At 35.1% G+C, this 72,089-nt stretch overlaps 4 protein-coding genes across 4 annotated transcripts; 2 read left to right on the top strand and 2 right to left on the bottom strand.

Annotated features, from left to right (window-relative positions):
* The first annotated feature begins 24,763 nt into the window (after positions 1 to 24,763).
* LOC116117240 (vesicle-associated protein 2-2) lies at positions 24,764 to 28,806 on the top strand. Its single transcript, XM_031403274.1, has 8 exons — positions 24,764 to 24,937; positions 25,638 to 25,708; positions 25,818 to 25,899; positions 26,620 to 26,735; positions 26,801 to 26,980; positions 27,252 to 27,779; positions 28,458 to 28,535; positions 28,678 to 28,806. Exons 1-8 carry the CDS (start codon positions 24,889 to 24,891, stop codon positions 28,789 to 28,791), a joined length of 1,218 nt encoding a protein of 405 aa, XP_031259134.1. The 5' UTR covers positions 24,764 to 24,888; the 3' UTR covers positions 28,792 to 28,806.
* A 24,447-nt stretch (positions 28,807 to 53,253) lies between these two features.
* Positions 53,254 to 56,686, top strand: LOC116117223. The gene is made up of 5 exons (XM_031403257.1): positions 53,254 to 53,477; positions 54,167 to 55,352; positions 55,466 to 55,949; positions 56,378 to 56,515; positions 56,631 to 56,686. The coding sequence occupies exons 1-5, from the start codon at positions 53,254 to 53,256 to the stop codon at positions 56,684 to 56,686; spliced, it is 2,088 nt and encodes a 695-aa protein (XP_031259117.1).
* A 7,185-nt stretch (positions 56,687 to 63,871) lies between these two features.
* Positions 63,872 to 64,483, bottom strand: LOC116117222. The gene has a single exon (XM_031403256.1). It carries the CDS (start codon positions 64,481 to 64,483, stop codon positions 63,872 to 63,874), a length of 612 nt encoding a protein of 203 aa, XP_031259116.1.
* Positions 64,484 to 69,820: 5,337 nt separating this feature from the next.
* Positions 69,821 to 70,721, bottom strand: LOC116117247. Its single transcript, XM_031403283.1, has one exon. It carries the CDS (start codon positions 70,539 to 70,541, stop codon positions 69,930 to 69,932), a length of 612 nt encoding a protein of 203 aa, XP_031259143.1. The 5' UTR covers positions 70,542 to 70,721; the 3' UTR covers positions 69,821 to 69,929.
* Between the last annotated feature and the right edge of the window lie 1,368 nt (positions 70,722 to 72,089).

Below are 72,089 nucleotides of genomic sequence, written 5' to 3'. Positions count from 1 at the left end.
GGCGGGCCACCGGGTTACCATTGTGTAACCCGGCCTGCCCGAGGGTTGCTGGCGGGTTGGGCTCAACCCGGCCTGCCATTAAGACGGGCCGGTTTGAGCCCTCTTTTTTACGGGCCGGGTTAGGGTTGGCCCGCCTAACCCGGCCCTTTTTTTCCACCTCTATCCTTTCTCAATGAGAAAGAGTGTCCGTGCAATCAATTTTTTTTGGTGTAGCAACATCATACAATGGCTTCTAAAAGTTTTGTTCAACCTGCGATTCCACACTTTGATGGTCACTATGATCATTGGAGCATGCTGATGGAGAATTTTTTAAGGTCAAAAGAATATTAGTCGATCGTTGAAGGTGGCATTCAAGAACCATGAGCTAGAGTTATTTTGACAAATGCACAGAAGACAAAGCTTGAAGCACAAAAGTTGAAAGACTTGAAGAAGGCAAAGAATTATCTTTTCCAAGCCATTGATCATTCAATCTTGGAAACAATTCTTTGCAAGGATACATCAAAGAAAATATGGAACTCCATGAAAAAGCAATATCAAGGCAATGAGAGAGCAAAGTGGTACAACTTCAAACTCTTCGGGGCGAGTTTGAGACTTTGCATATGAGTTTGGAGAGACAATTTCAGATTACTTCTCAAGGACGATGGCAATCCCAAACAAGATGCGAATTCATGGGCACAAGCTTGAAGATGTTACTATATTTAAAAAGATTTTGCGATCCATGTTGCCGAAATTTAATTTTGTTATATGCTCTATTAAGGAATCTATTAAGGAATCGAAAGATCTTGATACACTTTCCATTGATGAGCTGCAGAATTCATTGATGGTTCATGAGCATAAAATCGTCCAGGAAGATAAAGAGGAGCAAGCTTTGCAGGCAATTACAACTCCAAAAGATTTTGGGCATGGTAAAAACAAGTGGAAGGGAAGAAACTCAAACAAAGCTAAAGAGGGAAATCAGAGAAGGAATGGTTGTGATCAGTATGATAGGAAATCAAAGTATGTAGAAAATCCCATATTGAATGTTTTCAGTGCCACAGGTATGGTCATTATCATTCTAAATGTCATACAAATTTGAATAGAGTACGTGGAGAAATGTCTAATTTTGCAGAAACGAATGAGAAAGAACAGGAAGTTGCTTTGTTGATGGTGTGCAATACACAAGAGGAAACCCATAAAGATGTATGGTATCTGGATACGGGTTGCAGCAATCATATGTGTGGCAATAAATTTTCATTTTCTTAGTTGGATGAGACATTTCTTTCAACAGTAAAATTGGTGATAATTCTCTTGTTCCTATCAAAGGGAAAGGGAAGGTAAAAATCCAAACAAAGTTTAGATCTATACAAATTATTTCCAATGCTTTTTTTGTTCTAGATATGAAAACAAATTTACTGAGTATGGGTCAACTTCAAGGAAACAGCTATGAGGTGATTATGAAGGATGGAGTTTGTAGAATCCAAGATCCCAATCTTGGGTGGATTGCTAAAGCCAACATGACTGCAAATAAGCTTTCCCCTCTACATGTCCAAAATATTGGTACTAAACATTTTTTTTTTCAACAAACTTAAATAATCAAGCATGGCTTTGCATTATTGATACAGGCACCTGAATTTTGGAGGCTTAAAAACTCTACAACAAAAGAAGATGGTTATTGGTCTTCCCCATTTTGATCCTCTTGTAGAAATTTATGAAGATTGTGTTGTTGGAAAACAACCCCATGACAACTTTCCTAAGGGAAAATCTTGGAGAGCCAAGAAACAACTTACTCTGACATTTGTGGACCAATAAACCCAACAGCAAATGGAAGTAAATGTTATTTCATAATGTTCACTGATGATTTTAGCAAGAAAAACTTGGGTTTATTTTTTGCAGGAAAAATCTGAAGCTTTTACGGCTTTTAAGAACTTTAAAGGTCTTGTTGAAAAGGAGGCTGGAAATTCAATCAAAATTCTTCGTACCGATCGTGGAGGGGAGTATCTTTCACAAGAATTTGTAAATTTTTGTGAATTTCATGGGATAAAAAAGCAACTTACAACAGCCTCTTCTCCTCAACAAAACGGTGTAAGTGAAAGAAAGAATCGAGCAATTTTTAATGTTGTGCGAAGTTTCCTACGAAGAAGTAGTGTTCCAAAAGTTTTTTGGCCAGAGGCAATTTGCTAGAGTGTTTATGTTTTGAATGAAAGTCCTACTCATGCTGTTCAAAACATGATACCAGAGGAAGCTTGGAATGGACGACAGCTAGATGTTCACCACTTCAGAAATTTTGGATGCATCGCTTATGCTCATGTTTTAGATTAAAAAAAAAAAAAAAAAAGCTAGATGACAAAGCTGAAAAGTGTGTTTTTCTTGGTGTTAGCAAGGAGTCAAAAGCTTACAAGCTGTACAATCCTATCACAAAGAAAGCAATTATTAGTCGGGTTATGGTGTTTGATGAAGACAAATTCTGGCCATGGGGAGAAAATCAAAATAGAGAGCAAATTCCAGCTGATCTTGAAAATGAAGATGAAAACAAGGAACAATCAACAAAACAACCAACAGCTAAAGCAGATCAACAAGATGGCAGCAATGTATGACCTCAACAAACCAGAAATAGACTAGCATGGATGGCAGATTATGAGGTTGGTGGAAATGATCAATCTGAAAATGAAGATCATCTCACATATTTTGCTTTATTTTCTAATTGTGATCCTATAAGATTTGAAGATGCTTGTAAGGATTTAAAGTGGCAAAAAGCGATGGATGCTGAGACTGCAACTATTGAAAAGAACAACACTTGGGAGATTACTAATCTTCCAAAAAGGCAAAAGTCAATCAGAGTCAAATGGGTTTATAAAACCAAATTCAAGGAGAATGGTGAAGTTGACAAGTACAAGGCAAGCTTGGTGGCTAAAGGATACAAGAAAAAATTTGGTGTTGATTATAAAGAAGTGTTTGCTCTCGTGGCTAGACTTGACACAATCAGATTAGTGGTGGCAATAGCAGCACAAGAATCCTGGTCAATTTTGCAGTTAGATGTGAAATCAGCTTTTTTACATGGAGAGTTACAAGAGCATATTATCCTCGTTATGTGAAATGTGGAAGTGAGCATAAAGTTTGCAAATTGAAAAAGACATTGTATGGACTAAACTATTTTCTAGAGCTTGGTATAGTCGTATTGATGGTTATTTCAATTTGGAAAGTTTTAAGAAATGCCCATATGAGCATACACTTTATATAAAAGTTGAAGATGAGAAGATTGTCATTATATGCTTATATGTTGATGATTTGATTTATACTGGAAACGATCAGGCATTACTTGATAAATTTAAGCAGTCAATGATGATTGAATTTGACATGTCTAATCTTGGTTTTATGCATTATTTTCTTGGGATTGAAGTGAAACAATCTGCTGGTGGAATTTTTATTTCACAAAATAAATATGTTCAAGAAATTTTAGATAGGGTTGGAATGAAGAATTGCAATTCTGTCACTACACCTATTGAAATGGGGTTGAAGTTGGAGAAAAATCCTACAGGAAAAAATATTGACAACACTCTTTACAAGCAAATTGTGAGTAGTTTGATGTATTTAACAGCCACTAGACCTAATATAATATATTCAATAAGTCTTATTAGCAAGTAGATGGAGCATCCAAAAGAAATGCATTTTCTTACAGCTAAAAGAATTCTCAAGTATTCGCAAGGTGCCATTGATTATGGGATTTTATACAAGAAATAAGAAAAGTCAGATCTCATCAGGTTTACTGATAGTGACTTTACAGGAGATTCAGATGATAGGAAAAGCACCTCAAATTATGTGTTGAGGCTGGGTTCAGGAGTTATTTCATGGTCTTCCAAAAAACAATCAATTGTTACTTTGTCAACCACAGAAGCAGAGTTTGTAGCTACAACTGCGTGTGCTTGTCAAGCAATATGGTTGAGGAAAATTCTTGCAAAGCTTTATTTCTCACAACAAGGACCGGATTTACTATGACAACAGTTCAACAATTAAACTTTCTAAAAACCCAGTCTTGCGTGGAAGAAGTAAACATATAGATGTGAAGTTTCATTTCTTGAGAGATCTTACAAAGGAGTGGATTATAGATGTCATTTACTTTAGAAGTGAAGATCAAGCGGCTGATATTTTTACCAAACCCTTCAAATTGGCAACATTCCTAAAGTTAAGAAAGTTACTAGGTGTTTGCACTTTGAGGGAGGGATTACACAGGTGAAAATAGTTAAACTAAAAGTTATAAACTCATCAGTTTAAGAGAGGGATTGTTGGAAAATATTTGACCATTTGATTTAGTCAATTCCTAGTTTTAGCAAGTTATCTTTTAATGGCTTTAGTGGGGTGACCGTTTTAGTGGAGTTTGTGGTAATTTTCAAATTACTGGGTTGATTTTTATGTGTTGGTTAGTGAGCTTGGTGGGTGCCATCTGTTAGCACACACCATGTCTTTGTAAAGCCTATACAAGGCTTGTCTTTTACCAAATAAATGCATGGTAGTATTTCAATTTCTCTTTCATATAGCTTCAGCCTATTTTTAATTCAATTTCTTCTCTTTCTTTCCACTTGCAACAAAAACTGAGGAAATTTAAGGTGCTTTTAGTTTATTATTTTTAGGTAGGATTTGGAGAATAATATTAGATAGTTGAGTAAAGTTATGATTACGAGAATATAATTTAAAAAATATATGTTTAGTGGAGTATTTTTATCTTGATATTTGTATTGAATATTTGATTAATATATTTTTTTATAAATGATTTATTAATATAATATTTTGGTGTATTTTATTAAAATAATGTATTATTATATATATAACTTATCAATTAACATTTTAATAATATTAAACATTTTATTGGTAATTTTATCACCAGTAAATATTAAAAAACAAAAACACATATTAATTTCAAGTACTAATCCAACTGTTTAAAAACATCACATTTATATTTGATGGTGAATGTGCGACAGATCTGGTGGTGTGGGGTGGTTTTACGGTGGTGGGTGGTTGACAGTGAACATGCGACAAGACATCGGTTTGTAAAGCCTATAGAAGGCTGTGTCTTTACCAAATAAATGCATTGAGTATTTCAGTTCTCTTTTATATAGTTTAGCCTATTTTATTCAATTGTTCTCTTCTTTCCACTGCCAGTAGTATCAGAGCTAGTCTTTAATTTTGGCGAGAGAAAGTGTCCTTTCTAAAGGTGGAAAAGTAACCCGCGGCCACGCCAGGCCCGGCCGCGGCGGGTTACATGCTGTGGCGGGTGGGCTCAACCGCCCACCAAAAAAGGCTGGCCGGGTTAGGCCGCCAATTTAGGGAGAGTGGGCTGGCCAGCCCGGCGCCGCCCAAGCCCAACCCGCCGGGTTAGGCACGGTCCGGGCCGGGGTAGCCTGATTTTTTGTTTTGTGTTTTTTTTGTTTTTTTATTAACTTTCAAATAAATAATTATAAATATAATGTTTTAGTTAACTTCAAATATCAATAATTCAATTCAATTCAATTTTTTTTGTGTAACATTTCAAATATTAATTCAATTTTAATACAATAAAATTGTAATTAAGAAAAATTAGACTATTCATTTATCAAAAAGAAATAACAAAGTACAACAATTATTGCCTCGTTAAAAACCTCACAAGAAAAAACCCAATGGGAGAAAAAACTGGTAAAGAAAAAAGAGTGCAATATGACAATTAATTTACAAATTACATTTTACAAAACAACTTAAATTGGGGGTGTTTCACTAGGACCTCACTCATCTGTATCATCTATATTACAAAATTGAAATGATTCTACTAAAGCATTGTCGATAACCTGTATGATCTTGATGGCGCGATCGTCCCAATCTCGAAGATATGTGAGGACTTCAATCATTTTTTGAGCAAGTTAGTCCTCCTTTCATTTAAAATCCTTGCCACTTGCACTAAATTTGTTCGGATGAGACGGTTGAGACAGGAACAGCGGAAAACATCCAAGGCAAGTCTTGATAATTACCGGGAAAAATACTTTTCTGCTCTCCAATACTCTAAGAGATCAAAGTGACCTGTTGAAAAACATTCGGGGGTGCCAAATAGTTGAAGTTCATTACTCTGCGACTCCAGGAGGAAACAATTAGTTGTTGTTGTTGTTGGTGGTGGTGCTTATGAAGAGGAGGCTGTGCTTCGGACTCGGGTCCTCTCGGCCTATTCAGTGCATTCCAAGAGAATAAGTCTTCATTTGTTTTCTGCTACAGCTTCTCTGAAATTCACCTCTTTGCGACTGCGGGTTCCCATACCTGTTTATTATTGGAAATATACTTCGAAAAAGACTATTTTTTACCTCTCCTATTTGATTGACATATGATTCGTTTTGTAAATTTGCACTTAAATTGTCAAGACCATTTTCTAAACGTGCTTAATTTAATTCTAGGATCAAAATATAGCACCTAAACATAAAGAAAAGGAACGGTTTCAATATTTAAAAAAAAAAATTTCCATTGCCTTTATTGGTGCATGTAAAATTTCATCATCTTTGGTTTTTGTAAATAACTCGGAAATTTTTATAATTACATGTATTACCATGGACTAGTAGGATAATACACACACAGAAAAGTTGTAAAGTGGCTGGTAATATAACATTTGAGAAAAGAGAAATACTTAGCTATCTCCAATCATTTTCTACCAAAGATGAGGACCTCTATTATTTGTACAAAATAACTAAGTATATTAGCATAGGTAAACATGAATCAAGCATAAATAAGTACTATTCCATCTAACAGGCATATCTAATGCAAAGTTCTAGGAGACAATTTGATTTATACAAGGCTTCTCTGAAATTCAGCATTTCTTTTATTATACTAGTGAATCCAAGTAAAGATTCCTAATTCTATCATATTTTTGTTTTAATTGTTTTATTACCACTTTTCACAATTAAATGTAATAACATGACAGCACAACGTTGGTGAAAAAACTTCAAATATTATATAAAAGATAATATTTTGAAAAAATTCTATAGCTTTATATTAGAACTTACATTATCTAAAGTTAAACTTATCACTTTATATGATATCAACTCTTCTAAAACTTCAATAATTTTATTATGATTTCTAAACCACTATGGATCCCACATCCATTAATCTAAATCTAATAAAGATTATTTAATTAATCATTATCAAAATAATGACTAGTCACAACAAAATAATCTTGTTAGCTCTACCACTCCAATATCAGCAGTTAAAGCCACACTAATATGACAAGTATGAAAATTATTTTAATTCTAAATTTCATTTTTTTAAACAATTTTTATTAAATCATTTCTAGTTGCAGTTTTAGAATAACTTTTAAATCCTGGAAAAATGAATTTTGAACAATCTTTCAAAATATTTATCTTCTGCCATATTAATAGGTTGTCAGATGCAGCAATAATAAGCTAACTGTTCCCTATATACATCAGAATTTAACGCAAGTAGTACCCATATAGTTATTGAGTTTGATTTTCTCTATTTCCATGTTGATTAATATGTTTATTATGCATTTGTTAAGTCTATCTATAGTACTACTAGTACATTCGGAATCAGCTTTATAACATTTGCACAATATTTGCATCTTGCCTTCTTGACTTGAACGCCATTTCGTCTCGTAAAATCGTCGAAATGCGCCCAAACGTCTGATGTGTGTCTGTTTTGCTCGACGGCCAGTTGATGATCCGCCTCAGCTTGAGAGAAGTTGGACGAGGACAACGATACGAGGACGACTTCTAGAACCACCGGGCACTGTTGGAATCGACGGCATATGTTGAGGTGTATCGGAATTGTGAGATGGGATTGGGAAGCGGGAATATTTGAATCCTCGCATTCATAGTAAAATCAGCGGGACTAGACTAGGATAGTTTCTTCCTCATTGAAATGATAGGAGAGAAATATCTATCATTGTAGACTTGTAGTTGAAAAAAAAAATGATGTAGAAGAAAAAAATTAAGAAAGAGATTTGGAATATGGAAAATTGGAAATATGAATTGAAAATTGCAAAACCTAATAAAAATTAAAATAAGAGCAAATTGATAACAAAAATATTAGAGAATAAATGAAAATTGAGACTTGAGACTTGAGGAATAGAGATAGAAATTTAGAATAGAGAATATGAGAAAAAATGAGAGAATTTTGAGTTGTGAGAAAATATGAGAGTTTAGGGCCAATTATAGAAAAAATAGGGAAAGAAAATGACGAAAAAAGACCCCTCCAACGGGCTATAAACGGCTATATTCAAGGTAAAGTGTAATTGGAAAAAAATAAAAAAGATTTACAATTATTTATTTTTTTTTTTTTTTGGGCCAACCCGGCGGGTTGGCCGTTGCAACAGCCAACCGCGGGTGGACGTTGGAAAAGCTAACCGCGGGTTGGCTATGCCAAACGCAGCAAACCCGGCGGGGGCACAGGGTTACCATTGTGTAACCCGGCCTGCCCGAGGGTTGCTGGCGGGTTGGGCTCAACCGGGCCGCCATTAGACGGGCCGGTTTTGAGCCCTTTTTTAGGGCGGGTTGAGGGTGGCCCGCCTAACCGGCCCTTTTTTTCCACCTCTATCCTTTCTCAATGAGAAAGAGTGTCCGTGCAATCAATTTTTTTGGTGTTGCAACATCATACAATGGCTTCTAAAGTTTTGTTCAACTGCGATTCCACACTTTGATGGTCACTATGATCATTGGAGCATGCTGATGGAGAATTTTTAAGGTCAAAAGAATATTGTCGATCGTTGAAGGTGGCATTCAAGAACCATGAGCTAGAGTTATTTTGACAAATGACAGAAGACAAAGCTTGAAGCACAAAAGTTGAAAGACTTGAAGGCCAAAGAATTATCTTTTCCAAGCCATGATCTTCAATCTTGGAAACAATTCTTGCAAGGTACATCAAAGAAAATATGGAACTCCATGAAAAAGCAATATCAAGGCAATGAGAGAGCAAAGTGGTACAACTTCAAACTCTTCGGGGCGAGTTTGAGACTTGCATATGAGTTGGAGAGACAATTTCAGATACTTCTCAAGGACGATGGCAATCCCAAACAAGATGCGAATTCAGGGCACAAGCTTAGATGTTACTATATTTAAAAAGATTTTGCGATCCATGTTGGCGAAATTTTATTTTGTTATATGCTCATGTTATTAAGGAATCAAAGATCTTGAACACTTTCCATTGATGAGTGCAGAATCATTGATGGTTCATGAGCATAAAATCGTCAGGAGATAAAGAGGAGCAAGCTTTGCAGGCAATTACAACTCCAAAAGATTTTGGGCATGGTAAAAACAAGTGGAAGGGAAGAAACTCAAACAAAGCAAAGAGGGAAATCAGAGAAGAATGGTTGGATCTATGATAGGAAATCAAGTTAGAAAAATCCCATATTGAATGTTTTCAGTGCCACAGGTATGGTCTTATCATTCTAAATGTCATACAAATTTGAATAGAGTACGTGGAGAAATGTCTAATTTTGAGAAACGAATGAGAAAGAAAGGAAGTTGCTTTGTTGATGGTGTGCACATACACAAGAGGAAACCCTAAAGATGTATGGGATCTGGAACGGGTTGCAGCAATCATATGTGTGGCAATAAATTCATTTTCTTAGTTGGATGAGACATTCTTTCAACAGTAAAATTGGTGATAATTCTCTTGTTCTATCAAGGGAAAGGGAAAGGTAAAAATCCAAACAAAGTTTAGATCTATACAAATATTCAATGCTTTTTTTGTTCTAGAATGAAAACAAATTTACTTAGTATGGGTCAACTTCAAGAGAACGCTATGAGGTGTTATAAGGATGGAGTTTGTGAGAATCCAAGATCCAATCTTGGGTGGATTGCTAAAGCAACATGACTGCAAATAAGCTTTCCCCTTACATGTCCAAAATATTGGTACTAAACATTTTTTTTTCAACAAACTTAAATAATCAAGATGGCTTTGCATTATTGATAAGGCACTGAATTTTGGAGGCTTAAAAACTTACAAACAAAGAAATGGTATTGGTCTTCCCCATTTTGATCCCTTTAGAAATTTTGAAGATTGTGTTGTTGGAAACAACCCCATGACAACTTTCCTAAGGGAAAATTGGAGAGCCAAGAAACAACTTACTCTGACTTTGTGGACCAATAAACCCAACAGAAATGGAGTAAATGTTATTTCAACGTTCACTGATGTTTTAGCAAGAAAAACTTGGGTTATTTTTTGCAGGAAAAATCTGAAGCTTTTACGGCTTTTAAGAACTTTAAAGGTCTGTTGAAAAGGAGGCTGGAAATTCAATCAAAATTCTTCGTACCATCGTGGAGGGGGTATCTTTCACAAGAATTTGTATTTTTGTGTTCATGGGATACAAAGCAACTTACAACAGCTCTTTCCTCAACAAAAGGTGTAAGTGAAGAAAGATACGAGCAATTTTTAATGTTGTGCAAGTTCCTACGAAGAAGTAGTGTTCCAAAAGTTTTTGGCCAGAGGCAATTTGCTAGAGTGTTATGTTTTGAATGAAAGTCCTACTCATGCTGTTCAAAACATGATACCAGAGGAAGCTTGGAAGGACGACACTAGATGTCACCATTCAGAAATTTTGGATGCATCGCTATGCTCATGTTTAGATAAAAAAAAAAAAAAAAAAGACAAGCTAGATGACAAAGCTGAAAAGTGTGTTTTTCTTGGTGTTAGCAAGGAGTCAAAAGCTTACAAGTGTACAATCCTATCACAAGAAAGCAATTATTAGGCGGGTTATGGTGTTTGATGAAGACAAATTCTGGCCATGGGGAGGAGAAATCAAAATAGAGAGCAAATTCCAGCTGATCTTGAAATGAAGATGAAAACAAGGAAGCAATCAACAAAACAACCAAGCATAAAGCAATTGTATTCGTGACATGCATAATGTTCACTAGACACTCAACAACACACCCTCTTTTTACATAACATAAGATAATTGCCATCTGCTCTTTGTTGGATCCTTCATGAGCTTCATCAACTAATATAGAAAAAAAAAAAAAAAAAAAGAAGCATCTCCAAGATCACTAATTAATTTTTTGATGGTTTCAACTGCAAATGCATTCATTATGTCTTTTTGGATACTAGGAGCAATCAATTTATCATGTCCAGGATCATTCTCCAATGCTACTAATTCATATTCTTCATTTTGCTCAACTGTATAATGTAAAAGTTCAAGAAAGTTTCCCCAATTCATTGAATTATCAAACTCATCATGGCCACAAAAAGGCGATCCTTGCCGAAGAAGAAGCTGACTAGCAGAAATTGATCCTTTCAACCGAATACGATAATCTTTCCGCTGTTGGTCAAATTTCTTATTAATAATTGTACTCACATACTGCTTTTGGTTCATCAAAGATTTGACAATTTTTCAAAGCTTGGTTATGATAGTTGTTAAGACCTCCAATATGATATTTAAAATTTTCAAGTCTCTTCCAATTTCGAAACCCATCAAGAACAAAAGAATCACTGCCACCTTGCTCACCTTTATCTGGTTTGAAAAGATAACAATATAAACAATATGCAACATCATTCTCAACACTATATTCCATCCAGTAAGGATATTTGTCAAACCAAGAACGTTGGAAACTCTGTTCATGATCACTAGATTTTGATTTGAGAAACTTATGGTCGCGAGGTTGACAAGGACCCTTTTGTAGATAATACACTCTGACTTAGTCTCGAACATTAAGATGATAAAATGTAATTCTTGGTTGAAATCCAAGATCAGAATGAAGATTTTCCAAGCCAACTTCGAAGCAATTTTTATTTAAAGAAGGTTGGTTTTCATTATCATTGACACCAAAAGAAAGTTGAGATGTCTTAGCAATTGACTTACTTTTAAAATGTTTTTCCATATCTAAATACAAAGAAATAAATTAACTCATGAATTGAATTCTATAAAAACTGTTGGAAAATGTTTTGTATTTGATTTAGTCAATTCCTAGTTTTTAGGAAGTCATCTTTTAATGGCTTTAGTGGGGTGGCGGTTTTAGTGGAGTTGTGGTAGTTTTTCAATTACTAGGTTGACTTTTATTTGTAATTAGTGGGCTTAGTGGGTGCTATTTGTTAACACACANACAGTGAACATGCGACATATCTAATGGTGTGGGGTGGTTCACGGTGGTAGGTGGCTGACGGTGAATGTGCGACAGATCTGGTGGTGTGGGGTGGTTCACGGTGAATGTGCGATAGATCTGGTGGTGTGGGGTGGTTCACGGTGTGAAGAAAACTAAGAACATGAAATACAAATGCAGTGAAGAAAACTGAGAAAATAAAATACAAATGTAGTGAAGAAAAACTGAGAAAATGAAATACAAATGAGAGAGGAATAAAAGCTGCAAACTATAATGGTCAGTGAAGAAAAACTGAGAAAATTAAATACAAATGAGAGAGGAATAAAAGCTGCAAATTGTAATGGTCAAAAACCTGTCAGGATCGAATTTTCAAAGTGCTATTGTCTGAATAATAAGCCAAACATTATTGGAAAAATCGGTTTGAGAATATGAAAATAAATAATAAGCCAAACAGGCCCTAAATTTTCCAACTATTCTTTATATTTTTCATAATATTCATCTAAATAATTGTTGATCTTAAATAATCAATCACAATTATATCACTTCTTAATGTTCTATTAATTTAGACCAAACTCAAAATCTTTAAGCTACCCATGCCATTAGCATTGTATCAACTTTATTACAAAATTCATCAATTCAATTTAAAACCTAAACAAATTAAAAAATTCATCAATCTAAATAAGCCTATAAAGAAATTAAAAAAAAAATTACTCAATCCTCAAACAAATTGAAGTCAAAGTGAAGCCACAATTTGAGTATTGTTGCCTCCGATTCTATATTTATTATTTATATTATTTTTCTTTCAAATTTGAGACACAATCATTTACCTATCACAAAATACTTAAATCTAAAAACTTCCTTTTTTGCTAAAACTTTCAATTAAAAATTCAATGCTAATACACACAAATGAAAGAAAAGCATTGCCACACAAAAAAAAAAAAAAAAAAAAAAAAAAAAAGGAACTAACCAGAAAGAAAGTATCTATTAAACCCCTGAGTGAAAGTGTGAAAAGCTATAGAATTTTGTTTAAGTTTGAAGATTAGATGAGGAAGACTCAGGTTTGCGAGTTTGTTACAAAATTGAAGTGGGCCAAATTTTATCAAATATATTAATATTTAAAAGAAAAAATTAAGGATGAGAGAAACCAAATGTTGTGATATATTAATAGTTAATATTTTTTTTTAATTTGAGGTGTGGCCAACTACTCTACATCCGCCTGGTTTATGATTTTCCTTAGGGAAAGTGTTCTAAAACCCTAAGTGTACAGATATTTCTCACAAAAAAAAAAAAAAAAAAAAAAAAATCTTTAAGCATATAGCTTAATTTTATTTTATAAAAATTAAAAGTAAATTGTATTTATTTATTTTTATTTATTTTAATGAAATTAGGGATAAATAATAGGGATGTCAACGGGCTAGGGTGGAGCCAGGGACCCCATTCCCCATCCCTGTCCCCAAAATCATTTCCTATCCCCGCCCCATTCCCGTTACCAAGACGACGGCGATTCCCCGTCCTCACCCACAGGGATTTTTGGAGGCCCCATTAATTCTATATTAACATCAATTTTACGACCTAGGTTAATGCATGACTTTTGTTAACCCATTTTAACTTATGATATGTGTGTTATTTAGTCTCATATATTGATGAATTGTGTAATTAGGTGGGCGGGCCTGGGGAAGGGTGCTCCTTGTCCCTGCCCCGTGTCTCCGAGGACAAGTACTGTAACTGCCCCCCGTTCTCATAAAAACTGAGGAATCCCCGCCTCAAATGGGGTGGGGCGAGGCAAGTCCCTAGAATTATGGGGACCATTCCATGCCTAGTAAATAAGGTATTTATTTGGTTTTGGAGTTGAGAAAACTTGGTTTTATTGGCAGGGGTTGAGAAAACTTCCGATAGATGTATTAGTTTATTGGGCTGTCTAACGGGTTAGTTTAGTGGGTTGTCTAACGTGTGCCCAATGCCTCAAGACATTATAAAATAAAAAAATTTAATATATCAGTGTATTAGAAATTGATATTTTTGTTTTTATTAAACATGCATCCATAATAAGTAATTTATTTAACATGAGACAATCTAATTTATTTAATACATGTTTTGATGTATATTTGTTCTCTCAATATTAAGGGCCTATTTGTTTTACTTTTTTTGCTCTATCTTATTCCTATTCTACCCAAAATGCATATTTGTTTCTCTATTCTCCAAATTCAATCCTATTATATTCAACTATTTTTAAACACTCGTAGGTTTGTTAATTTAACTAAACACCCTTAACAAGAAAATTTTTTAAATTGATGAAAACACCCCTACCCGTCCACATTTGCCAAATTTCGGTTGGAACTGGTTGGTAGTTAGTTGAACTAGCCTTTTCTGGCCAGATCCACTATGGATCTGGTCGAAAAATACCAGATCTTTGGCCATATATGGTCGTCAACGATTGTCAAAGATATGGTCGTCGATCTAGTTGAAAAATGTCATATTAGCCTACGATCGACCAAATCTAACAGGTCGTGTGCTATTACACTAGATTCCGGCCACCTTCCGGAGATGGTGTTCAGAATTCCGGAAGGTGGCCGAAATCTGCAAATGTGGGTGAGTGAAGGTGTTTTTATCAATTTATAAACTTTTTATTGTTAGAGGCGTTTTTTTTAATTTTCAAATCTTATCTTGTAATAACAACCTTACTCTACTTTTTCAAAAATACTATTCCAAATAATATAACAAGCACAGCCTAATTTCGCAAAAGTTATAGTACAAAATTGCTCAAATATAATAAGTTAAAGTAACTGTATCTTATATATGTGTAAAATTATTGTTATCATTTAATTTATTTAGTTAAATTTTTTTCTTTAATTTTTAAATCTTTGAGCTGATACATTTATTTTTATTGCTTAAAAGGTTTGTACATATAATATTTATTATAAAGTAAAGTAAGTATCACCTAAATGACTTGTGTACTAGGATGAAAATTATTTTCTTTTCACTAAGAATAATGATTTAAAAATTCATTTAAAATTGTAAATCGGGTTTTACAAAGCAAACAACGACTATAAAAGTTAAATAAAAATAAATATAAAATATGAGGAGAAAAATATAAAATGTTAAATCCAAGGAAAAAAAATTAGCACAAGATGGTAAGCCCTGTTAAGTTGGCTGAAGCCTGAAGGATAAGTGGATAACCATGTGAACAACCGTGTTATCGGCCAAGTAACCATGAGTGGAACTCCACGGCTCCACACGTGTCTCAGCCGGTCGCACATGCGACTGAACTTCATTCATGGTTCACTCGTTTCCAATATGGCCCGGGGACTTTCCTGGGCGGACTGGATCAATCCAAGGCCCACTGATATTCCTCCTGGATTTTGGGTGTAGATAATTCATATTCCTTGTAAAAATCACAATCGTCAGACAAAATAAATACTTCAATACTGAAAGTTAGGTTTTTGGAGAGGACACCAACAAAGAGAAAAATAAATAAGTTTAGAGTACCTACAAAAACTTTATATAATATACCATCTTTGTTATAAAGAGTTTATTTATAAAAATAAAAATCTAATAGACTTTTTACCTTTTAAATATAAATTAAAGAGTAAGTTTGATTTTCTATATCTAGAATTAAATTTCACTTTCTATCGTAATTTTAATTAATAAATTATAAATTTTTATATATTTTATTTATTAATTCTCTCTCTTATTAAGTTTCTTTCTTGAAAATTAATAGTATCTTCATTAAATTTAAAGATTCTATTAGATATGGTTAAAAATTTTGTTCTTTATATTTATAAATTAATAAAAACGTTTTTTATTTATATAAAATATACCCTTTAAAATAAAAGGCATTATTGGATTTAGGACTGTTTCTTTATTTATATTTTTATGATTAAGTGTTATTATTAATAATTGAGAAAAGAATTTAAACCACAACCTCTTAAATAATAAATCTAAAAATATCAGTAAGCCGTTGGATCACCGGATTTAAATCAGGACCGCCTCTTTATTATCCACTCATAAGAAAACGAACTCTGTAGACAAATAGGAAATGTGTCCATAAATCACAATGTTACATGTGTCCAAATTGTATTAAGTTGAGGAGGGAACCTTGTTATTGTCAAACGTCACAAATCAATAGGAAAACATAACAGGATGATTTTGAATTTGAAAAAGTAAAAAAATAATAATATTATAATATATTCAACTTTAATTTAAATTACTAGAAATAATAGTATAATTTTTAAATATATTCATCTTAATTTTATATTTTATTTAATATTTAACGTTCAATCTACATAAATTCTAACCTATAATTTTAATAACTTAACTTAAATTTTTATAATCACTGAAACATTTTATTTATTTAATATTATTTGTTTAATGAAAATATATATTAAAACTATGGAAAACATAACTGATGAATTGAATTTGAAAAAAAAAAAATAAGTTGAAATTATAAAATTAGGAGAAAAAAATGTGTATTAAGAAAAAAACTTAATTAATTTTGATTTGGGAAAAAGGGTGTAAACGAAAAAAAAAAAAAATTAATTAAATGAATTGGGGAAACTAAACCTAAGTAAGCTTAAGGGGTTACTTTTGGTTTTAAACGGGTTCGAAGAGAAAAATATTATAAAAGATGTGTATTTAACTCTCTCCTTATGACGGATGATAAGATGTTAATCACTGGGATTAACGATACCCAAAGGATCTTTTTCGAGTAACGGAAGGACAATTATCGATATCAAGAATATTGTTTCGAAAAACGGAAGAGACAATTATCGGATTGAGAATATTAACTTATAATTGACAAAAATAGACTAAAAAAAAAGATAAATATAAATTTTACATAAATTTTGTTAATTTGTTACCTAAATCAATTGTAAACCATACAATTATATCGGATTTTTTAAAAAAAAAAAAGAGAAAAGTTTATTTAGTTACGAGAGAGGTCAATCTAGGAGCGTAAATGCTAGGCCTGGTAGGCCATGAGCAGAGAAATCAAGAAAAAGGTGGGCCAATTTGACCATTTTTTCATCTCTTGATGCGTCTTTTCAGCTTTCAAAGCTATGACGTATTTAACTAGTTGGTTTTATTTCATTTTCTTGCTTCCACGTCCAATCTTGGTACCTATATGTGATTATGTGATTATTTGTGGCCCTTGTTTTTCACCTTCCATGTTTAGTCTTTTCGAGATAATATAAGCCATATATTTAGCCTTTAAATGTGACTGTAAAAAACATATATTATTTCTTATTACATAATGAGAAAGTAAAATAATTGACATTCTCTATGTTAACCCTATAAATTATAATTTATAATGTACCTAATTATGACTTTGATGTTTATCTTATATGTACGACATTTATATCATTATGTATTATTAATGTTACATTTAAAAATTCAACAGGGAGTAGGAATAATATTTAATTATTGAAATAATTGTGATTAAATTTGATATGATTGAATTAGTTAGAAGGTGGAGTTGTTTTAACTTTTTTTTTTTTTTAATTTTTTAATAAGATTCCCCTTTCACCAAAACCAAATAATCACATTAATTATATTTTAAAAAGAAAAAAAAAAGGAAAAAAAAAAAATTAGTTAGTGATTAAAAGAAGTCAATTATGATGAGTTTTGGTGCAACTTTGACTAAAAGTAAAACCAACAACTAATCAAGAAAGAAGGAAAATGAAAAAAGTGCTTCTTCCCAGAAAGTGCCTTTACCAAAATCACTTTTTAATGTGATTTACTTAAGAGGAAGCATATCTAGAGATCCAAAGTTGATTTTATAATATTGAATTTGGTGGGACATGCACACAAATCAAAGAGCGATTCAAAAGTTGTTAATAAAATGAAAAATTCATGTGCTCCATGCATGGACTGTTGTTCAACTCTTAGCTAAAAGGGAGTAATACTTTTTTTTTGTGTTTTGTTTTTTTAATTATTAGGCGTTTGAAATAATCAATTTACGCGTGTCTCAACTAATTTTTTGGAACCCTATAATTGTCGGCTGGAAAAAAACTTCAATCGCCACTTTTATGTGTTTGAGAAGATTCGAATTCGAACTCATAGAAATACTAGGGAAGCAAATATCAATCATGGAGTTTGTGTAATTCATCCAAGTGTAAGAAATATGATGTTTATTATATACAACCAATATGTTAATAAAGACATGCGACATCCATGTACTTATTACTTGATTGTATATGTGGATATAAATATAAACTTACTCATAATTATCTTGATATAAATGACCTCATCATAAAACTTCCTATCTTTGCACACGTGTGGATGAGTCTCAATAACATTGAGTGTATAAATGGTTAATTTAAACAAGGAAAAAGATATATGAATGGGGATATAGATGAAATGTCAAGTCAATCCCATTTAAGACTTCCTAATTTTTATTTTAAATTATAAAAATTAAGTTTAATAATTATATATCAAAGCCAAAACACAAAATAATCCTGCTTTAGTCGCCAGTCGGGTGGCAACCTGCAAATGAAACGTAGAAAAAAGCGAGGAAAAACTTATCAAAAAATCAAATGGCCCTACAATAATCAAATTATATTATAAAGTCGGTTCAATAGATATATAATACATGTATTAAAATTCCAGATTTGCATTTGATTAATTTTTCCAATTTTGAAAAATAATTATAGTATCTAATTTTTGATGGTTTTCTTAATTAAAAAACCAATTTCGTATTTTTTCTATGGATGTATGAATAAAAAAAATTCAACATAATTTGGTAATTCAATAAAAAGTAACGTTACACATTTAGGTATATATCAAGATTTTTTACCTCTTATATAGTAATTATTATAATTTACAAGTCAAATGTTGGACTTAAAAATTGAATTGGAGGCAACCGTTTTATAAAGGGAGAATGACATGTTCCCACCTAGGTTTAGGGAAACAACATTTGCCCACTAGCAAGTTTTAAAACGACACTTTCCCACTCATTGTTAAATTCAAATGTTAATTTTAATAGTAAAAAAGGTATTTTTGTTAGTTCACACAGTATATATATATTCTGTTAATTAATAAATCTGCAAATATAATAAATAAATTAATATCATATGAATATTATGAATCAAAAATTAAACTTAAATCTTCCATACAATATAATTTTACATAATTCTTCCATATACAGAAATGTTCCATATAAAAAGATTGTACATAATTCTTCTGTAAGACCAAATTTGCTTTCCATAATTTTTCAATACAACCAAGAAATTACTTCACATAAACCTTCCATACAATCCAAATTTTGCTTAACAAAACTGCTCTAAAAAAACAGAATTTAGTTTGGGTGAGGAATTTTGTCTAATAGGTGGTGGGTGAGTTGGCTGTGAGAAGGTTGTAAATGATGGGCACTCGTCGGCGACCAGGTAGTTACATACAACAGCAATCAAATAAAGTAGAGGGAGAGAATTGAAACAGAGAAGGAAAAAGAGCGAAGGATTCTGCCTTCACAAATTTTCAACCCAAAATATGGTTCACATACATCTTCCAAACAGTCCAGAATTTGGTTTACAGAAATATTCACTTCTAATTCCATCAAAAATTCCTCCACCTCAACTCCATGAACATAAATTCATAATAAACAAAACAAAAGAAAAAGAAGATACAAAATCAAACCCATAAAATCCATGAAAATAAATACAAAAATAAATCCTTTTGGCATTGGCTGTGTGACATAAATTCTAGAGCAAGGCTGCCAACACTGGCGGCTGGGGTCATGAGTAATTGTGGTGGGCTTGTTGGAGGAGAGAGGGAGGTTGCCACCCGAGACCCATTGATTTGACAAAGAAAATTGTTTTGGGCAAGAGGGAGTGGCGCAAAAACAAATATGACACCGTTGGTGATGCTGTTGTTGGCTTGCCATGAACAAGAGGGAGTGGTGGCGTCGGTTAGGCGGTGGGTGAGAGAGATGTTTTTGCATAAAGATGATAGTAAATTGAGTTTTTAAAAGAAAAAAAGATTTAGAATATTTTTTAATTATAGCAAATTTTATAAAATTATAAACTCAAATAATAAGGGTATTATAGTATTTTTATAATTTTATTCTTGTCAAATAACAGATTTCATTAATGGATCTTAATGATGGGTGGGAAAGTGTCATTTTGAAACTTGATGGGTGGGAAAGTGTCATTTCGTCAAACCTTGGGTGGGCAAACTCGTTCTCCCTTTTATAAATTATATGCTCACTCTAAACTTTATGACAAGTGGAAAATATATAGGAGTGGTTCACACGTACGTACTCAGTAAAATTCCACGTGGAGAATGACATGTTCCCACCTAGGTTTAGGGAAACAACATTTGCCCACCTAGCAAGTTTTAAAACGACACTTTCCCACTCATTTGACCATTTTTTCATCTCTTGATGCGTCTTTTCAGCTTTCAAAGCTGTGACGTATTTAACTAGTTGGTTTTATTTCATTTTCATGCTTCCCCGTTCCAGTCTTGGTACCTATATGTGATTGTGGTTTATTTGTGGCCCTTGTTTTTCACCTTCCATGTTTAGTCTTTTCGAGATAATATAAGCCATATATTTAGCCTTTAAATGTGACTGTAAAAAACCATATATTATTTTCTTATTTACATAATGCGAAAGTAAAATAATTTAACATTCTCTATGTTAACCCTTATAAATTATAAATTTATAATGTACCTAATTATGACTTTGATGTTTATCTTTATATGTACGACATTTATATCATTATAGTATTATTAATGTTACATTTAAAAATTCAACAAGGAGTAGGAATAAATATTTAATTATTGAAATAATTGTGATTAATTTTGATATGATTGAATTAGTTAGAAGGTGGAGTTGTTTTAACTTTTTTTTTTTTTAATTTTTATAATAAGATTCCCCTTTCACCAAAACCATAATAATCACAATTAATTATCTTTAAAAAGAAAAAAAAAAGGAAAAAAAAAAATTTAGTTTAGTGATTAAAAGAAGTCAATTATGATTAGTTTTGGTGCAACTTTGACTAAAAGTAAAACCAACAACTAATCAAAGAAAGAAGGAAAATGAAAAAAGTGCTTCTTCCCCTAGAAAGTGCCTTTACCAAAATCACTTTTTAATGTGATTTACTTAAGAGGAAGCATATCTAGAGATCCAAAGTTGATTTTATAATATTGAATTTGGTGGGACATGACACACAAATCAAAGAGCGATTCAAAAGTTGTTTAATAAAATGAAAATTTCATGTGCTCCATGCATGGACTGTTGTTCAACTCTTAGCTAAAAGGGAGTAATACTTTTTTTTTGTGTTTTTGTTTTTTTAATTATTAGGGCGTTTGAAATAATCAATTTACGCGTGTCTCAACTAATTTTTTGGAACCCTATAATTGTCGGCTGGAAAAAAACTTCAATCGCCACTTTTATTAGTGTTTGAGAAGATTCGAATTCAGGAACTCATAGAAATACTTAGGGAAGCAAATAGCAATCATGGAGTTTGTGTAATTCATTTTCGAAGTGTAAGAAATATGATGTTTATATAATGCCAACCAATATGTTAATAAAGACATGCGACATCCATGTACTTATTACTTGATTGTATATGTTGGATATAAATATAAACTTACTCATAATTATCTTGATATAAATGACCTCATCATAAAACTTCCTATCTTTGCACACGTGTGGATGAGTCTCATAACATTGAGTGTAATAATGGTTAATTTAAACAAGGAAAAAGATATATGAATGGGGATATAGATGAAATGTCAAGTCAATCCCATTTAAGACTTCCTAATTTTTATTTAAAATTATATAAAATTAAGTTTAATAATATATATATCAAAGCCAAAACACAAAATAATCCTGCTTCAGTCGGTGATGGCAACCTGCAAATGAAACGTAGAAAAAGCGAGGAAAAACTTATCAAATAAATCAAATGGCCCCTACAATAATCAAATTATATTATAAAGTCGGTTCAATAGATATATAATACATGTATTAAAATTCCAGATTTGCATTTGATTAATTTTTCCAATTTTGAAAAATAAATTATAGTATCTTAATTTTGATGGTTTTCTTAATTAAAAAACCAATTTCGTTATTTTTTCTATGTATGTATGAATAATAAAAAAATTCAACATAATTTGGTAATTCAATATAAAAGTAACGTTACACATTTAGGTAATATATCAAGATTTTTTACCTCTTATATAGTATCATTTATTATAATTTACAAGTCAAATGTTGGAACTTAAAAATTGAATTGGAGGCAACCGTTTTATAAANTTTAATGTGATTTACTTAAGAGGAAGCATATCTAGAGATCCAAAGTTGATTTTATAATATTGAATTTGGTGGGACGTGACACACAAATCAAAGAGCGATTCAAAAGTTGTTTAATAAAATGAAAATTTCATGTGCTCCGTGCATGGAATGTTGTTCAAAGTCTTAGCTAAAAGGGGGTAATACATTTTTTTTTTTAAATATTGGGGTGTTTGAAATTAATTTATGCGTATCTCAACTAATTTTTTGAAACTTTAAAATTGTCAGCTGAAAAAAAACTTCAATCATCACTCTTATTAGTGTTTGAGAAGATTCGAATTCAAGAACTCATAGAAATATTTAAGGAAGCAAATAGCAATCATGGAGTTTGTGTAATTCATTTTCGAAGTGTAAGAAATATGATGTTTATATAATGCCAACCAATATGTTAATAAAGACATGCGACATCTGTGTACTTATTACTTGATTGTATATGTTGGATATGAATATAAACTTACTCATAATTATCTTGATATAAATGACCTCATCATAAAACTTCCTATCTTTGCACACGTGTGGATGAGTCTCATAGACTCATACCATTGAGTGTAATAATGGTTAATTTAAACAAGGAAAAAGATATATGAATAGGGATATAGATGAAATGTCAAGTCAATCCCATTTAAGACTTGCTAATTTTTATTTAAAATTATATAAAATTAAGTTTAATAATATATATATCAAAGCCAAAACACAAAATAATCCTGCTTCAGTCGGTGATGGCAACCTGCAAATGAAACGTGGAAAAAGCGAGGAAAAACTTATCAAATAAATCAAATGGCCCCTACAATAATCAAATTATATAATAAAGTCGGTTCAATAGATATATAATACATATATTAAAATTCCAGATTTGCATTGGATTAATTTTTCCAATTTTGAAAAATAAATTATAGTATCTTAATTTTGATGGTTTTCTTAATTAAAAAACCAATTTCATTATTTTTTCTATGTATGAACGAATAATAAAAAAATTCAACATAATTTGGTAATTCAATACAAAAGCAACGTTACACATTTAGGTAATATATCAAGATTTTTTACCTCTTATATATCATTTATTATAATTTACAAGTCAAATGTTGGAACTTAAAAATTGAATTGGAGGCAACCGTTTTATAAATTATATGCTCACTCTAAACTTTATGACAAGTGGAAAAAATATAGGAGTGGTTCACACGTACGTACTCAGTAAAATTCCACGTGGCATACCACCAAACTTTTCCTGTTTTATTTTCCAAAATCACTTTAATTAATTATAAATATAAAATGAAATAGCTTTTGTCTGTCCCAAACGGTGAGGAAAAAAGAAAGAAACGGCGGGTACAACTAACGCCTGCACTTGCAAATACTTAGCGTTCACTTCCCCTTCACTTCCACTTCTAATTTCCATTCATCTTCCTCACCACATCCACCTCCATCATCTTCTCCATTTCATTTTCATTCTCACGCTCTCACCAAACGCTGACGTTTTGATTTCTTCTCTAAACGGCTCTTTCACGCAATTCCTCTGTCTCTGTCTTTCTCTATATATAATTTTATATATACCACTTCACTATCCTTAATCTATTTCTCCGTTCACTCTTCTTTTCTACAGGTAGGCTACCCTCGTCTTGTTGTGCGTCGTCGTTTATGTCTCTGTTTCACTCGTTGTCCTGGATCATCGATTCAAGTAGGAAGATTCTTTAATTTCAAACGTTATCGTTTTCCCTTTTTTTTTTTTTTTTTTTTTTTTAATTTTTTAAGGAGCGGAGTTGGAATCTTAGCTGGTTTTGAGTCTGTTTGGGATGATTAATGAGTGTAGAGAGAATGATTCTCCAACGTTGCCGTTTTACTTGTCTCGTTCTCGTTGAGTCGGAGTAAAGTATCAGAGACTAAATGGCAAGGTTTTTGTGTCTGTGTTTCGGTTTTCATTTCCTTCTTCTCTCATGATCCGAACTGAAACTGAGTTGGAATTCGAGTTTGTTGACTCGTTTGGTTGACTATTTTTCCAATCTGTTCTGTCGACCAAACGATCTGAGTCGGGAGCGAGTCATTACTAGTTTTGTTCTTATTTTTTCTTTTGACATTGACTCTTTTTTTTTTTTTTTTTAAAAAGTTACTCTGTTTCTTGTGATTTCAAGTGTTGTCGTTTTACTTATTAATTTTAACGTTTTTTTATCACGATTTGAATACAATTAACTCAGTTTTAGAGTTTAGCCAAGTACCGAATTCACAGGAGATGACGATTCTGGCTCTACTATTGAGTTCTGTAATCTGGTCTGTTTGAACTTGCTCTCGTTTTTATTTTATTTTACGTGATCTTTTTCCCGAGCGCGAAGCGAGTCAATGGTTTTGACTCAGTGTCGATTTAAAGGTCAATCCATTTTCTGATTTTGATTTGCGAAAGCAAAAACTGGGTTACCATTTCTGTTCTCTTTTTGTTTATAAATTGGCCAAAACTTTACAATTTTTGTAGTGATTTTGTTTATAATTATGTATCAATTTATTTGATTATGCAGGGCAACTGATTAATATAAGTGGGCATATAGCATTGCTGAGAAGATTGGTTTTGAAATTGGGACAAATAAGATGAATAAACAACTTTTGGAAATTCAACCTAAAGAACTCAAATTCATATGTAAGTCCATAAAATAGAGGGTCCGTACGGATCAGTCATTTCTTCGTTTCTCTTTTGTGGGTCATTCATGTAGTGTTTTAGTGATTCCGTAATTATTATTAAAAAAGATTTGGTGTTGTGTTTGATTTCTAAGAAGATCAAGGAAATGTATGAATTACGGAGTTTTACTTTATAGGTAAAGAAGCTCTATATGACTGAGGAAAATTGTAAATAATTTTATTCTTTTAACCAGCTGAAACAATTAAATGTATAATTTCTTATTGTTAATTTTAATTTGAGTGATATTACAATTACAAAGTGCTTTTAGTGGACTTTTTTTTTTTTTTTTTTTGACTAATTCATAAGATATAAGATAATGAGTGAAGATTATACGTGAATTATATGAATTATATAGATTATGTGGTATTCACTCATTGTGCCAAGGCAAATGATTAGTTTGTATCGTAGTATTAGTCTTTAAATTCTCTCTCAAACTTTCTGCAGTGAAGGAGAGCTGTGGTTTCTAAGAAATGGGTGTGCTGATTATTTTAACAATATATATCATTGTAGATGAATATCATTAAGAATATGCAGATTAGATTTAATGGTTGTTTTTCTGGTGTTGTTTGTTACGATTGTTTGATCATATGGGAAGGCGATTGACTGACCAATCTTGCTTTGTTTTTTTTTTTTTTTTTTTTAAATAACTATTATTTTGCAGTTGTACTGAAAAAGCAAAGCTCATGCTCAGTTAAGCTTACCAATAACACCCACAATTACGTTGCTTTCAAGGTGTGAATAACATTTGTACTATGTTTCAATCTCCGAGAGTACCATTGCAAGTTTTGTTTGATTAGACTGAATGCCAGATAGTGATATGATTTAGGCTTGATATTGGCAGGTGAAAACTACTTCCCCTAAGAAATACTGCGTACGACCAAATGTAGGCATTGTTATGCCAAAATCTGCTTGTGATTTTACTGGTATGGCCTTTTATATTCTATGAAGTTCTTTATTGATCTGTGCGTATGTGTGTTCACAAGTGAATATGAGTCATCATTGACTTTTTGAATGCTTAATGTTATGGATTGCAAAGCTATTAGTGGCTGCTAAGTTGGAGTCATTTTGGGAGATAATTGCTTCTGTCTAGGTTTACCACGATTGTCATGTTGTTAAGAGAAAATACAATGTTTCTCTTAGATGCAGGTCGTATAAATATCATATGATGGATGTCAAGCATTTCTGTCAGTGAAGTCAGTTCACAGAGAGAAAAATTGGGGCAGGGGAGGGAAAATGAGGAATGTGGGCTAAAGTTTTGGGAGTTTGATACATAAGTTTTTTTTGAACGGATTCTCACTGTGAATCTGTCAATAACTTTTTACTAATTTCCTTTGAGAAAAACCTTTTAAAAAGATAGTGATTGCCCTGCCATAAAGACTTTAGCCCATGACTTACCACAAGTGATTTAACTTTGAAAATGTAAAATTACTTAATTTATGAAACTTGGTTTGAATCACTCAGTAAGTGATTGGAGGATATTGATGTGACGTAGGAATAAGAGTATGCCGATGCTCTCAGATGATGTTGCTCTTGTTATTGTTTAATCATTCAACTTTTATTCTGTTAATCATAGTTTCCAACTGTGTGTTATTCTCAATCTTATTATTATAATTTTAGTCCTTTCCCATTTGATGTTAATGTAGTCACAATGCAAGCCCAAGGGGTAGCTCCACCAGATATGGTGTGCAAAGACAAGTTTTTAATCCAAAGCACAGTTGTGCCCGTTGGGACAACTGATGAGGACATTACAGCTAGCATGGTAAGTGCGTGCAGTAGTAGTTAGCTTGATTCTTTCCTGTGGCTTCTCATTGTTTTGCATGGCAGTTTGCCAGAGATGATGGTAGGTACATTCAAGAGAATAAGCTGAAGGTGACCCTTATCAGCCCACCTAATTCACCAGTATTGTCACCAATTAACGGGTCATTGAAGCAGGGTCTAGCTTATGAAGCTTCTATACTGGAAGATCCAGTATCGAGAGTTCAAATCCTCACCCCATCAGATATGGTTAGAAAAACTCTTTTTTCTCAAGAATGTTGGATTTGCTGATTCTTTCTCTCCTTCACTACGTGCTGTATGAACCTGAAAAACAACTGAACACTGATGTCATTTTTCATGTTATCTAACCCATTTTTGTAGTTTGGTAGGTGAAACTTTGAGTCTGTTGTTCAAATGTAATGCATGTTATGACTTTTCTTTTCGTCTCTTGTGTCCATTAGTGCATTTATAACGAATACATGGATACAATATCATCTTGACGCTCTTTCTTGTGTGCCAGGCTACTAAGAATGTGGAGGGATCCAAGATGGTAAATGGCGAGGAATTAAAACCTGCTAAAGTTGAAGAATTAAAGCCAAGGAAGGATACTATTGACGGTGAGGTGTTAAAGCCAGCAAATTATGCAGAATTGAAGCCTAGGAAGGATGCTTACAGCGAGGATGCAGGGTTGAAGCCTAGGAAGGATGTCGTTTATGAGGAGGAAATAAAGCCAGAAAAAGATGTAGAGTTTAAGCCTCTGAAGGATGTTGTTGACAATGAGGAATTAAAGTCAGTAAGGGATGCTGAGTTGAAGCCAAGGAAGGATCTTCCTGTTGGTGAGGAGTTAAAGACAGAAAATGATATAGAGTTGAATCTATCCGAGGAGGTGGATGATGGTGAAAAGTTACAGTTAAGAAAGGATGCAGAGTTGAAGCTGATGAGGGAAGTTGAGTCTAAAGCAAAAAAGACTGTTGAGGAGCTGAAGTTAGTTACAGACATCGAGGACATGAAGTCAAAACTACATGAACTTGAATCAAAGCTAAATGAGGTTGGTTTGTAGTGTTCTCTCTCTTGTGAAAGTTTTTTGAAATATTTTACATAAATCATGGCACATGTACCGTTTGGCCTTTTTGTTTCTGTCCAGTTCATTAGTTAAACTAAATTTTACTCTGGTATTTGTAAAAAGAGATAGGTCTCTTGCTCTTTGGATGCTTTTGTTTCTTTTTTGTTTGGAAAATAGAAATGGCGAGTGGGGAGGGGCTGTTTCACATGCGGATGGTGAAACTCTCGTACTCGTACTGAGTATTTTATTCTTCCACATCCTGATATCTTCAGTTTTTTTAAAATCAGTACTAGTGGTTTAGAATGAGAAATGAGCTTGTTTGGTGCATATTCAAAATAAAAAATCGCTTTCCTTAGGATCGAAAACTCTAGGCATGTTAAGCAGCTCATGGATATTGGGGACTTTTATTTTGTTTCTTATGTTATCTGAAGTGGCTCTATTTTCTTCATAATTAGATTGGAAGTGACAACGGCGTTGAGGATCATTACATTTTCTAAGTCATTTCTCCAAGTGCACTCATTTCCTTTAACTCCATTTAAACAATAATAGTTTTATTTCTCGTATAAATATCACTTTGTGGTATTAACTTTTCTTTTGGTTGTCTTGCTGCACCTTGAAGTTGCTATAAGATGATAATCAACTTTTGAGAGCTTCTTTTTGCAGGCCGAGGTGACTATTTCAAAGCTCACAGAGGAGAGGAGATTAAGCTTTCAAGAGAGAAAAATGTTGCAGGCAGAATTAGTAAGTTCTTTATATAAATGTTCCTGATGACTGATTGTTTACTTCCACAGTCGGATTTCAGCTATAGCCTCCAGTGCTTCTTGTCTACTTTTTTGGTGATGCACTTGTTAATAACTTTGCACAATTGCCTGCATTTTTTCAGGAAGTATTAAGGAGTAAAACTGTTGTGAAGAAAGTTCAGGTGGGATTTCCTCTTCTGTTTGTTTGCATGGTGGCATTCATCAGTTTCGTGCTTGGATACCGGCTAATCCATTGAAAGAGAAATGCACACCAACTGAAGTCATTACTGGATTCATCAAAGAAAGTTTGTTGATAGTTAGAAAGGAGAATAGGTCACTATACGATTACTTTAAATGCGCATCTGTATATTCAGAAAGAATTTTTTTCATGTAAAGAACTGTGCTACTTTTATGCCTAGAAGTAATTTACCTTGTTAATGGTAATTTTCATATGCCACACAACTTCATGGATTTATTTAAATCAATACCAAGGAGATGATTGTTTATTTATTATTATTATTATTTTTTTGTTAATATTGTTGGATCCGTTTGGCACACTCTTCTCCCACTATCCTATCCTAATAACTCAAAAATGCATTTGTTTTAATATTTTTTAAAATCCAATCCTATCTTATTCAACTCAAAACATTAATAATTATCTTTTTTAATAAAAGTTTCAAAATTAACAAAAACACCCTCAATCACCCGAACCACTATCACTTGCCAATAGCCACCACTGTTCGTCGGCATTGTAACAATGCACTACTAACTGGATCAGATCGGTTGTGTATTGATCTATTCGTTTTTTACCAGATCCACCATGGATTTGGTCAGAAACAGCCAAATCTACGGCCAAACGATGGCCAAGATATGACTGTTAACAGCTAGATACCGACCATATCTAGCTAGTCTTGCGTCATTCTGACAAATTCTAGCCACCTTCTGGCAGTAGTGGTAGGTTGCCGGCAATATATGGATGGATAGGAGTATTTTTGTCAATTTATAAACTTTTATTGTTGGGGGTGCTTATTTAAATTAACAAACATAAGAGATTAAAAATAATCTAAAAATTATCAGAAAATGCTATTTAGAAATGTACAAAAAACTTTTCAGAATCCTATCCTATTTTCCGAAAATGCTATTTAACATAGAATGCTATTCTAAATAACTAACCAAACGAAGCCGTTATTATTTTGTTTGAGGAGACCTCACAGATGGCTTTTCCTGAAAATTTGTCTCGTTTCAACTTTTCAACTTTTAGAGCAAACGATGTGTTCACACCTAAAGATTAGCAAAATTGCAAATTTCTATCCTTGGTTTCATTTGTTCTAGATTCCCACCCTTAAAATAACAACGTTAGCGATTTTTAGGTTTTGACACAAATGGAAAGTGTGCTATTACCATATTGTCCGTGAAAATTAAATTAAAATTAATTTTAACTCCCAAAATAGTAGAATTAGAAAAAAAACCTTGTTACTTCAAATTTATTTCAATAACATCTTTTCTTCAACCTCGCATCATCTATCTCCAATCACCCAGCCACTGTCACTGCCGCCCCCACCTAGCACTGTCGCCACAACCACTGTTGCCATTTTACATTAGCCAAATTAATAAAATTTCAAGAAAATCTTATACATCTCAAATTCCTTCACCAACACCTCTTTAATCCAAACACACAACTCTCTAAATTTTCTTTTATTCAAACCACCCAAGATCACCCATTAGTCGCACAAACATTGGGTGCTCGGCACATTGGGTTGCACGTAGATAGAGGCGCTCGTGTTTAGGGCCACACACATAAGGGGAAGGCGAGCGACTTAGGGGGGGGGGGGGGGGGGGGGGGGGGTGTTGCATTTTGTCAAACATTTGGTGAGCGTTGGGAGGTGGGGGCTGTGGAAATGAGATGGGAATGGTGGAAAAACAGAAAAATCACCAAAAAAAAAACCCAAGCAAACACTTGACTAACAACACACAAGCAAACTCAAAAACTTTTGCAAATCACTAAAAATCAATTGTCAATCTAACACCACAAACAACAAACCAACTTCTTCGACCAAATGGCGCCAAAGATCATGGGGGTTGGGAAAGACGAAGGGTGATAGGTGGTGAGGGTCAGGTGTGTGATAGAGCTAGCGATGAGATAGGCGTACCGCTATAGTGAGATGTGCGACGCGACTGGAAAATGCAGTGAGCAACCACTGCCTAATGAGATGGGGGTTTTGTTAAGGAGATACCAGTGTTGTTAATGGTGGAGGCAAATGGAGTTTTTGGCACCAGGAACAATGGGAATCTAGCCAAGAAGCAAGAGGCCGCGAGAACACAAACCTAGTGGCGGCTGACGATTTGCTTGGGTAGTGAGGTGGGGAATATAGGGGTTTTGGTGTGGAGAGGATGAGGTAGCTGATGGTGGTGGCGACAGGTTTAACAGCGCCAAAATTAGGCCGATTGGCCTAAAAGCGACAGTCACGCGGGTGGGGTTGTAGGAATGGTGAAATTCTGGCCAAAACGGGCAGTTAGGCTAGAAAAATCTTTGATTTGGGGTGAAGGTCGTGAATCATGTTGATTTGGGTGAGAAGTCCAATAGGGATCCATGAAAAACGGCTGGTGTCAGCACCGACAATGGTGGTGAGTTGAGAAAATGGGAGGCTGTGGCTGTGAGCGAAATTGGGGATGTGGATGGTTATTTTAAAATTTTCATTTTCATTTCAAATTTAACGTAGTGCAAAATGACCACTTTACTCTTTGACCGTCATATTGAACAATTTTTTATTACTTTAAGGTTGAGAATATGGAATAAAAAAAATCAGGGGTGGAAACTTGTCATTTCGTTAATCTTGGGGTACGAACATGTTGTTTGCTCAAACTTTTTTCATCTCAGGTGGTCTACCAATAGACCGAACGACATCCTTCCACTTGAAGTTTGCCCTAAAGACAATTCACTACCTAAAAAGTTTGAAAATAACAAAAATCCCATTTTTGTCCATATCTATTAGTGAATTCTGTTTGAAGAAGGACAGTGGAGTAATTTTTCATTCAGCAAAAAAAATCTTTGAATTTAAAATTTATGGCTTGATCTTTGTAGCGAAGCTTCTCTTAGAAGCTTCAGTTGCATGGTCATCATGTGTCCACTACAGTTGACCTAGCGAGCGCAATACAGAAAATGAAACGTCATTTATGTTTTCATTCTCTATAACTAAAGAAATTATTGACGACATACCATCGACAACGAGAAGATATCATAGAAAACCCTTGGGAATTGGCGACTGTGGAGGATGATTAAAGGAGCACCAATGAAAGTTGACAAGTGAAGGGTGTTTACGGCTATAGTACGTTGGACAAATCGTCGACGAGTGAGGACAAAAACTAAGGGAGCTGGCATCAGTGGCCGTTGAGTGAAGGAACACTAGCGACAACGAAAGAGTGAAGGCTATTTGCAGCAGTGATACAATAGACAAACCGTCGATGGCGAGAGAGAAAAAACCCTAGGAAAGTGGCAACAATAGAAGACAGATGCTTGTTTACAACTACATTTACAATAGATAAATCGTCGATGACAACCAAACAACAAAAACCCTGAGGAAAACGTTGTAGGTAATATTCTTCTTTTGTTATTTTCTTTTTGGTTAAAAATGTTATTGTATGCTTTTGAAAATATTTTTTCAATGCGTCTTTGGTTATCTTGGTTGTCTGTCTCTAGGGTTTTGAAATAAGTATTTGTAGAGGAAAAGTAACTCATATTTGATTGTTTTTCTTTCTCCCACTAACTTATATTTGAAGGCTATTTTGGTTTCTCCTCATGTTGATTATGTTTATTGCTTCGATTGTGATATATCATTGCTGTGGATGACGTAAGTGTTTCATTTTTCACCATGGAATTCATGTGGTATATATATATTGTTGATGCTTGATTTTGACACCAACGATTCGCACGTGTAAAGTGCTAAGTGGACTTAGAAATCACACATAACAAAGGAAGATGAAATGATGCAGTGAATAAGAAACGATATTTAAAGTGGTTCGGATGCTCAAAAGCGAATCTTACGCCCATGGCTATTGTATTAATAGAAAGGTAAGATCAGGTTGCATGCAGCGAGCTGGGTTATAATCTAGAGAGAATACAAAGAGAGGAAGAGAGAATGCATCAGCTATTTTAGACTGAGATTAGCCAATCTACAAATGAGAGGGGTGTCCTCTATTTATAGTGGGAGAGTTCAAGGTAATGATTACAAGTCTGCAAGTGGATAGGCACCTCGCCAATCGACTCTTTGCTCACCCTCTTTCTAGTGCCAAACTGTTGATGCTTGATTTTGACACTAACGACTTGCATGTATAAAGTGCTAAGCGGACTAGGAAATCACATGTGATAAAGGAAGATGACATGATGCAGTGAATAAGAAATGATATTTAAAGTGGTTCAGATGCTCAAAAGCGAATCATACGTCCACTGCTATTGTATTAATAGATGGGTAAGATCAGGTCGTGTGCAGCAACCTGGGTTATAATCTAGAGAGAATACAAAAAGAGGGAGAGAGAATTCATAAGCTATTTTAGACTAAGATTAGCCAATCCTGTAAATGAGAGGGGTGTCCTCAATTTATAGTGGGAGAGTTCAAGGTAATGATTATAAGTCTGCAAGTGAGTAGGTGCTGTGCAAATCCTTCTTTTCATCCTATTGGTAGTCTGCACGAGAAATATCCTCAAATTGCGCAGGGCTTGGGTAGGTGGCTAATTTCTAACCACTTACAAGCCTAACACTCACCTACTGCACTAACAAGAACCATGCCACTTGCATTATTGCACGACGTGGCAGTACCTGGATGACACAAAACCTTCTTGAACCTTGATTAGCTCTTGCTAACGAGAGTCTACGTCAGCTAGGACTGCAAAAAACTAGTTAACCGAACCGGATATGTGCTTTTTGTAACCGAACCGGTTTTTCAGTTCAAGCCATATTGCAAATCGAAACCAATCTAGATTTTGGCATAAACTGATTTGCAAACCGATCTGGATTTTTAGTTTGCAACCCGGTTAACGGGTTTGCAAACTGGTTTTATTAATAAATTTTTTTTTTGCCTTTTTTTTATATGTTATGATAAAAAAATTTCCTTTTTTTTGGATGACAAAATTTCAAGAAACCAAAAAATCAAAAGATCCACAACAATTTAACCAATTAATCACCAATTAATGCTACTGAATTCTTCTCATCCAAGCATAATAACTAATAATCACTAATTACATTATCATTAAATATAAACCGTTCCTTTAAATTTTAATGGCTAAGTACAAAAGTGATTAAGAAATAACAAGTGAAAGTTGTAAACTGGCATCTCCCCTCCACTTTAAGGCTCAAGCATTCTTCAATTGGCCAAGTGCAATCACGGAATCACATGCAAGAGGAATGCAAAACTTACATTTACTCTCTCTATTACCTTTCAAAAACTAATAATTTAAATGGATTGGTATTATTTATTAAGGCCAAATATCATAATAGAATATGCAAAAGGATTGATTGCAACAATTATTAAATGATATCCTAGCAACATTATAATGAAATAATAATCGTGAAGCATGGGGAGGAGATATGAAATTAGTTTCTATTCCTTAAATTAGGCCCCCTTCACCATCAACAACAAAGGTAACTGAAATCAGCTTCTTCATAAATCCGGAAAGTATATCGCCAATTGACATACAAGACAAAAAATCAAAAGTAATATACCTCATATATTGGGTTGTCATTCAATCATCCATATGACTTGTGCTTTCCAATCCGAAACGCGCAATTTCTACAAATAATTGGACAAGCACATTAGATAAGTTATATTTGCTAAATTTATTGAACAAAAACAACAAATAAATAACCAAAAAATTTAAAGTAAAGGAAAAATTTTACGCAAGTCAAGTTTTGAAAGTTCATCCAAGCTCTCCTCTATGATGAATGGTACACGCGAAGCCCGAACCCAATCCTATGTACAAATAAGAGCCTCCACTATCTTGGAAGTGAGGGAGCTACGAAATGGATCCAATACACGACCCCCTGTACTGAAAGCCGACTTAGATGCAACGGTAGAGACAGGCATAGCCAATACATCTTGTGCTATCATAGACAGAGCTCCATATTTTGTTGAATTTAACTTCCACCATTGCAAGATATCAAAACTTTTGTTGTCATCTTCACAATCGTCCGTTAAATATTTGTCCAACTCTGTTTTGTGATTCATAACTTTTTTTCCAGCCTGTTTCTCTTGATACATAACCTTCATAAACTCCTCATTATCAAGATCTACATCATCAACATCAATCTCCACTACAACTCAAGTCTCCATCATCAAAATTAATTAAGAATTGTTTTAGGTGTCTTTTAAAAAGCACGTGTTAAGATCATAAATAAACAAAAAATTAATTAAATTGTTACCTTAAAAAGTATGTTGTATTGTCTTTTTGTAAATAAAATCTATCGAAATATTCAACTTTTTTATATATTAGTGATTTTAACGGATGTCCTGAGAACTCAATATATATAATAGGATAATTTGAACAATTTTCAATTTTATTTTAATCTTAATCTGGGAATCCATTCATTATATAGATATTTTGTTGAGTTGCAGTCCAAAATTTGTATAACAGCACTTTACCGAAGAAGATGACAAAGCTTTCCCATCCTTTGTAAATTGCCAAATCAGTCACAGTGGCACATCACCCTCTATACTTTGTTTTTGAGGCTATCTTTTATGATGCTAAACCACCCATACTTCTCTTTTGAGGCTATCTTTCATGTTATACTTTTTTTTTTGGAGACTATCTTTAATGATGCTAAGTCTTCTATACTTCTTTTTTTGAGACTATCTTTTATGATGCTAAACCTTCTATATTTCTTTTTTGAGACTATCTTTTATGATACTCCAGGAAGAAATTAATTATGACAAGCTAAAAGAAAAATGTCTACAAAAGTTGCAGGAAAAAGGTACTATAAATATCAGCAAGGCTATCACTTTAGGCAAGCAGTTTCACCAATACTTGATCTTACATCACATTAAACTTCTAGGTTGAATAATTTAATCACTACATTGCTACACAATATTAGACTAACAACTAGCACACCATATAAACCAAAGTATGTTTTATTTGAGGTGACAATCAAACAAAGTGATGCTGAAAAGAAGAAGACTACTTTTTTTGGAATTCTTTCAATTCTGGGGGAAAAAAATACATATATCAAGAGTAAGCAAGAAATTATCATATATCATAGAAAAAACAAATAGCAGATTAGGAAGCAAATAGACAAGTAAATCTTTTACTGATATTTCATATATCAAGAGTAAGCAAGAAATTATCATACCCAACAACAACAATAAGAAAGATCCCAAGGATGGTGTCCCTGGTTGTGTTTAAAGCTGCAGCTTGCTGTTTAGGTGTTCCAATATCTCCAGAGACAATGTCTATTATTTTCCCACCAAATTTCGGTTGCACAATTGATTCAAAGTTTAGAAAAACTCATCAGCACATATTTAAGAACCAGGTAAGTCATTCTAAATTCAACTTGAGAAAAGAGAGAGTACCAATACAAAGAATACATATAATCAAGATACTAGACAAGGGTGTAATCAATAGAGCTACTATAGCAATTATCAGTTTCCCCGCATCAGGTTTTGCCTGAAATGTGATACAAGGTCAACAATTTCAACATTCTCAATGACTAAATTCTACTTCCAACAATAAACACCAGGAATCAGCCACTTGCAAGTGCAAGTACTCTATAGAACCCCAAGTTTATAGCCTGACAGTTCAAGAAAGTCAAAAGTAAGAAATCCTGAGAAACATAATTGACACTATATAGAATCCTATTCCTACTGACCTGACCACCAAAATCTTCAGTTGTTGGAGACTGGAGAGGGTAGCAGTGGCGACTGGAGTCTTGGAGAGTGGAGAGGGCAGCGGTGGCCGAGGAGTTTGAGAAGAGAGGACGGGAGGAGGAGAGACGAGTAATGAAGAAGAAGAAGAAGGACTTGGGAGCAAAATCAACTGGGAAGTGGAGAAGGCAGCGGCGACTAGAGTCTTGGAGACAATGGAGAGGGCAGCTGCAGCCAGCAAGTTTGAGAGGAGGAGTATTGTCGAATGCCAAGTTAGAGATTCAAGATTCAAACTTTTCAAACTAATATTAGATTTAGGTATTTAGGATTTTAGATAATAAGGATTTTTAAAAATTAAAATAATATTATTATATTAATAGGATTATAGGAAAACCGGTTTATTAAACCGGTTATGAAAATGATATAAACCGTAAACCGAACTGGAAAACCGGTTTAGCCATTTTTTTAAACCGAAACCAGTCCGATTCACCATGATGTACATATGTGGAGGAGCTTCTGGTTTTGGATATCAAGTTTCTTTATGGTTGTTCGAAACCAACAATTGTAGTGTCGTACCAAGTCCTTAATTGCTTCGTGTATCTTTACGTTTGTTAAGGTCTTTTTGTTTTAGTCAATGTAGAGTTATGTTAGGAATCTGTATAAGTACAAATATTTTAGATGTTCATTATTCTTTGTTTTTGGTTTGTTTTGCAACCTATAGCATAGCAATTGGGTCCTTCTTTCTTTTTCTTTTTCTTTTTTTAATTTTTTTTTTCTGTATATGTCTTCTTGTGAGACAAGTAGTATTTTTATATGTTTTATGATGAATGCAAGTACTCGTTTTTGACCCAAAGTTTGCGCTATTATCGTACTTATGATAGAGAAGGTATTTTGTCTGATTCTTATTAATATTACAAGCTCTTGTAATTTTCCAAGGGATTGGGAATTCTCTAAATCCTGCCAATAGTTTGGTAAGTTGACTGTATCATTATGTACTAAAAACCTTTTCGTTTTCTTATCTGCGTAGTTTAACTTGCAAGCACTCAGTACAACCACATTATTCAGGTTACTAATCTTGGCTCCATGATAGAACTTAGGGTGATTAGAGAACGAGTATCAGAAACTCCTAAGTTCATGAGATATTTTCTAAGTTTTGCAGCTTAGAAAAATGGATTTCTATAGGGGTGTAGACATTTTATAGGGATTAATGGGTGTCATCTGAAAGGTTACTGTCGTGGGGTTATTCTTTTTGCAACCTCGATGGATTACCCTTTGGCAATATATATTTGTGAGGCAGAGAATAACGACTCTTGGGGGTTTTTCCTTAGCCTATTGCATGTGAAAGTTTTAAACTCTTATCATGTTGATTAAAACTTATGTGGAATTAAGATGACTTGTTCACTTTGTGCTTAATGAGTTGCTAAACTAATGATTAAACATATAAACCATCCACGACATAAAATAAAGCACACAACTCAATTGTACATGGTTCGGCAACATGCCTACATCCATGGGACTAAGTCCAGAAGAAGCTAATCCACTATGAAATAATTATGTGTTCAATTACAAAGACAAGAATAAGTATCAGTTGTAAAAACTGCTTGTTTGGACAACACTTCGATCTTCACTTTTTGGTTGAACCTCAAACCTTCATTATCTAGCTTCTCCTCCATAGGACCACTTGGTTGCACCTGAGCTCCTCTCAAGTTTCAACAATGATGAATTACTTCGGTAGTAAATGCTCAAACACATCCAGATCTCAACACGGAACAGCATTCCAAAATCAACTCATGCAAGCAAGAGATAAAGCACGGTAATTCAAAGCCTACCAAAGCATATCGGAAACCTACAAAAACTAAACAACCTCAAAGAAAATATTCAGAGAATAATGGAGGTAAATAATATGGCTTCCTTTTAGTCACAATAATAAAAGGATTATTTATACTTGAGTGATGTTGAAAGGAAAAACAAGAAACCAAACCTGTTTTGGAAAAGATTCTTGAGATCCTAGACTCCTTTATTGGAAAGGATTCATTAATCTATAATCTCCTTATAAGAAAAGAATTCTTGAAATCATAATCTTCTTTTAGGAAAAGGATTCTTGAAATCATAATTAAATAAAATATTTTCCAGCTCACATAATCTATAATGTCTACATAAAATCTTTCCACAACTAGAAATATAATCATGTTTAATTAAGGCGGGTGCGATATGCATGAATATTAAAAGAAAATCTGCCAAACATGTTGTGATCACTGCGATTCTGTTGTGACCACCTTTAAACTGAACCTAAATAGATTGTGCACTAGTTTGAATGAATAAGTTGACAAAATAAAATACTTACAATCTCCCCCTTTGTCAAACTTATGAACAAAGTACAATCTTAAGCAAAACACAATCAATATCATCAACCAAAAACAATTTTGCATTAAGTAAAAAACAACTAAATTGAATAATTAGTATACTCCCCCTGGGTAACTAAACAAAATCACTACCAAACGATTAATAATCAATAGCACAAGAGGGTTACTTTAGTTCTCAATCAATCCATATAAAGTCAAATCACAAACCAACTAAGTATAAATAATGACTGATTGATTCATAACACCTGAAACAAACAACATTAGCAAGTTCAATAAGGATCAGCAAACACAATAAATAACCTACATCAGTAACCGTAGTTCATAAAAAAAGAAGTTCAGCATCAACAACTTTTTATCAACATAAAAACATAGAAAATTGCCCCTGTGTGAAACCGACCAAGGAAACACAACAAACAAAAATAATACTCCCCCTCTTTGTTCATAATGTTTGGCAATCCTAGAAAATTTAGGAACTTGAATAGTGCACGGACTCTAAAAATCAATGTGGGGACAAGTAAGATCGAGGTAAGCACACTAGGAATCGTTTGAGCAAACTGAACCAATTTAGACAGCGTGTGGTGACCATCAACACTCATGTGAACACAGTGAATCAAGGGGACAACTTCACTCTCAAGGTGGCAACATAGGTACAAAGGCAACAGATCTTAAACACTCATTCTAATTTGAGCAAAAACATCAAAAAAAAAAAAAAAAAAAAAAAAAAAAGTATCATGAGATCAATAAAAATCATCGAATTTTAAGGAGGCAGTGATACACATCTGTACAGATGACATTTTAAACAATTCTCAATCTTTGACAAAGATGCATAAGGAGAGTCTCGTCCATGTAGTTCAACAATCAAATTTTCATAACTCAATACATACATGATAGAAATCAGCAAGAAAACTTGATCATTTGTGTGTGTTGTGTCCTCAAGGGGGTGAATTGTGACACATTGGTCAAATTGAAAGAATATATATTATATATTTCCCCTTTCCCCCATGCCTTTTTTTTTTTTTTTTTTTTTTAACATAATCTCAAAAATTTTGAATTCTTTTTCATATCAACTGAGATTAAATGGGCAAATTCTCTCAAGAATTAACCAAGTGTAGCTTTCACACTTACAAGGAGGTAGCCCTCTAAATGGTAGATTTTCCAAAGACAGAGAGGTCTCCACATCCTAGAAAATTACTCAAATATGACTTTTACACTCCAAGCAAGGTAGCTCTTTCACAAGGTGATAAGAATCAAGCATTATGCACTCAAGGATATAAGAAAGTCATTATACTTCAAGAGATGAGAAAAACAAAGTGGACACAACACTCATTGCATACATTTCATAAGAGAGAAATATTTTTCAATGACACTACATAGATCAAATATTCTTGCAACTCTAAAACAAGAAAATTTTCTCATGATCTAATAAAAAAAAAATTCTACTCAAGTTGAATCAATCCAATGGACTTCCTCAAATTCACAAATGTTTGAAAATCCAAAGCCTTTGCAAACAAGTCTGCCAGTTGAGAGTTTGTGATTACATGCGTCTCTTATGAAGTGAAGCCTAATGTGTTTGGTTCTAGAGTATTCTACAAGATTCTTTTAAATATTTAAGACACTTGAGTAATCAAAAAACACAATCACACACTCTTGGTCAAAACCATAATCACACAACATGTGTTTAAGCCACAAAACTTGAGTACAATAGCTCCCTACAACAATGTTAACATGTTCAAGCTCCTTATACATAATAGCAACCTAGTAGTCATCTTCAAGAGCTTGCTTAGCATTCTTTGGTTCTACAAAAACACAAGTTATTAATCTCATTAATTCTTTTGCTTCTTGTTACCATTACCTTTTTGGGATTTCCAATCACAATGGATGGTGGATGAGCTTTCTTGATCCAAGAAGGTGGTTCTATGCTTGTAGAGGTCTTTCTTTGAGTGATCTCATTAGAAAGATTAATTCATGCCTATCACTTCTCAAAATTGATGCTTGTCCTTGTTGAGCTCCAGTTGTGCTCACATCATGTTTTGATGTCGACACCTTAACTTGAGTTTGAGCTCCAGAAAAAATCGATGTGGTCACATCATCTTCACTTATGGTTGTTAGAGTAGGTGCCCTAGAGCCAATCAATTATTATAAAATTGACTCTGTAATAATGTTTATTTATCAATAGAAAGGCATATTCTTCTATATCGTGTAAATCATAGTTATATGTAATGATATATGTCCTTAGGATGGTAGAACCGTGACAAGGGTATCAAGTATTTCAAATCTTGATAGTGAAAACCCTATGATCGCATATGGTAGCCAGTATTATTCTGATCAAGAACACAGATAATATGGTAAGGCTATCATAGAGTTGAACGACCCTGTTGAAAGGCAGTGACTGATCTCACTTGTCAAGGTTGTTTGCCGACAACCTAGTGCAATGCATAGATGCTTGCTGGAGGCAAGTTCACTGAACAGGCCCACCAAAGGATTCCATATAGATGGTAACCCCAGTGTTTATGGAATAAATCCTCTAACAAATAATGGTGCATGTGATCCTTAGACTTGAGATTACCAGAGCGCCTTGTACATCGATTGGTGTAGTTTGACACTAGCCCAACGTAGTTCTATTAAGAGCTATCAATACGATAGTGATTGGCTGCATCGAGGAGTGGTATCAAGACTATGGTGGATTGACAAAAGATTCATCACTCCCAGGTATGGGAGAAGTTATCTCACTGCACAATTCAGTAAATGGTAATTACACTAAATCTGTGGCCATAGTGGGATTAAGTTGTTGCTCAAACCAATTTATTTATTCGGTCATTGTCCAGTAACTTAATACAAAGATATCTAGGATAACTGAAGTTGACACTATTTATGTATCTTAGCCTCGATAAGATAACAAATGATGAAATGATTTGATTGTATAGTAACCATATCGTTGATAGGTAGCTATTTCGCTAAATCTGAATCTATTGGGTGGCCATGATGCCTTGCTAGGGTCCAATCTTGGTCTGTGTGTAGTGAGATGATTAATTGGTGTTAATTGCGATACTACTCACTGCCGATATAATAAGGAGCCTACAGGTCACACACTTAGAAGATAATTTAAGAATCAGTTTGTGAAAGGGGTATTTTCATCTTTTAGGACGAAAGGGTATTTTGGTAATCTCACAGTGCAATTAAATTTGCTGAGGTTGTTCCCTGTTTTTAATTTTAATATTAAAATTAAAATAAGTGAAATTATATTTAAATATATGTGCGCATGAATTTAAATGAATTATTATTATTATTAAATGTTAATATATTTAATATATATATTAATTGATTTTAATTATAATAATAATTAATTAAAATTAAAATACCATAAAGGGTGTGTTTGGTTGCAAGGATGGATTAACTTGAGAATCCATGGCTATTCCTATTGAGATTAGGGTTTTAATTAAGTGACACTATATAAGTGAAACATAACTAAAACATTATACAACATTATTATTCATTGATTGAATAAACAAAAACCCTAGCCACCTTCACTCTCCCTCTCACGTTTTTCAAAGTGTGAATCAAAGTTTTTTTATTCTTTGATTTACTTGATTCTTGAAGCCTTCTATTTGTTCTAGCAAAACAATAGTCGGTTCTCTAGATTATCTTCATGTGGATCATCGTTCGTGCGGTTCTACTTTGAATTGAGAAGCGAAATCAAATCAAAGACACTTGAAAAGCCTCCAAACGTGTGTAAGTAAATCTGATCTTGTATGGATTCGTTGTTATATTGTTTTAATACAGTTTTTTATGAACATGTAAGCATTATAATCTATACCTAGATTTTGGGATTAAGCATTTGATCGGATTTTGTTTTTGAATCAGATTTTTTTTCACTGCATATATCTGATCACTTGCTAATAGTGGTATCAGAGCCTTGGGTACTAGTTTATAATGTTTAAACGTTGATTGATAACATGTATATTTTTTTGATAACATGTTATTGCATATCTTGATTGTTTTTAAATCTGTAAAATCTGTTTAAATGCATGATTTGATTAATCAATTGATTAATAATATGTTGATTGAATGATTTGTGGTTGGTTGATGTCCTGGTCGTATGTTGATGTATTCGATTCGATTCAAATACACAAAAAACTGTAAAACGTGAACTATACGATTCACTAATCTGCGGCGTTTGCTGAGGTGAAATAACCCTTCGCCATGGCAATACCAGAAAAAGTGGATCTTGCTGCAGCAAAATAAAACTTTACTGCAGCTACGCACTGAAAAAGTAGATCTCACTGCAGTGAAATAAAACTTTGCCATGACACAAAACATTCTGGAAATTTTTTAGTTTTCTGGAAGTTCAATCTTGATGCGGCGAAATAAAACTTCGCCACAACGACTGTAAGGTATTTGAACTTCGCCGCGGCAAGAAAGCTACTGTTCCATTTTGTGTTTTTCGCGCCAAACTACAATTTTTCAAACCTTTAAAGCCAATAATCATTATGCACATTTAAGAGGGTAATTTAATAATTTCATCCACCCAATTCAAAATGTTTATTTTGAATGTATGCAATGTTCTTATTTGATAATTGCATGGTGCCCAGTGAATGAGCCTTAGACCTTTTGTTTATTTTAATTTTGGGTTTGTTTGTAATTTTATAAACAAATAGGACCTGCGTGTCCTACCTCTCTCTTATATCTTCATGTATTTCTTCTTCTCATCTCACCCCCCTCGTATGTGACATGAGGTTTCTATTTTATTGATGTAAATTAGAATAGTATTATAAAATTTTTGTAATAATCTTGATGAAGAAACGAAAGGAGCAATGAAGAGGAATTACTTGAAGACTCAAGTTTTACTTTTAAACCCTAGGTTGACCTACCGATTCCTCTAGACTCGAGCAAAATCGGTTTTAGTGGGCCATGTACTGACATTAATTTTTGTTTAGAATGCATGCTAAGGTTGAATGTTTAATAACATGCCAATCAAATGACATTTTAACAAAGATAATAAATTGGTAAGAGGTAAAATTAAAACCCCTCAAATAAAGTATATTAAGTCACTTGAAATGCCTTCCATCACCATGACTTTAATCAAACCACTATTCGTTGGAATTTTGTTCGCCAAAACGAAGGGTACACTTCTACCAGTGGGAGGTTAAAGCTCATTGGAGTTTTCCTTAATGGTGATGGGTCGACTTAAAATAATGTGTTTTGCTTGTTCGCCAAAGCGAAGGTTGATAAGCACGTCATAGGCATAGTAGGGAATTACACTTGTTGTGTGTACACGACAGGTAGTGTCCACTCTACTGATACTAAGAATCACACTTAAGGACAATGGCTTCAGTCATCGTATTGTGTGATTGGCTTGTTGGCTTACTTCACATTTGAGGTTGGTAATGGGAGCTATCAACTGATGTGGATTAAGTTTGTTGGTCTACCTAATCAATCCATTTTGGCTTGTTCGCCAAAGCGAAGGTTTGAAATGGGCTAGATGGGATCTCAGTCCATTAGGAAAGCCAACAAGCTTTCTCGAGTTAATAGTGAGGGCTATTGGCTTGAGGAAAATAGTAGGAGCATTTTTAATAGAAGACTATATTAAATAATAATAAACATGATATTGAATTTACTTTTCTGCATTGTAGATTCACTTAAAAATGAGCAATATCAACCTGCGATCGATAATCAAGAAAGAAAACAAGCTGGATTGATCTAATTTCTCGGACTGGTATCAAAATCATCAGATTGTACTGAAGTTCAAAAAGAAATTATCTATCCTTGACAAGCCTTATATGGCTAAGCTTGATCCTGATGCCATTCAGGAAGTAAAGGATACTTACCAAAGGTTCCTTGATGATGTTGATATTGTTCAATGCCTTATGTTAGCATCAATGACACCTGAGTTGCAAAAGCAGCATGAGAATATGGACGTTGTTGCCATAATTCTGCACCTCAATGAGCTTTTCGAAGGAAACGCTCGACATGAGAGGTATAAGCTGTCAAGTGCATTGTTTATAAGTCATATGACTGAAAGAGCCCGAGTTGGTCCTCATGTGGTCAAGATGATTGGGTACATAGAGATGCTTGAGACTTTGGGTTTTGGTATGGATGCAGACTTACAAGTGAATTTTATTCTGTAGTCATTACCTGATTCTTTTTCATCGTTCATAATGAACTTCAATATGAACACGATAGTGAAATCCCTGTCAAAGCTTCAGAACATGCTGAGGACTGCAGAGCAAGATATGAAAAAGTCCAAGCCTGTTTTACTGGTTCCTACCAGTAAAGGAAAAGGTAACGGCAAGGGAAAGGCCAAGGCCAATCCCAAGCCCAAACCCAAAGGACAGGATGCTCTCAAGCGTAAGGGTGGCGTTGGGAAAGGTGGGAAGGTAGTCTGCTTCTATTGTGGCAAGCTTGGCCACTGGAGGAAACATTACAAGGCTTTCCTTGCGAACAAGAAGAAGTCAGATGCTTCGACTTCAGGTATGTATATGATTGAGATTAACTTCTCTTTTTTAACATCTTGAGTCATTGACATAGGCTGTGGTACTCACATCTGTATTGATGTGCAGGAACTAAGGTAGAGTAGATTGCTCGCCAAGGAAGAAGTGGACCTACGTGTTGGAAATGGAGCACATGTGACTGCATTAGCTATAGGGACTTATTGTTTATCTTTGCCTACAGGCTTAACATTAGAACTCAAAGATTTTTATTTTGTACTTGCAATTTCTAGAAACATTATTTCAGTATCCGCTTTGGATAATATAGGATATCGTTTTGAGATTTCTAATTGATTGTTGTCCTTTAGTTTGAATAATATTTTATTTAGAATTGCAAGGTTATATAACGGATTATATGTTCTTGATTTAAACAATAAGGGTATTCTCAACGCTGAAACTAAGAAAGCTAAACATAGCGATCAAAACCAAACATATCTCTGGCATTGTAGATTGGGTTGTGTTAATCAGACCCGTATAGCAAAACTTCAAAGAGATGCAGTTTTGGACCCTTTTGAATTTCAATCATTTGAGGTATGCAAGTCATGCCTTTTAGGCAAGATGGCCAAGTCGCCTTTCACAGGACAAAGTGAAAGGGCTATTGAACTGTTAGGCATCATCCATAGTGATGTATGCGGTCCACTAACAGTTGAAGCCAGAGATGGATATTCCTACTTCATCACATTTACTGATGATTTCAGTAGATATGGTTATGTCTACCTTAAGAGACATAAATCTAAAGCCTTTGATAAATTCAAAGAATTCAGGAATGAAGTATAGAATATGTTAGGCAAAAGTATTAATGCTCTTTGGTCGGATCGAAGAGATGAATACTTGAGCTCAAGGTTTTCTGAATACTTGAAGGAATGTGGGATAGTATCACAACTCACCCCTCCGTATACACCCTAACACAATGGAGTGCATGAGAGGAGGAACAGGACCTTACTTGACATGGTTAGGTCCATGATGAGTTTTAGTGATCTACCTGCATCATTCTAGGGTTATGCCTTAGAGACTACAACTCACGTACTGAACCGTGTGCCGTCAAAGTTTGTAGATAAGACTCCATATGAACTATGGAGTGGGCGAAAGCGTAACTTGTCTTATCTAAAGATTTAGGGTTGTGAAGCTTATATCAAGAAATTGACTTCAAACAAGCTGGGCCCAAAATCTGACAAATGCATTTTTGTGGGGTATCCTAGGGAAACCAAAGGGTACTATTTCTACCATCCAAAAGAGCGCACTTGCTCGTACTAGTGTCTTCTTAGAAAATGATTTTTTCCTAAGAATACTAGTGGGAGAAAAGTAAAACTTGATAAGTTCTAGAACCACAAGAAACATTAAACGTAGGATGGGAAGATGTGCCATAGGAAGTAGTTGAACATTGTAAGGAGATCACTCCACAATCTGTTCATTTACTTACAGTGCTCTGATGCCACTGTAAGTAAATGAACAGATTCGCATAGTGGAAAAACACAATAAAATCATAATTTTAAAGCCGAATCTGTCAGTACTCCAAACCCAAAATGCGGGCAAAGATTATAACATCTTTACATGTTATAAAGAAAACAGTGTAAACAAAAATCTGTACAAAATAAAAAAAAAATCCATACAAGGATTTAGAATACTTACTCACGTTTGGAGGCTCCTTCCACCGTCTTTGATTTTATTTCGCTTCTCAATTCAAAGTAGAACCGCACGAACGTTGATCCATACGAAGATAATCCAGAGAACCAATAAGTGTTTTGCTAGAACAAGTGAAGGCTTCAAGAATCAAGTTTTTCAATGAACCAAGAAGATAAAGAATATTTCTCTTCAATCAATGAGTGGGGACGTGAGAGAGAGAGTAAAAGGATGGCTAGGTTTTTAATTATTGAATAATCATCATCTATTGTTTTGATTTAAGTTGCACTTGTATAGTGCAACAATTAAAACCTATTCCAAAAAGGAATAGCCATGGGCTCCAACCTTAATTCACCCTTGCAACCAAACACGCTTCAATTGGTATTTTAAATATTAATTAATTATTATTATAATTAAAATCAATTAATATATATATAATAATATATTAACATTTAATTAATAATAATAATCTATTTAAATATATGCGCACATATATTTAACTATAATCTCACTAATTTTAATTTTAATATTAAAATTAAATACAAGCAACAACCTCAGCAAATTTAATTACACTGTGAGATTACCAAAATACTCTTTCATCCTAAAAGACAAAAATACCTCTTTCACAAAATGATTCTTAAATTATTTTCTAAGTGTGTGACCCGTAGACTCCTTATCATATCGGTAGTGAGTAGTATTGCGATTAACATCAATTAATTGTCTCACTACTTACATACCAAGATTGGCCCCTAGCAAGGCATCATGGCCACCCGATATATTCAGATTCAGCGAAATAGCTACCTATCAATGATATGGTTACCGTGTAATCAAATCATTTCATCATTTGTTATCTCATCGAGGCTGAGGTACAGAAATAGTATCAACCTCAGTTATCCTTGATATCTTTGTATTTAGTTATCGGACAATGATCGGAATAATAAATGGATTGAGCAACAACTCAATCCCATTGTGGCCGCAACTTTAATGTCATTGTCATTCACTGAATTGCGCCGTGAGATAACTTCTCCCATACCCAAGAGTGATGAAACCTTTGTCGATCCACCATAGTCTTGATACACTCCTCGATACAGCCAATCACTATCGTATTGATAGCTTTGAATAGAACTACATTGGGCTAGTGTCAAACTACACCAATCGGTGCACAAGGCGCTCCAGTGATCTTAAGTCTAAGGATCACATGCACCACCATTCGTTAGAAGATTTGTTCTATAGACACTGGGGTTATCATCTATATGGAATCCTCTGGTGGATTATCCAGTGAACTTGCCTACAGCAAGCACCTATTTGTTGCACCAGGTTGTCGGCAAATAACCTTGACAAGTGAGATCAATCACTGTCTTTCGACAAGGTCGTTCAACACTATGATCGCCTTATCGTATTATCGGTGTCCTTGATTAAAATAATACTAGGGCTACAGATATTTCTAGAATGGCCACCATATGTGATAATAGGGTTCTCACTATCAAGATTTGAAACACTTGATACCTTCGTCACGGTTCTACCATCCTAAGGACATATATCAATACACATAATTATGATTTACATGATATAGAAGAAAATTGTCTTTCATTGATTAATAAACATTATTACAGAGAGTCAATTCTACAATAATTGATTAGCTCTAGGGCACCTACTTTAAAAATCTCTCACTTGCACTATAGCTAATCATTCATGTACTCAACACTGAATGACCCTAAGTGCCCATCAAGCTTCTGCTGCAATAGAAACTTTAACTGTGGGTTAGTAGGTATTCTACAAATCTACACATCCCTTTTTCTGATCAATTTCTTAGATCAGATTGAATCAACCAAGTAAATGTTTGGATCACTGGTGAGACCGTGGTTCCTTAGCCATAGCAATGGCTTAATTATTGTCGCAGTAGAACTTTACTAGATCAGTAATGCTTGGAACCACATCAAGTTCAGTAATGAACATCTTAATCCAAACCACCTACATGGTTGCTTTAGATAATGCGATATACTTAGCATCAACTGTAGAATCCACTGCAGTACTTTGCTTTGAGCTTTTCTAGCTCACTACAGCTCTATTGAGACAAAATATAAACCCGAACTGCAAGCAAAAATCATCTTTATCCGTTTGGAAACTAGTATCACTGTATCCTATTATAGTGAGCTCATCTTCCCCTCCATAGATCAAGAACATATCCTTAGTCATTTTTCAAGTACTTAGGGACGTCCTTAACACCCATCTAGTGTCGCTCACCAAGATCTGATTGATATCTTCTACAAGTGCTTAATGCACATAAGACATCAATCTAAGTACACAATATTACATTGCTCACTTGGATCTGATTGATATCTACTACAAGTGCTTAATGCACATAAGACATCAATCCAAGCATACAACATGACATAGCTCATTTGGATCTGATTGATATCTTTTGCAAGTGCTTAATGCACATGAGACATTAATTCGAGCATACAACATGGCATACATGATGGATCCAATTGTTGATGCATTTGGGATCCCCTTCATTCTATCTCTCTCATTATGTGTTTTAGGACATGTATCCTTGGAGAGATAGATACCATGTGACATCAAAAGAGATCCCTTCTTAAATTCTTCCATACTGAATCTCTTCAGTACCTTGTGTATGTATGTACTTTAACTTAGGCCAAGCAACCTACGCGATCTATCTCGATAGATCTTTATTTCAAGGAAGTAGACTGTTTCTCCAAAGTCCTTCATGGAGAAGTACTTGCATAACCAAGTCTTTACTGACTGCAAGTTCAGTATGTCATTCTCGATCAAAAGTATGTCATCGACATACAACACCGAGAATGCCACTGCACTTCCACTCACTTTCTTGTAAACACAGGGCTCATCTTTGTTCTTAGTAAAACCAAATTCTTTTTTGGCTTAATCAAAACGAATGTTCCAGCTCCTTGAAGCTTGCCTAGGTCCATAAATGGACCTTTGCAACTGGCATATCTTATCAGCTTGTCCATCAAGAAAAAAACCATTGGGTTGTATCATATACACATCCTCTTCAATGTTTCCGTTTAGGAAAGCCATTTTGACATCCATTTGCCAAATTTCAAAATTGTGATATGTAGCAATCGTAAACGTAATATGGATAGACTTAATCATGGCAACCAGTGAAAAGGTTCCTTCATAGTTAATTATCATGAATTTGTTTGAAATCTTTGGCAACTAATCGTGCCTTATAGATATGCACCTTGTCATCCATGTCAGTCTTCTTCTTGAAGACCCATTTACACCATATGGGTTTTATCCCTTCAAGTAGATTCACCAAAAACCATAACTAGTTCTGGTACATGGAGTCTATCTCAGATTTCATGGCTTCAAGCCATTTAATGGAATAAGGATTCGATATAGCATCTTCGTAGGTCCTAAATTTGTTGTCTTGGTAGACTAGTACGTCGCCTTGTTGAGTAACGAGAAAACTATATCTCTTAGGCTCATGACGTACTCTTCTAGACCTATGTAGCTCCTATGCTACTTGAGGTGGTTCACTTTGATCCATGGATTATGAAGTGACGTCCTCATGATGTTCAACCACCTCCTGTGGCATATCTTCCTGTCTTTTGTCTAATGTATCTTGTGGTTTTAGAACTTCATCGAGTTTTATTTTTCTCCCACTAGTACTTTTTAGGAAAAATTCCTTTTCCAAGGAGACACAAGTACGAGCGATACAAATTTTGTGCTCTTTTGGATGGTAGATACAAATTTTGTGCTCTTTTGGATGGTAAATACAAATTTTGTGCTCTTTTGGATGATAGAAATAGTACCATTTGGTTTCCCTAGGATACCCCACAAAAATGCATTTGTCAGATTTCAAGCCCAACTTATTTGAAGTCTTTCTTGACTTAAGCTTCACAACCCCAAATCCTTAGATAAGACAAGTTGGGCTTTTTCTCACTCCATTGTTCATATGGAGTCTTATCTATAGACTTTGATGGCACACGATTCAATACGTGAGTCGCAGTCTCTAGGGCATAACCCCAGAATGATGCAGGCAGATCACTAAAACTTATCATTGACCTAACCATGTCAAGTAAAGTCATGTTCCTCCTCTTAGACACTCTATTGTGTTGGGGTGTATGCGGAGAGGTGAGTTTTGACACTATCCCACATTCCTTCAAGTATGTTTAACTCAACTTGCCATACCCGATGTAGTTGTGACTTTGAGAATATCCTTATTGTCTATTTTAAGAGCATATTATTATGAAACAGTTCCATAAACAATATTATTTATACTAAAAGATAACAATCCATTAGTAAAGAAATATTCTTACTTGTCCAAAATGGACACAGAAAAATTGTTTCTAGAAATTAAACGAATAACAATCCACAAGTTCCAAGTAACAAGCTCTTAGGCAAAATCAGACAATAAGATCCTACAGCTAATGCAACATCATGTGCTCCATTTCCAACTGGTAGGTCCACCTCTCCCTCAGCGAGCAATCTACTCTGTCGTAGTCCTTGCACATTAGAGCAAATGTGAGTATCACATTCCTGTGTCAATGACCCAAGATATTGACAGAAGAAGTTAATTTCAATCAAGAATATACCTGATGAAGAAGTAACATTCTTCTTCCTTTTTGTTAGGAAGGCTTTGCAATGTTTTCTCTAGTGGCTGGGATTTCCATAGTGAGGACAAACATCCTTCCTATCTACAACAGTTTCTTCCAATGACTTTTGAGCCTTTTCCTTCTCACTTGAGTTGGTTTCAACCAACATCAATGTTTTTGACATTTTCATGTCTGACTCAATAGTCTTCAACATATCTAGAAGCTTGGAAAGGGTATTCTTCTTATCATTCTCAATGAAGTCATAGACAAATTGAGAGTAAGAATCTGGCAAAGGCTGTAATGTTAGGTCTATTGCTAAACTCTCATTAAGTCTACATCCCAAAATCTCAAGCTTATTCATATACTCAGTCAACTTGAGTATATGATCGCCAATTTTGGTACCTTTTTCCATCTTACATCTAAATAGTGATCGAGACACCATATGTTTCTCATTTCTCTGGAGAAAAAAAAGAATAGAAGCTAAGTCCATATTCTGGCACTGTTGTTACAATAATGGTGTCATTGATGCAAGCACAATGTATCTTGTCATTTCTGTTTTTGCATCATGTGTATGCTTCATATATACATACCCAACCCGATTAATAGAACTACCACCAAGCTCTGTTGACAAAGCCTGCTCAATAGTGTATAATCTATCGGTTGACTGAAGTATATTGTTTATACTTCTAAACTAGTCAATGAAATTCTCACCATTCCATTTGTTTCCCAGTTCGATAATTTGTCGTAGTGATGATGGGATCATATTGCTCAATTTAAGTGAATCTACAAATACAAAATTAAGCAAAATAATGTTTATTATTATTATTTAATAAGACCTTTTATTAAATAATTTCTCCCACTATTTTCCTTAAGCCAATAGCTCTCACTATTAACTCGGGAAAGGCCGTTGGCTTTCCTAGTGGACTGAGATCCCATCTAACCCGTTTCAAACCTTCGCTTTGGTGAACAAGCTAAAATGGGTTGATTAGGTAAGCCAACAAACTTAATCCACATCAGTTGATAGCTCCCACTATCAACCTCAAATGTGAAGTAAGCCAACAAGTCAATCACACAATACGATGACCGAAGCCATTGTCCTTAAGTGTGATTCTCAGTATCACTAGAGTGGACACTACATGCTGCCTCGTACACACAACGAGTGTACTTCTCCACTATGCCTATGACGAGCTTATCAACCTTTGATTTGGTGGATAAGTAAAACTCATCATTTTAAGTCGACCCATCACCATTAAAGAAAACTCTAATGAACTTTAACCTCCCATCAATGTTTTAAAAACCGGCCCGGCCCGGCCAGTTCAACCGGTTAAACCGGGACCTGGCCAGTCAGCCGGGCCGGGTGAGCCTTATAACCGACAGAATTACTCTGCCCAGTTTGACCCGCGGTTGGACCGGGGTACTGTAGCACCCACTGGTCCAACCGGTGACTTTCATAAAAACCGGGTCATGCACATTAATTCAAAATTTAAAAAATAAAAGCATTAAATTTAATAAATACTAAAACAGTAAACACTTGACTTAAACAGTATAACATTTCCCCCCATTTTGACTTAAACAGTATAACATTTTCCCCCATTTTGACATTTTCACGCTACTTCTTCCTTCTCTTTCGTCTGAAAAGTGAAAACTCTGAAAAGTGAAAACCATTTTGCATTTTGCATTTTCATCATCCACGAGTCTCCCCTTCACCAGTTCACCTTCGAATCTCGTCGCATTAGCCTTCACCGTCAACTGTATAGCTCGTCGTCAGCTGGGCTGCTGGGGTACCGCGCGATCTGTTCTCAGTCCCCTCTTCACCGCCGATCTGCTATGTTCTTCCGTCACCGTCGATCAGGAAGCTACACCATCGTTGTCATCTTCTTCTTGCTCAGGAAGGGACGAACTGTGGGCAGTCGCGTTCTCTTCTTCTCTTCTGCAATCTGCAGTTCTGCTCTGTTCAGTACTTCACAGTGTTCAACTGTTCATCCGTCACCGTCGAGCTCCACCTCTCCAACGGTCAACAGCAGCTCGTCTTCAGTCTTCACCAACACCAGGTATTGATTTGTATTTTCATTTTTAGTTTTTTACTACAATGTTTATACTTTATAGTTTATAGTTTATAGTTTATAACTTTGCACTTTTGTAGTTTATATTGCCGTCTGTAATCAGCAAGAGTCCCCATTGTCTCAGCATTGATTGACTTGTTATGTGATCTGTAATTTTCTTTTAGCTCTTTTCGTGGTAATTTGATGTTATCTGTTTATATTGTGATTGTAGCATTTAGTTTTAGGCCGTTGATTGACTTCATTTGTGATGCTGATGTAAAGTGAAGTTGAACACATGTTAATAATTTGAACCCCAAATCTTATACTTTAAATTTGTGCAGTCTCATTTTCTTATAGTATAGCATCAGAAACAGAAAGTTAAATTGCCAGCTAAAAAATAATTACACTTTTCAATAGAATTTCTAAAATCCCGACATTTATATCCTAAAGTGATATGTCATTTTATATAGTATTGATATGATAATGTAAAGTAAAATGATACATCACTTTGCAACATCAGTTTCTTCTATTGATAGTCAATTTCTTCTATTGATTGTATGAGTGATTGCAAAGTGTTTGTGGTGAAAAATGATTGATTAGTTGCTCTTTGAATTGTTGTAACTTGTAACTTGTAAGTTTGTTTGTTTCAATTCAATCAGTTCACTACATTAGCTTACATATATATTTTGATGTTACAGCCTGTCGGTTGAGATGTCATCATCTGGGTCTTGTCAACAATCTGCTTCCATGGATGTTTCACAAACTTTTCGAGGAAGAAATGATATAGCATGGGCACATGTTAATGAGGGCGTGGATGAAAATGGGAAGAAGATATTAACATGTCTTTATTGTGGCAAGATAATTAGAGGTGGAGGAATTTATCGAGTGAAATTGCATCTAGCGGGTATAAAGGGAGAAGTTGGAAAGTGCCCTAAAGTTCCTTTCGATGTTAAATTCAAGATTGAAGAAGCACTAAATGAAATTGGGGCCAAGAATAAACAAAAAGTTGAATTTCGTAAGAATGTCAATCCTTATGGAGCTAGTGTACAACAAGAAGAGGGTGGTATGTTAGATGAAGATCAAGAGTGTGAAGAGGTTTCTCCATGTCCAGCTCCAACTCCAACTCCAACTTCAATTTCAAGCTCTAAGAGAAAAAAATCTATTGGGATAGGTGACTATTTTGCTCCGAGGACTAAGGCTGGGTCTCAGCCCTCAATTAGGAGTGTTTTAGCCGGAAAAGAAGCTAAGTGGAGAGCGGACATGGCTGTTGCAAGGTTATTTTATGATTCTTGCATTCCAACTAATGTTATTAATTCAATTTATTTTCAACCTATGGCGGATGCTATAGCTGCAATTGGTCCTGGGTATAAAATCCCAACTTATCATGATTTGCGTGTAAATTTATTGAGAGATGCAAGGAAAGAAGTGCAATTACTTGTTGATAGTTACAAGAAAACTTGGGAGGATGTTGGATGTACTTTAATGGCTGATGGTTGGACGGATAATTCACATAGGTCGTTGATTAATTTCCTAGTATACTGTCCTAAAGGAGTGTGTTTTGTGAAATCAGTGGATGCTTCAGATGTTGTAAAGGATGCTACAACATTGTGTAGCTTGTTTGAGGAAATAGCTTTATGGGTTGGACCAAACAATATTGTCCATCTTGTCACTGACAATGGAGCAAATTATAAAGCGGCTGGAAAGTTGTTGACTGACAAATATAGCAGTATTACTTGGTCTCCTTGTGCAGCACATTGCATTAATTTGACGTTGAAAGACATAGCTGAGATGAGTCATATAGTCAACCTTTCGACACGTGCATCCGAGGTTACAAAGTTTGTGTATAATCATTCATTTGTGCTAGCTTTGCTGAGGAAAAAACAGGTTATATACTTTTACTTCATATGTTTATAATTTACATTGTCAAGACATAGTATATATGTACACTTTTTAATAATTTACTAAGTACTAACATTTATTGTCTATCACTTGAATAGGGTTGGACAGAAATTATACGCCCAGGTGCAACCCGTTTTGCCACTACTTTCATTGCATTAAGTAGTCTACATCAGCATAAACATGACTTGCAATCTACAGTGACAGATAGAACTTTTGTGGAGTCTCGATATGCAAAAACTAATAAAGGCAAAGCCTTTATTTCCATAGTTCTAGATAACCGGTTCTGGGATGACATTGGTATAATTTCCAAAGTTGTGAGTCCATTGATGCGTATGCTCCGGATTGTAGACTCAGATGAGAGGCCTTCAATAGGATATGTGTATGATGGCATGTATAGAACGAGGATGGGGATCAAGAAGCTGTTTAAGAACAAGAAAAGTTTGTACAAGCCTTATACAACAATTATTAAGATGCGTTGGGATAGGATGTTGCGCCGTGATATTCATGCAGCAGCATATTATTTGAATCCTGCTTTCAAATATGACGAAGATACTTTTTCCAAAAAACCTGAGGTCATGTATGGTTTTATTAACTTTTTAAGTTATGAAATTGTGTTTATTTCTTATATAATTTATAATTTTATTCTCAATTAGATGAATGGTGGAGGACATTTGGCTTTAGTGCTCCAAATTTGCAAAAGTTTGCAATCAAAATTCTAAGTCAAACTTCGGCCTCTTCCGGATGTGAGCGAAATTGGAGTGTTTTTGAACGCATACATACTAAAAAGGGAAACAGATTGGAGCATCCACGGTTGAATGATTTGGTTTTCACTCATTATAACTTGCGTTTGTAAAATAGGTATAAAGCCTTCTTCATTTTTTTTTTTTTTATTGATGTCTTTCTTGGTCATGATTTGAATATTTAATTCTTCTATTTCAGGAGTTGTTACAAGAAAATTACATATGATCCTATTGATTATGAGAGTATTGATAAAACTGAATGGTGGATAGTTGATGAGGAAGAGGAGGTTGGTGAGCTTAATTATGAAGAATTAGAACAATCATTATATGGAGAAGGAGCTATTCCTATAGATGATGGTGAATCTGGTGATCACCTTTCTTATTATGACTCAGCAAATGCTTCAGAAGGTTATTTACAATTTTTTAAGCAATTTCAATTTGGTATTATCTAGTTTATATTCAATTAGTTTAAATGGAAAAATTTAACTTATGGTTTTCCTTTTTTGCTAGAATTTTTTTGTAGATGATGTTGCCGATGATAATAATGATGACGATCCTCTACCAGGTGGTGGTGTGTGAATTATGAATTGTGAATTTTAATTGAGGATAGAATGATGGATTGAAGATCATTTTTGGTTAGAACTTAGAATGTTGAAGTGTTGATTTGGAAGTTGACAACTTGAAACAACTATTATGTGATTTTTGATTTTTCTTCATTTATTTTGTTATTTTGATTTGAAATTTGTTGTATTATTGATGTAATGATGTATGATAATGCTTTGTTAAGGAGTTTTTATACTAGAATTTATGATTTGGAGTAAAATCTGGGAAATACAGGTTCTGTGAACAGTGTTTTTGTGACGTCATCATGCTGACGTCAGCATGATGACGTCACCGGTTGAACCAACTGGTTCAACCGGTCGACCCGGGACCCGACCCTCTTGCCGGGTTTTGCCCCGGGTCGGTTTTTAAAACATTGGTTTTATAAAGTTGGAGACACTGGTTGCAGTGGTGGTTTCCAATTGGATTTTCATCGCCAGAATCGACCAGGATCCGATAAAGAATAGAGAAACCCTAAGCCTAACGGCGCCAGCGATTGGAAGGGCCAATGAGTCAAGAACCAGAGGGGTTTTGGATGAAAAACTATGGGGAAGGTGATGGAGGTGACTAGGGTTTGACGCCATCAGAAACAGCCCAAATCGGGCAAAAATCGAAAGGGTGTGCAGTGACCGAGGGTGTTATTGAGATAATTTGAAAATAAATGGTAAGTTTATAATTCTACTAATTCAGGGGTTAAAATGTAATTTATTAATTTAGAGTTAAGGGCATTATGGTAATTGCACTCTCTATACCGTAAAAATTGTTAATAGTATTATTTTAAGGGTGGGAATCTGTAATAAATATAACTTGGGGTACCAACTTAGGATTTCGTCAAACCTTGGGTGGGAATATGTCATTTACTCTTATATTAATTATAGATTTAGCCAGTTTACTGTCCATAGACCCTGTCACCCTTTCTAATTAATTACAACCTCACAATTTTCTCAACGCTTTACAATCCTATTTCAACTTGTGATCATATTCATCAATGAATTTGAAGAAAATACTCTCATATATATATTCTGCCAATCAGCTTCCTTGAGCCTTACGGGTTTATTGGTCTGTTGATTCGCACACATGTCAGACTCCTTGGTCCGTGTTTCAAGACGGGTAGAATGGGGAGCTCGCAGGTCGACGTCAGGAGCATACAGGTGTCGTAGCACGCCTTGCGGCACGCGTTGCCATCCACGATTGCGACGACGACGTCTTCGCAAGCGTATCATCAGCCCAGGCTTGGGCTGCCATCTTAATCCGCATCGGTCCACGGCCCGAGCCGATCAACGGACCGGCTTGACATCGTTCCACATCTGAACAGGGCACATTGCCAACCCCCATCTGCTTTCCTCCCAACAATTTCAAGCACTCTTTGACTCTCTCTTTTCAAAGTCTTTTTCATCTTTCCCTCGCGGTACTTGTTTGCTATAGGTCTCTCGCTCGTGTGTATATATATATAATCAGAGTTCAGGAAGGCATTGTGTCGTCCAGGCGCTGCCACGTCATCTAAGGACAGAAGGAGTAAGGTTGTCATCAACTTGGCAGGTAAGAGTATGGTTAGTGAATGGCTAGAAGTCATCCACTTGCCTAATCCCTACGCGATTTAAGGATACCTACCACCCAACCAGCCAATAGGAAGCAAGGTAGGAATTGTACGGTACCTACCCATTGACAGACTCATAATCATTGCCTAGGAACCTCTTACTATAAATAGAGAGCTCCCCTCTCTTCATCCAAATTCGGCTTCTGATAATATAAACACTCTCTCTCCCTCTCTGTATTTCTTTTCTGATCGCTACTTCTGACCTGATTGTAACCTTTCTTCTATAAAAAGACAGTGGATATAGGATTCGCTTTGAGCATCCGAACCACTTTAAAAATCGTCTTCCTTTATTTATTTATTTTCATTCCCATTTCACGTGTAATTTTTAAGTCCGCTTAGCACTTTGCACATGCGAATAGTTGGTGTCAAAATCTAGCATCAATAGTTTGGCGCTAGTAAGAGAGCCTAATTTAGTATCCACTTTTCATCAGGAATCTCTGATCAATCGATTTTGTTCGATAGAAAATGGCCCGCGGTTTTGAAGCCGAGCAAGCTAGCCCTAACAACCAGGAGATCCCCCTAGTACAGGATGACACTTCTCTTGAAGTGCCCCCGATTCAGCATAGTGTCGCGGCGGACATTCAATCGAGCTCACAACCTAACCTAGCTGTAATGGATTACCTGGAGAGGTTCAACAATATTATCCAAACGGTTAACTGAAGGTTGGACTATTTGGACTAGGTCGTACCACCTGAGTCCGACAAGGCGATCGCCAAAAACGTCTATAGGTCACGCTAAAGCGTAAAAACGAGCGAAGGCCCATGCCGCGTGCACTATAACACGGAAAGGCAAGGGAAAGCAGGTGGCAAATAGTGGACCAAAGGGCTCTAAGGGACCAATGAATACTAGTAGCGAAATAGGTAGAATACCTCTGGCTTTGCAACTTGGTGATTTGTCGCATCATGAACCGTCCCACGCCACGCCACATCGCATGAGCACCCCCACAAGAGTGTAATACAGGGAAACCCCTAGCAAACGGGGGTTGGTTCTGACCACCGCAGAGGTTGGGCTAACTCCTTGAACCTTTCATTGCCTTCACACGACTCTAATCAGCGTGTGTCAAGATATGCCAGAGCCTTCGACCGAGGTAAGGAAGAGTCTGATCTACGGTCTTTCCTCAACCGTAATCGTGAAGGTCGAACCCATGTTGCGAAAAATAATCTCTAGATAGTTGCGCTGCCTCAGATTGAGGAGTTACAGTGAGCTTTAGATCAGCTTAGAACTCAGCAAAATGAACGTGGGTAGATCGCTGAGGCATCTCCCTTCTCCCTAGCAATGTTGGTTGCTCCTCTTCCGTCAAGATTTAGAATGCCCGATATGTGAGCATTCGATGGAAATTTTGATCCGCAGGATCACCTCTATGAGTTTAACGATCTCATGGAGCTTCACTAAGTTTCCAACTTGGCCAAGTGTCGCTGTTTGGTAGTTACCCTAACTGCCTACGCCAAGCGATAGTTTAGATTGTTTCTGTTATGATCTATTGACTCGTGGCAGCAAATGAGCTCATTATTCTTGAGACACTTCTAGGCAAATAGGAAGTTCTCAATACCGTTGAGCTATCTGAGCAACATACGGTAGGAGAAGAATGAATCCCTCCAGTCCTACATTGATAGGTTCCATAGGGAGCTGCACAAGGTGGCTAATACACTTGAAGAGTCTGTTTGGACTCTCATTATTGCGGGAGTTCGCCCGTGGACCGACCTATGGAAAAAGCTACAATCCGAGGACGAAATTTCTCTCACCTGCTTCTACGATCTTACGGAGAAGTACCTCCAAATTGAGAATTCTGTGGCCGCTCTCAATCACCACGACCTCGGTCCTTCAACCAGGGCTCCTGACCGGGGGGAGGGTAGTAGAAAAACTAATCATAGATAGGCTAATGACGATCAGCGGAAAGGAAAAAAGCAGCAGTTTGAGCCCAAGAAATCCCATGCCCAAGTTCCTCGTCGCGATCGCGACGAAAATTAGTATGCTCTTTTGAACGCGTCAGTATCGGCTATTCTAGATAAGTTAGAAGAAGCTAGCCTGGTCGGAGAGCCGACGCCCATGAACAATCCCTCCTCAGCGAGAAACAGTAAGAAATATTGTCGCTATCATTGGGATAATGGGCACCATACTGATGAGTGTTGGGCTCTCAAGCAAGCAATTAAAGACCTTATCAAGCAAGCAATTGAAGACCTCATCAAGCAAGGGCACTTCAAGGAGTATGTTGATGGTCCAACTCCCGTTCAGGAGAAAGATTAGTAGGAACAAGGGAAGAAGCACTGTGGTCATACGGGTCTCTACTGTGTGGGGATCATCTTTGGAGGACCACACCTCGCGAGGAATTCTCGAGGTGCTTAGGAAATGTACACTTAGGAAGCTCGCCATGACCCTGTGAGTGTGATGAGCACGACATTGCGACTCGCTAAAGTTTGTATGGAAGAAGAGATTACCTTCTCAAAGAAAGACGCGGTGCAATTGCATCATCTCCATGAAGATGCACTCGTCTTCGCGCCTGAAATAGGTCGGTACGAAGTCCACAGAATGCTAGTGGACAATGGCAGCGTTGTGAACATCCTATTTCAGCGAGCTCTCAAAAAAATACAATTGGACAAGGCAGATATGAAGCCTGCCTCTATCCCTCTCTACGATTTTATTGAGGATCATCTGATTCCTAGGGGAACGATCACATCAGGTCGCTTGTGCAACTCGCAAAGCTTTGCATCGCGACCTCCATTCAGTTCATTGGTTAAGTTAAGTCTTGTGCTTCACGTTACCTCGGTCGATCTCCATCAACAGTTTGAGCGGGCGATCCTCAAAACGAGTCAAATCATGGCATAATCATGAAGTTCTCAAAGTTCAAGCCTTGAACCTTAAGAACTAGGGGGCTTCTGTTATGCCTAAAAAATCAGGGCTAACGTAGACTCACGTTATCAATGATTAATCAGAGTTCAGGAATGCATTGTGCCATCCAGGCGCTGCGTCGTCCAAGGACATATGGAATAAGGTTGTCATCAACTTGGCAAGTAAGAGTATGGCTAGTGAATGGCTGGGAGTCATCCACTTGCCTGATCCCTGCACGTTTTAAGGATACGCACTGCACAGCCAGCCAATAGGAAGCAAGATAGGAACGGTACGGTACTTGCCCATTGATAGACTCGCAATCATTGCCTATGAACCTCTTACTATAAATAGAGAGCTCCCCTCTCTTCATCCAGATTTGGCTTCTGATAATATAAACACTCTCTCTCCCTCTCTGTATTTCTTTTCTAATCGCTACTTGTGACTTGATTGTAACATTTCTTCTATAAAAAGACAGTGGACATAGGATTCGCTTTGAGCATTCGAACCACTTTAAAAATCGTCTTCCTTTATTTATTTATTTCCATTCCCAATTCACATATAATTTCTAAATCCGCTTAACACTTTGCATGTGTGAATAGTTAGTGTCAAAATTTAACATCAACAATATATCTATATATATATTAATATATATTATATATATATATATATATATATATATAATATATATATATATATATATATACACGTCAAAACAATAGGACCTTCATTAATGAATAAGATTATAAATCAAGAATTTCTTCATCCATCGTTTCGTGGCTTAATGATTAAGAACTAATTAAGGTTTTTGTAAGCTTCTATAAGCTGTGGCCCTCGTTGGATTAATCTATATATATATATATTCGTCAAAACTGTAGGACCTTCATTAATGAATAAGATTATAATCAAGAATTTATTCATCCATCGTTTCGTGGCTTAATGATTAAGAACTAATTAAGGTTTTTGTAAGCTTCTATAAGCTGTGGCCCTCGTTGGATTAATCTATAATCATTTGTAATTAATCTGTGAACTGAACACACACGTATGAAATGTGAATGCAGGCATGCAGCTAAAGAAATGTGACTGTAGTTAAAGCTATGTGAACGAGACTTTAATTGGAAATTAACGTGATACCTTGCCATCTCTTTCTTATAATTAATTTTCTAAACGAAAGATAAAGATGGATTGAAATGAATTAATTAACGTAAGCAGTCCAAGACATGATGAATTTGTGATAAAGCTAGGTGAACAAGACGTTTCTATATATGTTAAACTTTAGGGTTAGACATGAAACCGAGCTACGAGATTATGGGAATTCCCTTCTTAGAGACATTGAATTTTTACACTAAGTTGTCATTTGCTGGAGGGGCAAATGTCGACAAGGTTTAGCGGCTGAATTGATCGAAAAGATAGAGGCTGTCTTCTGCAGATAATTAGATGCCTGCATGGCATGGCCTCCCTCATGCAATTAGAAAGAAAGAGACAAAATGAGAGTGGCTGGCTGGCAATTAAGAATTGCATGCATGTTATAATTAATATGAACATGTGACGTTTCATTTGATAATTTATTAATGGTCGGTGTGGTGAGGCGATTGGTAATTAAAAAGTAAAATTTGATTGTGGGTTGACAAGGCAGGTGGTGGCCGTGGCGTTGAAAAATTAATTAAATCTCCCATTTTATTCAAGTTCCTAATTTGTTTCTATGCTTAATTATAGAGATTTAGACTTAAGAGAATATAATGTCATGTTTAAAGGATTGTAATCTTAAGGAATCCTATAGATATTTATCACATTTTGGTAACTATGAAGTTGTAATTATTTAAATATATTTTCCTGTAATTGCACGATACCCACAAGTCATCATTGCGTCACATATTTATTGATAGATTTGGGCTTATGACAGGCCACCTGAACAAGAACCCCATTACATTTAGCATAGCCAAGTTAAATATCATTTATAGTAATGGCCCAATTGACCTTATCAACTACAGTGTATTCATGAGTGTTTTAACGGCCTTTATATAATAATAATAATATTGAAAAGAAAGAACACTGCAGTAATCCCATTAGGTATAATCCACAAAGTAGATTATGAAGTAAATTCAATAAAATCCACTGTAGCAACGCACGCCTTGACTATTCTTCATGAGGATCATATTTAGCAATTCACCGTCACAGCCTCGTATAAATGAATCGAACCTGAGATTGTAGGTTGAAGTCATGCACAACTCCGCCCTTATCACTAGGTTATGTATGGGTGGTTATATGGAATTTGTACAAATTATGGATTCAAGCTTAACACTATTGAATTCCATCTCATTCACAAGTTCAACAACTCTTTAAGGTAACATTTTTACCTTTTGTTCTTATTGTTAGACCTATGTATTTGGAATTATTTTTAGAGAGACCTAGACATGCTGTGTGTTTTGGGTGGTTGAAGGGACTCATTTTGGTTTGAAAAAAGTTGCTGGATCTTGGTGTGGTTTTTTTTTTTAGAAAAAATATGCAAAAATTAATGACAATTTGTAAATCCTGCTTCCCCAACCTTCAGATTTCATCATATTGCCAAACACAAACAATGAACAACCGACAATACAGTAACTCATGCTACACAAGATTTGCTAAAAGATATAACAACATATACAATAAGAGTAATAATATTAATCATTTTTCCTCTTTTTTTTAATGCTAAGAACATTGACTAATTATATATCAAAACATGGGAAAACTGCAAATTAAATTCACTAAATTTCTAACAAATAATCTTTCTTAGATGAAGCATTTCTGCTGCTGCTGGAGAGGCTCCATTGATCTGAAAACGCTACAGAAGATGCTATTGATGAGACCCCATTTCCACACTTAGCAACTGTTCTCACACTCTCAATCAACTCTTGTGTGCGACCCTCTTGTGACAATATCTCCAACAACTGTTGTGGACTGATCACAAGCTTCACTTTCCAAAACCCACTACTTGTATTATACTTGGAGAAAACTTCTGTGTATGACCTCTTTAACGTCCCATGATAATCACAAGACATTCTGTAAGAAGAAACAAGTGATGTGGGTATGCTGTTTGATCTCACATGGCCTTCTCGGACGATTTGGCCACCAGGGTCTGTGACTGTGGTCTCATTCAGTGGAAGTAAATAGTAAGATTTTCCTGGTAAGAGGTCTTCATGATGAGAGAGTTGTTTCCAGAAAAGATCATGGCTTGGAAAGATGGCGTGGCCTGGAAACTCATCAGTGATACAAGCTGCAGTAATTGGTGGATAAAACTCCATGATGCCACCAGTGGAAGTTATAACTTTAATTACTCCTTCAACTTCTCCAAACCCTCCGAATAAACAGTTTCCCATAGCTACCAAGATAGTAACTCTCTTCTCTTTAGAGGGAGGGAAAGTAATGAAGAAATGTGTATATATATATATGGAGAAAGATAATATAATCGTCGGTGGGATCCTTCTTTAGAGCTTCCAATCAATCCAACCACTGAAATATAAAAAGGAAAAAGAAATTTATTAAAGAGATCTCACCACAGGCTAGGTAGCCGCATTACAATTTGTATTATAAAGTTTATAATGTGCAGTAGCAGTGGCCCAGCGAATTCATACACGGAAACACATGTTCTTTTCATTTCTGGTAAAAATTCTAGGTCAAATAAATATACATAATAATTAATAAACCAATCTCTTTGATCCTTTGGGGCAGGCCCCGTATGAAGACGCGGGAAAAATCGTTGCGCTTTGATAAAGAAATATCAAATACAAAGCGTATCCCCGTCAATTATCAGAAGCAGCAATGGTCAAACAAAGGAAAGGAAGAGACCAAACTCTATAGCTAAGCATCTTAATTTTATACTTTCACTTTCTTTATCAAATTTGGTCCTACATTTTTGACAGTTCAGGAGCTAAAGGAAAAGGGTAAGAAGAGAATCAGTTGAAGTAGTTGGGTAAATATTTGGTCCAAAATATGCATGCTCTCTCTGCTTTGTTTTGCTTTTTATAAAGGACAAAAGTGAAAGTTTTTCATAAATTCGTGGGGCCAAAAGTTAATTAGCTTAGATATGATAAATAATAGGAGGATGTTAATGGTGGAATTACTGTAGAACCGCTAAGCATCTTAATTAAAAAGAAAAATGGCGATGGTTTCAGAAGAAAACAAAAAAAAAAAAAAAAAAGTGGGAGACCACGGAAACTCTGGGGAAGGCCTTTGGTCGTCCACTTCATTAAGCTTTTCAAGGCACTACAGATTAACCCACTATTTCTTTAATATCAGTTGCTAACTATTGAATTGAATCGTACCAAAACTCTGGTTTCATATTGAATGGGGGTGGATCCAATTTTAATAAAAGTAAATGAATTCAGTAGCGGTTTGCCATCATTGTTTGTTATTGTAAAACGTGTAAATTTCATAATATATTCAAACTTTTGCCTTTAAATCAGAATAACTGTGTCAAGTTTAATAAAAAAGCAATCCGGGGTGGCTTTCTCTTTTTTCTCTTTTCTAGTTTTTCTTTTTCCTCCCTCGGCTGCCGCTCTCAATCATTTATGTTTCCTTATCCTTCGTAACCAAACGGCTCCGCATGCACCTTTAGAATGGTAGGTTTTTTTATGATTCAGTATTTTGCTTAATTTTAAGGTTTTGCATTGTTATTTATCTGGGTTTGGTGCTCGCTTCTATGTTTCTTTTTTGTCATTACAGCAGACAGCATTCACCTAACGAAAACAATGAAAGCAGAGTCTTAAGGTAACATAGAAGCTGAAACTGAAACTAATATCATATTTACGAAAGGGCATAGCCTGGTCTAATATAACACATGCTCATAGAACCAAGAAACACAGAATAGACAGATTTGAGTCTTCTAAATTTCTAATCCATACAATTGAATAAGCAACACTTGACGCATTAAAAGTCCACTGCATGTAATTTCTGCAACAGAAATTGAAGTAGCATTACTCAAAAAACACAGAAAGACAGGATTTTGTACTGGAATGTGTGTGCAACAGCAACTATAACTGTGCACCTTCCACCATTCACTCTTTCTAACACTTCTAGGTGAAACTCAAATACTAAATTAAAAACCCTAATGCTACATGATGCCCGAGGATGATTAAAATGTCAGGTGTTACTAATAAAAGCCCATGTTTGGAACAAGCATCATCCATTCCATACCAACGAGCAATAATATATGAAATCTCTAAAGCCTCGAAGTACCATCCAACTCTATATTTGCCAGAACAAACAAAACATAAACCCTATGACAACGAACTTCCCAGGCAGAGATGCCACGGACAAAAGTATATAAAACAGACAGACCAGAGATGAGAACATCTTTACATTGGTGTGTGTATGTATCTAAATATATATAAACTGGCACTAGAATCCATCGGGACCATCAGGATGATTCAATGCATGGGAAGACGAGGAGCACGTGGCCTCACAGGCGTCTTTGATGGGCTTACCCTGATCCATGCAAAAGGTCAAAAGTTAATTTAATGACCAAAGTGAGAAAATACCATGTCAAACTTTTACAGATAAGGAAAAAAAAAAAATTCTAATAAAAGCAAAAAACAAAGAAAGAAGAAGAATAACAATTTGGAACATCACGTGGTCTGACCTAATTGGCAATGAACCAAGAACCACACCACTACAGTTGAGAGCAGCAATTGCACTTTCAGCCTGCAGGGAATAAATATGACAAATTATTCATCCATGATGCAGAAATGGAGCTAGAGATTATGCACAAACTGAGCTTTGAAGTCCTCTGTAAAGTCTAATAGCAATTTCTAGTGCTTGCTTATTTATATGTTCTTTTTCCCAACAGAGACACTAATTCTTTGTGTAATACCAAGGATAGTGGAGGCAGAAAGTTAAGAAATTAGTTTGCAATACTGTTAGCATGTCATCCAGAACACTTTACTCAAAACATTAAAATCACTGGTCAAGAAAACGTCTGAATATGCATGCTGCCATAGAAATGATATTTTACAACTGAAAGGATAAAAGATTACCACAGGTCATTTCCATTTCAGTTCAAACAAGTATCATTTGGTTTTGAAAGCCAACTTCCCCAACAAATAACATCCACCAGTTTATGAGCACGAAAGCAATTGGCATGTGGATTATCTAACACATTTTGTACACATAATAAGTGAACATGGCATCCATAGTCACTTCTCTAGGTCTAAACTGAGCCCAAACACACCAGGGCTCTGAATGACCAATCCATGCAGTACTATTCATCCATAAAGCACCAAAGAAATGACTGTATTCAATAATAATGACTTCTGTGCTGGTAAAGCCAAAGAGCAAAGATGCAATCATTAATGAGCTAGTTCTAAGAACAGCAGATTTATGCTCTAGTACTACAGCTTAATTATTAGGGAAGCAAAGAGCTGATCACAGAAAGTTATTTGAATCAATCAGTTTTCCTGAGAACTTCATATCAACGATGCAACTCAAACACTCCCATAAAGAAAATAGGAGAAAGACAATATAATCGTCGGTGGGGATCCTTCTTTAGAGCTTCCAATCAATCCAACCACTAAATATAAAAAGGAAAAAGAAATTATTAAAGAGATCTCACCACAGGCTAGGTAGCCGCATTACAATTGTATTATAAAGTTTATAATGTGCTAGCAGTGGCCCAGCGAATTCATACACGGAAACACATGTTCTTTTCATTTCTGGTAAACCAAACTCTCTTTGATCCTTTGGGGCCCCCGTATGAAGACGCGGGAAAATTCGTTGCGCTTTGATAAAGAAATATCAAATAAAAGCGTATCCCCGTCAATTATCAGAAGCAGCAATGGTCAAACAAAGGAAAGGAAGAGACCAAACTCTATAGCTAAGCATCTTAATTTTATACTTTCACTTTCTTTCAAATTTGGTCTCACATTTTTACAGTTCAGGAGCTAAAGGAAAAGGGTAAGAAGAGAATCATTGAAGAGTTGGGTAATTATTGGTCCAAAATAGGCATGCTCTCTTTCGTGGCTTAATGATTAAGAACTAATTAAGGTTTTTGTAAGCTTCTATAAGCTGTGGCCCTCGTTGGATTAATCTATAATCATTTGTAATTAATCTGTGAACTGAACACACACGTATGAAATGTGAATGCAGGCATGCAGCTAAAGAAATGTGACTGTAGTTAAAGCTATGTGAACGAGACTTTAATTGGAAATTAACGTGATACCTTGCCATCTCTTTCTTATAATTAATTTTCTAAACGAAAGATAAAGATGGATTGAAATGAATTAATTAACGTAAGCAGTCCAAGACATGATGAATTTGTGATAAAGCTAGGTGAACAAGACGTTTCTATATATGTTAAACTTTAGGGTTAGACATGAAACCGAGCTACGAGATTATGGGAATTCCCTTCTTAGAGACATTGAATTTTTACACTAAGTTGTCATTTGCTGGAGGGGCAAATGTCGACAAGGTTTAGCGGCTGAATTGATCGAAAAGATAGAGGCTGTCTTCTGCAGATAATTAGATGCCTGCATGGCATGGCCTCCCTCATGCAATTAGAAAGAAAGAGACAAAATGAGAGTGGCTGGCTGGCAATTAAGAATTGCATGCATGTTATAATTAATATGAACATGTGACGTTTCATTTGATAATTTATTAATGGTCGGTGTGGTGAGGCGATTGGTAATTAAAAAGTAAAATTTGATTGTGGGTTGACAAGGCAGGTGGTGGCCGTGGCGTTGAAAAATTAATTAAATCTCCCATTTTATTCAAGTTCCTAATTTGTTTCTATGCTTAATTATAGAGATTTAGACTTAAGAGAATATAATGTCATGTTTAAAGGATTGTAATCTTAAGGAATCCTATAGATATTTATCACATTTTGGTAACTATGAAGTTGTAATTATTTAAATATATTTTCCTGTAATTGCACGATACCCACAAGTCATCATTGCGTCACATATTTATTGATAGATTTGGGCTTATGACAGGCCACCTGAACAAGAACCCCATTACATTTAGCATAGCCAAGTTAAATATCATTTATAGTAATGGCCCAATTGACCTTATCAACTACAGTGTATTCATGAGTGTTTTAACGGCCTTTATATAATAATAATAATATTGAAAAGAAAGAACACTGCAGTAATCCCATTAGGTATAATCCACAAAGTAGATTATGAAGTAAATTCAATAAAATCCACTGTAGCAACGCACGCCTTGACTATTCTTCATGAGGATCATATTTAGCAATTCACCGTCACAGCCTCGTATAAATGAATCGAACCTGAGATTGTAGGTTGAAGTCATGCACAACTCCGCCCTTATCACTAGGTTATGTATGGGTGGTTATATGGAATTTGTACAAATTATGGATTCAAGCTTAACACTATTGAATTCCATCTCATTCACAAGTTCAACAACTCTTTAAGGTAACATTTTTACCTTTTGTTCTTATTGTTAGACCTATGTATTTGGAATTATTTTTAGAGAGACCTAGACATGCTGTGTGTTTTGGGTGGTTGAAGGGACTCATTTTGGTTTGAAAAAAGTTGCTGGATCTTGGTGTGGTTTTTTTTTTTAGAAAAAATATGCAAAAATTAATGACAATTTGTAAATCCTGCTTCCCCAACCTTCAGATTTCATCATATTGCCAAACACAAACAATGAACAACCGACAATACAGTAACTCATGCTACACAAGATTTGCTAAAAGATATAACAACATATACAATAAGAGTAATAATATTAATCATTTTTCCTCTTTTTTTTAATGCTAAGAACATTGACTAATTATATATCAAAACATGGGAAAACTGCAAATTAAATTCACTAAATTTCTAACAAATAATCTTTCTTAGATGAAGCATTTCTGCTGCTGCTGGAGAGGCTCCATTGATCTGAAAACGCTACAGAAGATGCTATTGATGAGACCCCATTTCCACACTTAGCAACTGTTCTCACACTCTCAATCAACTCTTGTGTGCGACCCTCTTGTGACAATATCTCCAACAACTGTTGTGGACTGATCACAAGCTTCACTTTCCAAAACCCACTACTTGTATTATACTTGGAGAAAACTTCTGTGTATGACCTCTTTAACGTCCCATGATAATCACAAGACATTCTGTAAGAAGAAACAAGTGATGTGGGTATGCTGTTTGATCTCACATGGCCTTCTCGGACGATTTGGCCACCAGGGTCTGTGACTGTGGTCTCATTCAGTGGAAGTAAATAGTAAGATTTTCCTGGTAAGAGGTCTTCATGATGAGAGAGTTGTTTCCAGAAAAGATCATGGCTTGGAAAGATGGCGTGGCCTGGAAACTCATCAGTGATACAAGCTGCAGTAATTGGTGGATAAAACTCCATGATGCCACCAGTGGAAGTTATAACTTTAATTACTCCTTCAACTTCTCCAAACCCTCCGAATAAACAGTTTCCCATAGCTACCAAGATAGTAACTCTCTTCTCTTTAGAGGGAGGGAAAGTAATGAAGAAATGTGTATATATATATATGGAGAAAGATAATATAATCGTCGGTGGGATCCTTCTTTAGAGCTTCCAATCAATCCAACCACTGAAATATAAAAAGGAAAAAGAAATTTATTAAAGAGATCTCACCACAGGCTAGGTAGCCGCATTACAATTTGTATTATAAAGTTTATAATGTGCAGTAGCAGTGGCCCAGCGAATTCATACACGGAAACACATGTTCTTTTCATTTCTGGTAAAAATTCTAGGTCAAATAAATATACATAATAATTAATAAACCAATCTCTTTGATCCTTTGGGGCAGGCCCCGTATGAAGACGCGGGAAAAATCGTTGCGCTTTGATAAAGAAATATCAAATACAAAGCGTATCCCCGTCAATTATCAGAAGCAGCAATGGTCAAACAAAGGAAAGGAAGAGACCAAACTCTATAGCTAAGCATCTTAATTTTATACTTTCACTTTCTTTATCAAATTTGGTCCTACATTTTTGACAGTTCAGGAGCTAAAGGAAAAGGGTAAGAAGAGAATCAGTTGAAGTAGTTGGGTAAATATTTGGTCCAAAATATGCATGCTCTCTCTGCTTTGTTTTGCTTTTTATAAAGGACAAAAGTGAAAGTTTTTCATAAATTCGTGGGGCCAAAAGTTAATTAGCTTAGATATGATAAATAATAGGAGGATGTTAATGGTGGAATTACTGTAGAACCGCTAAGCATCTTAATTAAAAAGAAAAATGGCGATGGTTTCAGAAGAAAACAAAAAAAAAAAAAAAAAAGTGGGAGACCACGGAAACTCTGGGGAAGGCCTTTGGTCGTCCACTTCATTAAGCTTTTCAAGGCACTACAGATTAACCCACTATTTCTTTAATATCAGTTGCTAACTATTGAATTGAATCGTACCAAAACTCTGGTTTCATATTGAATGGGGGTGGATCCAATTTTAATAAAAGTAAATGAATTCAGTAGCGGTTTGCCATCATTGTTTGTTATTGTAAAACGTGTAAATTTCATAATATATTCAAACTTTTGCCTTTAAATCAGAATAACTGTGTCAAGTTTAATAAAAAAGCAATCCGGGGTGGCTTTCTCTTTTTTCTCTTTTCTAGTTTTTCTTTTTCCTCCCTCGGCTGCCGCTCTCAATCATTTATGTTTCCTTATCCTTCGTAACCAAACGGCTCCGCATGCACCTTTAGAATGGTAGGTTTTTTTATGATTCAGTATTTTGCTTAATTTTAAGGTTTTGCATTGTTATTTATCTGGGTTTGGTGCTCGCTTTTATGTTTCTTTTTTGTCATTACAGCAGACAGCATTCACCTAACGAAAACAATGAAAGCAGAGTCTTAAGGTAACATAGAAGCTGAAACTGAAACTAATATCATATTTACGAAAGAGCATAGCCTGGTCTAATATAACACATGCTCATAGAACCAAGAAACACAGAATAGACAGATTTGAGTCTTCTAAATTTCTAATCCATACAATTGAATAAGCAACACTTGACGC

Source organism: Pistacia vera, unplaced genomic scaffold, assembly GCF_008641045.1.
Source record: "Pistacia vera cultivar Batoury unplaced genomic scaffold, PisVer_v2 Contig800, whole genome shotgun sequence".
Taxonomy (NCBI): Eukaryota; Viridiplantae; Streptophyta; class Magnoliopsida; order Sapindales; family Anacardiaceae; genus Pistacia; species Pistacia vera.
Note: the sequence above shows the minus strand (reverse complement) of the source record. Positions and strands in the feature narration are given on the sequence as shown.

Coding starts and splice junctions, on each gene's coding strand:
- LOC116117222 (XM_031403256.1), bottom strand. CDS start 64,483: ATGGGAAACTGTTTATTCGGAGGGTTTGGAGAAGTTGAAGGAGTAATT.
- LOC116117223 (XM_031403257.1), top strand. CDS start 53,254: ATGTTCTTCCGTCACCGTCGATCAGGAAGCTACACCATCGTTGTCATC. Junction 55,353..55,465: donor CTTTGCTGAGGAAAAAACAG/GTTATATACTTT, acceptor TCACTTGAATAG/GGTTGGACAGAAATTATACG. Junction 55,950..56,377: donor AAAACCTGAGGTCATGTATG/GTTTTATTAACT, acceptor AATGGTGGATAG/TTGATGAGGAAGAGGAGGTT.
- LOC116117240 (XM_031403274.1), top strand. CDS start 24,889: ATGAATAAACAACTTTTGGAAATTCAACCTAAAGAACTCAAATTCATA. Junction 25,900..26,619: donor ATCTGCTTGTGATTTTACTG/GTATGGCCTTTT, acceptor ATGTTAATGTAG/TCACAATGCAAGCCCAAGGG. Junction 28,536..28,677: donor AAATGTTGCAGGCAGAATTA/GTAAGTTCTTTA, acceptor GCATTTTTTCAG/GAAGTATTAAGGAGTAAAAC.
- LOC116117247 (XM_031403283.1), bottom strand. CDS start 70,541: ATGGGAAACTGTTTATTCGGAGGGTTTGGAGAAGTTGAAGGAGTAATT.